Below are 72089 nucleotides of genomic sequence, written 5' to 3'. Positions count from 1 at the left end.
TACTAAGGACCCCTGTTCAACGTTGATTCTCCCTTGAGCTGGCCCGCTGTTCTAACAGTGTCTCCCATTCTCATAAACTTTATTTTCCTCTCCTTCTGTCTCATGTCTGGAAATTCTTTTCCAACCCGCCCCTGGACCATGACATTGAGCTCCCTTGGGGCTCACTGAAGGGAGTGGCTGCAGTCTGATATCTGCTAGATTGCTGAGTGTCCTTAGGGCTCACCAGTTCACAGTGGAGGGCTGCAGGGGCTGATGACTGTGACATCCTTGTTTATTGATATGGCAGGAAATGTTTCATTTCTCACAACTTATGCTGGAAAATCTTGTGTGTTCCCATTCAAAACTCTTAATAATATTAATAGGTAGAAGGAGATTTGAAAGTTGTGGCCTGTGAACTAGGAAATACAGTTTAGCTTGGTATGAAAATGTAAATGAAGCTAAGCTAAGTTGTTTGCCCCGAAGGGAACCTAAAAAGCCTCTCCAGAAATTCCACTGTCTTTAGAAATGTACACATTACCAGAAGAAATAGCTTGTTAGGTTCTTCCTTGGCACAGACTTATCGAGTTGTTCTCTATGAGTGGAGATTAAATGAGGATATTGGGAGGCTCAGAAAAAGGGAATTTAAGGAAACAGAAGAACAGGCTGGGGAGAAAGCAGAACAAATTAAAGGATGAGGAGTAATGAGATTTATTTTCCATTTTGAATTGAGAATAGGTCAGACTAAAACTATGGAAATTTTGAAGTGGTTCATTGTAGGACTAATGCTCTGACTTTTTCAAAGTGACTTTTCCCAAGTGATAGTTCATTGGTTTGTGTGTACCTTAGAGAACAAATAATTTTATGGCCTTATAGTAAGGTGTCTTGCATTCCAGAGGCTTTCTGGATGTAGACACCTCTCCCCCAGGCAATGTGACTTATTAATAATTTAAGCAGTCTCTGCATTTGGATCAACATAAGTTAGGAAATGATGGACATTTGAAATCATTATTTAGATTCAGTTTACATTTAAAATTAACACACATGGACTCTCTGACAGATGGACGTTAAGCACTTTTGTCTATGAGGGGTTGGGAGACTATTTGGTTTTGAACCTATTTTGCTGTTTAATTGGTAAACTTCTATTCCTCTGGTACTACACAAATTTTAGGCATCAGTGCTTTTCTGTCTAAAGACATAAACATATTCAATTAACGGAGAGCCAGATCATTTGTTTCAATAGCTGCTTTTATTTTCTGTTGTTGATATGTTAAAATAGTTAAACACTTGCATTCATCTCATCCTATTAAAGGAACTCCATCAGGGAACAATGAGGTAACATGTTTGGTGACAGCAGGCTTAGTCACCCTGCTGTGAGAAAGAGATGAATAATGTTTTTTAATCTTACGTCTATTGACTTTCTCCTTTTCAAACGTATACACCATTATACATCTGAAGCTATCACAGACTATATTTTGTTAACAGTTTATCTTTTTCATACCTTCATTATTAAATCAAATGGTACATTTACTTACATAGTTCTACATAAAATGAAATTGCTGCAAGACATGTCTTATTGTTTATAATTCCCATTTAGAAAGATTGAGTCATGCATCCTTGAAATTCTATAAAAGCTTTCAATCTTCATACTAGTAGTTTTCATTTTTCTTTCCTGGATATTTGGCTGCCAAATCTTTTCCCATTTTTAAGCATTATCTTGCTTGTGTTTTCTGATTTACCTGCTATTTGTCAAAACAATTTTTAGAATGGTATTTTCTAGTTTCCCATTAGAGCACAGCATGAGGAAGAATTGGATATAAAATATCGTATTGGTGAATATTTTCATTAACCAAAGTCATTTTTTGTGAAAATTCAGAATTTCAACAAAAACAATTTGAGAAAATCAGTTACTTCATGAATTTAAGAAGAACAAATTTTAATGTAAGATATTACTATTTGGAAGCATATTATTTATTTCAGAAAGACTATATCTAAAGTGTAATTTCTTCTTTATCCAGGCTAATTTCTTTTAGATCTTTTGGGTAATGATTAATATATGACTCATGCAAGTCAGAATTATTTCATTCCAGGATATTCAACAATTTTTCTTGACACTGGTGTAGTCTTTGATAATCCATAGTGTTACAAGAACATTCTTGCTAAATAGTGGTTTACTAGAGTATGCATTTACTCTTATTATTTCCTTGGTAGAAAAAGAGAAGATTTGACCAACTTTGTTATAACTCTCCTGAAAGTGAAAGTCACTCAATTGTGTCTCTTTGTGACCCATGGACTATAGCGTCCATGGCATTCTCTATAGAATCCATGGGATTCTCCAGGCCAGAATACTGGAGTGGGTGGCCATTCCCTTCTCCAGGGGATCTTCCCAACCCGGGGATCAAACCCAGGCCTCCTGCATTGCAGGCAGATTCTTTACCAGCTGAGCCAGCAGGGAAGTCCAAGAATACTGGAGTGAGTAGCCTATCCCTTCTCCAGGGGATCTTCCTGATCCAGGAATCGAACTGGGGTCTCCCACATTGCAGGTGGATTCTTTACCAGCTGAGCTACCAGGGAAGCCCTAAATACTAGTAAATGTTCATTGATTCAGATTGATAATTCCTCCACTTTAAAATCTCTGAAATTGGGATATATATTAATAATACTTCTTACAGTTATAATTAGAAACATTTTATTCTTTCTTAGTGACACAGGATAACACTGCATTATACAACTGATGGCATCATAGATTTAAATTACATAGAGTTAAATTAAATTTAGAATTGACGTGATTTAGCAGTTTAACGTTTCCAAGGGGATTTTAAAGCTTTTGCTTTTAAGTTTTATTGTGCAGCCAAGATTCTTATGTCATTTTTTACACACCAAAAGCCCCCAAAATTCCAAGCTTGAGGAAATAGAGAGAACTGTATAGTAGAATTTCGTAACAGTTTGAACCAATCTAGGTGAACTGCTGCAGATATTGACTGTTTCTGGCTCTCACCTAATTTGTTTTGAACAAGATTCTCAAGTTACTTTCTATTATTTGAAACTTAATTTTCTATAACCATGAGGTTATAATTTGGGGTTCTATTCCTGGAGATCTATTTTTTAAACCATAAAAGATTAAAAATGATTATGAAATACATGAAGAAATCTTTCACATATATATGTAGGCTCTTACAGATTTGTATTGAGTATTAAATCTATTTTATACATGACTTTGGGCTAGTTACTTAATATAGGGCTAGAATGGTAAGTGAAACATGATATTCCTTCAGCACGCACACATATGTACATACATATGCCATTGAAGGGGAATTTTTCTGTAAAGGCAGATTGCCTGAAGCTTTGGCAAAGTGAAGTCCAGTCTAAATCTTCTTTTCCTTGTAGTATACATAGGCATTCATCATTGTTCCAAATACCTCTAAATGAGGATCATTTCCTTTTCATTTTTTCTAATAGTTTTTATTAGATACCCGTGAAAATCTTTCATTATAAATGATGGGAAAGGAGCATTTGTAGCTTGATTTCTACAGTACTTCCTTACTCTTTCGTCCCAATAAGAAATTAAAATCTAATTTTGTTTCTGATCTCTATGAGCTTCTTATGAGCAGCTCCTATGTGCAAAGGTCATGATGGTTATAATTGTTTGATTGATCCATTTGTTCAATAATACTAAATGCATCCTAGGTGTCAGGTGCTTCTTTGGGACTGAGGATACAGCAGAGAACAAAACAGACAAAATCGTTGTCCTTAAGAAACTTACCTGCTAGTAGAATGAGGTCAACCCTAAGTTGAATATGAGTGTGTGTGTTATAAGTGCTGTGCAGAAAGCAAAGCAGCATAAGAGGGACAGGAAGTGCTGGGTGATAAAGGCTCTAAATGTAAATGGGGTAGGTGGGTAGACCTTACTGAAACTGGAGGCTTCCAGCAAGAAGACTTGAACCCGGGGTGAGGGTTTCATGACAAAGGAGCAGGGAGTGTGGTATGAAAGCCAAGGCAAGAGAGGGCTGCAAGTTCTCAAAGAGGGGCATAGGGGGCCAGGGAGGTAAAAGATACCAGACTTTACATGGGCATTGGCTTTTACCCTGAAGAAAATTGAGGAGGCACTGTAGGATTTTAGCCGAGGAATTACATGATCAACTGACCTTTGAAAAGCATCACTCTAGCTGTAGCTGAGAACATGGGATTTTTTTTTGGTCATATTAGCAGTTTTATTTATGACAAATAAAGATTGCATTAGTGGAGGGGTCATAAGTTAGGTCAGCATTGTTTAATGAAACACACGCAAAGCATTGTGGGATGAAATGTTCTGGTCTTTGGTACACAAAATATTTTTACCCACTGACAGCCATCCTGCTTCAAGAAATCTATTAATCTCCTTAGGAGAGTGACTGTGAGTTCGTTTTTTATTGTAGGCTCACACATCGTGCCTGCGTGTGCTCAGTGATGGGCCCTGTGTGCCTCTTTGCAGATTGACTCTGGCTAAGATAAGCCAAGGTCCTGTGTGTACAATGGCATATGTGTCAAGGCCAAATCTCTCACTCTCAAATTTGGTTGCTAAATAACTCAACAAAATTTTCAACCCCTGTATTGGATCCTATGCTCACTGATGGGAATATAAAAATGAATGACTTCCTCATAAATGAGCTCTTGACCTGAGGATGATGTCAGAGGGTTGTATGTTGGAATTTTTGCTGTTCTTGCTAGATAGGAAACAGAAATAAAACTTTACTCCATTCAATTTTCTTCAGAATCTTTTTTTCTCTTGTCTTCTCTTTTTATCTTTTTAAGTGGGTGTTTCATTTATGACAAAATACTAATAGAATTTTCCTGAAGAAAATCAGGAAGTATCTTCTGATGAAAGTTTTCTCATAAATATACTCCATCTATCTAAATGGCTAAATGTGTAAATAGTAAGGTTAAGTTATTCAATATTTACATGGCCCCATTTCACTGCTTTATGGCAAATAGAAGGGGAAAAAATGGAAACAGTGACACATTTTATTTTCCTGGTCTTCAAAATCACTGTGAATGGTGACTGCAGCCATGAAATTAAAAGACACTTGCTCCTTGGAAGAAAAGTTATGACAAATCTCGACAGCTTTGCTGACAAAAGTTCATATAGTCAAAGCTCTGGTCTTTCCAGTAGTCATGTTCAGATGTGAGAATTGGACCATAAGGAAGGCTGAGTGCTGAAGAACTGAAGCTTTCAAAATGTAGTGCTGCAGAAGACTCTCAAGAGTCCCTTCAATAGCAAGGAGAACAAGCCAGTCAGTGATAAATGAAATCAACCCTGAATATTCATTGGAAGAAATGAGGTTGAAACTGAAGCTCCAGTACTTTGGGCTACCTGATGCAAAGAACCAACTCATTGGAAAAGACTGGTGCTGGGAAAGATTGAGGGCAGGAGTAGAAGGGGGTACAGAGGATGAGATGGTTGGATGACATCGTGGACTCAATGGACCTGAGATTGAGCAAACTCCAGGAGATAGTGAAGGACAGGGAAGCCTGGTGTGCTGCAGTCCATGGGGTTGCAAAACGTCAGACAGGACTTAGTGACTGAACAAGAACAACATTCCCTAGGAAGGCTAAACATTTGCTGTGCAGTCTGAGACTGATATCCCTCACTGTACCCCAGTGAAGTACAGTGTTTTATCTTCAAGTAATTTCTTTGATTTTTTGGTAGAGTTGACTGAGAAATCAGTTTGTTTCCTAAAACTAAAAATGGGAACCATTAGAGTTTCTGCATGAGGATTATTTGGAAAACAATGGGAAAACTTGTTTTCAGGCAATTAACCCTGCTCTGAATTGATTTCTTAGCTCCTGTTACTGTCTTCAGTTCTGCCTAGGGTAACACAATATTTTTGCCACCTGGTAACCATTTAGTGGCTTGCTGTCTGTCAAATTGAAATCATTAATCTAAGATCCACAAAACACACTGACCTCATCAAGGACTATCAGCCACATTAATCACATGGTGAGCAGTAATTAATACCCTTGCTGTACATCTCAGCAGATGCCAAGTGGTAACCATGCCCAGATACAGAGCCATTTGGTGGGTGGTCTGAAGGTGGTATTCTTTTAAGATGAATTGAGACATGTTGGTAGGAAACTTGCTGTGCAAGTGAAAGAGAAAATCAAGGACTCCCTTTCCTTATTTGTCTAGCAGTATTGACTCAAGCATGCACAACGGTTGTACAGATTTCCTTGATGGCTCTAGGTAAAGCTAGTTATCTTTACTCTGTGCTATCAGAGTGCTTTTGTCATATTTCCCTCAACACGGTTATTATAGAGATTTCCCATTATGCATTTTCTATCTCTTCTACTAGTCTGTGAGCACCAAGGAGGCTGGAAATATTTTATATTTATATTTCTAACTCTGGAATATATGTTCATATTTCTAGCACAGTTCCTGGCACCTTATATCATTATTGAGGTTTAGTTGGTAAGTCATGTCTGATTCTTTGTGACCCCATGGACTGTAGCCCACCAGGTTTCTTTGTCCATAGGATTTCCCAGGCAAGACTACTGGAGTGGGTTGCCATTTCCTTCTCCAGGGGGTCTTCCTGACCCAGGGATCAAACCCACATCTCTGAGCCACCAGGGAAACCCATACTATATCATTGCTGCTGCTAAGTCTGACTCTGTGTGATCCCATAGATGGCAGCCCACCAGGTTCCCCCGTCCCTGGGATTCTCCAGGCATGAATATTGGAGTGGGTTGCCATTTCCTTCTCCAATGTGTGAAAGTGAAAAGTGAAAGTGAAGTTGCTCAGTTGTGTCTGACTCTTAGCGACCCCATGGACCGCAGCCTACCAGGCTCCTCCATCCATGGGATTTTCCAGGCAAGAGTACTGGAGTGGGGTACCATTGCCTTCTCCGTACTATATCATTAGGTACCTCTTAAATGAATAATTGAATATGTGTATGGATATGCAATATATAAAAATTATGATAAAAGCATGTTCTTCACAGGAACAGGCTAATTGGTGTCATATTTATATACCTGTTGTCTAGCCATTTCTGGGTACAGAGAAGGTGCCCAGTAAATGCTTATTGAATGTGTGTACTTTTTGGCAAGACTTCAGTAGGACACCTCTGCCCTTGGAATACTACTGCTAAGGTGCATGGGATCAGCTGCCAAACAAATTTTTAAAATATTTTTTTATTTAAAAATATTTATATTTATTTATTTTTTAAATATATTTTTTAGTATAGCTGATTTATAGTGTTTCAGTTATACAGCAAAGTGATTCAGTGACACATTAATACATACAAATGTATTCTTTTTTAGATTCTTTTCCTTTATACATTATTATAAGATGTTGAATATAGTCTCCTGTGCTATACAGTAGGTTCTTGTTGTTTATCTATTTTATCTACAGTACTGTGTGTCTCTTAATCCTCAAATTCACCATCCCCCCCTTTCCCCTTTAGTAACCATAAATTTGTCTCCTATGCTAAATGAATTTTTAAAAGGCATATTTATCTTAAAGTAAAAGAATTTTGTAGGAGGCTGGAAATTACACTTACGTAAATTCAACTAAAGGGAAGAATCAGTACAGATTCCATATATGTTTTCAGAGTTCTCTGAAGACTCCTGAAAAAAGGAAGTACAGAGGATCCAAAATAGACTTCCTTCTCCAAAACAATTAAAAACCATACATGCACCCTTGACTCAGAAAGGTCTATTAGATGTTATAATCTCATTTTTACTGTAACCAATGATGATACCAAAGCAAACATTATGATTTAGCTAAACAAGAAATAAATATAATTTTTATGTTAAAGGACTAACAATTACATATTAAATACTTACTGATGAGTAAATGAATGTATTAAATAACAAAATGGAATTTCCCTTTTAGTTCTCAGAATGTACCGCCTACGAGGAAACTTTGAAATTCCCTTGTGATTTTACTGAGCTTTATTCTCAGTAGGACAAATGTTCAGCATCAATCAGCATATATCTGGGGCTATGAGAGTGATAATCAAAGAAGAAAATATCTCTAATTTAACCTACTGATTTAAAGCTTTCTAAAAATTCTAAATGAAAATGACAGGTAACTGTGGTGAGAAACCAATGAGGCGGATTTATCATTCAGAACTTGTCTTTCTCACTCCGTGTCATGTGTCTTCTGAACCACTGCTTAACTCACTCGATATTCTTATCAATTATTCAAGTGGTTGGTCTCAGTCTGGCCCTCAATCTGATCATCCCATCATACAGTCAGCCTGTTGGGTGTCTCTCTAGAGCTCCTGGTCTCTACTCCCTTTTCACATCTGCGAGAGGCCTGCTGCTTAAAAAAGTACACAATTTAGGAAGAAAAGCATTACCCTTCCCCCATCGTTTCCACTTCATTTGTTTCAATTTTGAGATGGAAATATATCTGAAATAATTAAACTACATAATTTAATTTTGGCATTAAAATAGATATGTTCAAAGCAGGTTAAAATCAACTATTTCATCATTTTTCAAATATTCTTTCACAACTTCCATTCCACCATTTTTAACCTGTTTCTCTACACTCAAATTTGCCCCCTCTGGCTTGTAACTCAAAGTACCCATGATATGGGCTGATTTTTTTCCTTCACTGACATTAAAGAGCTTTCAGAAAGACTGAAAGTAACAGCACTTTGACTCACCTAATCAGAATACAGAGAGCAGTTATTTATACATGTGCCTTTGTCCTGTGCCTAAGCGTTTTAATGTCAGAGAGCTTGCATCATTTATATTTGCCTTTAAAAAACATGCTGGAGACACTTAGCATACACATTTATTAAACAGAAATAATTTAATGATTCCAACCCTGAGAAGATGCTGTATCATAGCACATGTATCTGAGAGATTTACCTTGAGTTCATCGTAAAGAAAATTTAAAATGATGAAACCTGTGGTTTATTTTTCAAGGATTCTGATAAATGGTTTTGGCAAATACAGTTTTTCAAGTCATGTTTCAACCTCCTGCCATTTATTTTCCTAGACTGAAACCTATCAATTTGAAATGTATGGGCACTATCACATGAAATGAGGTTTAGAGGATATTTGAGAAATGAGACCTAAAATTCAGTAGGGAAAATTGAGAGGATTATATCGAGTAAAGTCTAGTAAACGATAGTATTTGAACTAAGGTAATAGACAATGGAACAAGAAGCTGTAAGCTTGAACAAATTACTATATAAAAGGTAATAAAAATGCTGAGTTAGCAGAATTTGGTGCTGATAATATGTGAAGTAGCTAAAGAAAAAGAATGAGTACATTTTTGTGTATGGTTTTCATAGTGTTTCTCTAGGTTGGGTACAAGGTATTTTAATAACTGATCCAGTGCATTATAGGCACATAATTAAACTCTACTGGCACTAATGCAAAAATTCAAAGCAATTCATCAGATGGTAAAATAAGCACTGCCTAGCTGCAGAGACGGAGAAGACAATGGCAGCCCACGCCAGCACTCTTGCCTGGAAAATCCCATCAACGGAGGAGCCTGGTGGGCTGCAATCCATGGGGTCGCTAAGACACGACTGAGTGACTTCACTTTCACTTTTCACTCTCATGCATTGGAGAAGGAAATGGCAACCCACTCCAGTGTTCTTGCCTGGAGAATCCCAGGGACTGGGGAGCCTGGTGGGCTGCCGTCTGTGAGGTCGCATAGACACGACTGAAGTGACTTAGCAGCAGCAGCAGCTGCAGAGAGTTGTGAATTTGTACATAAAAGAAGTCAAATCTGAAATGGATTATCTTTTTAAGATAGAAAGCAAAATAACTTATTCTGATTCCCTTTTACTCAACATTGCCAGGGCTTTGACTTCAAGCTCCCAAGACAGTTGAGTGAAAAAAGTTAAAATGCATAGCGCAATATTATGTCATGTTGTAGACAGAGAAATAGCATACCATTAAAAAAAGAAACTACATGGACATAGGACTTTTTTATTTTGTTGCTCTTAGAATAAAACCTCTGAAGGACAAGATCATGTTTTATGTCTTGTTTAGTCATTAGAGTAAACCACATAAAACGGATTGTGAAAGATTTAAAAGAAAAACAAATATTGAAAATAATTTTTCTGCAAGTACAGCAGCAGTTTGAATACCAGCTGCATCTTTAGCAAAATAAGCAGGAGCATTTGACTTTGTCCCATAGTAGTTGTGGAAGAAACAGTTTTGAAAGGAGGACAGGAAAAGGTGATGAATAGAGGATGTGTGTGTGTGTTTGTGTGTATGTGTGAATACTTGAGTGTGTATCTTGGGAAGGGTGGAAACTAGGAAGATAGGGAGTCGAAGAAATACTTTCAGAGGTACTTCCCTTGACTGCTATGCTTTATACCTAGATTCTTCAGGCAGGCTAAATAACATCCAACTTGCTGAAAAGAGCAGAAACAGAGAGATCTGTGGAAACAGAAGGCCAAGAAACCCCCTCCAAAGGGAAAAAACCAACTCAAATGCAAGGACAGACCAGCACACTGTGAGACTGGAGTGGGTGATATGGCTACTGGCGGTCCCAAAGTTCAGGAAAATATGGCCAGTCATGCCATGGAGACAAATGCCCTCTTGAGACGGGAGAGCTACTTCTTGGATCAATTTAAAGTTCAATCGGTAGAAGTGTCTGCAGAGAGCAACTGAAGAGACCTAGAGGGAGTAAAGAATGGGTCAAACAGTCCTCTCAGCCCGGTTGGATACTCTGTACCAAGTGCAAATTATAACATATAAATGCAGAGTTTGTTTTTTGTGACTGGTCAGAAAGTTTCTCTCGTACAACAGTGAAGAATAATGCATGAATATGGAGACAGATGAATGATAACAAGGTAGTATTAGCAACAGTTGAGGCCTTGTTCACTAGAAACTGTATGTAAGTACAGATAGAATCCAGGAAAATTGACAGCTTGTTTTATTTAGAGTTTTCACCTCTCTCAGTAGAAGACCGCCTTGATAAAGTTGTTCAGTTGCTAACTTGTGTCTAACTCTTGGCAGCCCTATGGACTGCAGTATGCCAGGCTGCCCTGTCCCCCGCTATCTCCCAGAGTTTGCCCAAGTTCATGCCCATTGAGTCGGTGATGGTATCCAACCATCTCCTCCTCTGCTGCTCTGTTCTTTGACCTTCAGTCTTTCCCGGGATCAGGGTCTTTTCCAATGAGTGGGCTGTTCCCATCAGGTGGCCAAAGTATTTGAGCCTCAGCGTTAGCCTCAGTCCTTCCAATGAATATTCAGGGTAGATTTCCTTTAGGATTGACTGATTTGATTTTCTTGGAGTTCAAGGGACTCTAAGGGTCTTCTCTAACACCACAATTCAAAATCATCAATTCTTTGGTTCTCAGCCTTCTTTATGGTTCAGCTCTCATATTCATACATGACTATGGCAAGACCATAGCTTTGACAATATGAACCTTTGTCAGCAAAGTGATCTCTTTGTTTTTTGATAAAAGTAAGAAAGATAAAAACAGAACTAGTACTAGTACTAGGACTTTGTATGAAGAGAGATTGTTGATTAAAAGAGAATATCATGTGAGAAATGTTTTCATTAATTATGTACATGCATACATGGATCATTTTAGAAAATTCCCACGTATTTTACCCTTTATATATATTTTTTTCTCTCAAAGTATATTATTTCTTTTCTGTTACAATTTCAATTTATGTCCCAAATCCCAAGTTGGAAAAGTCCACTAAATTATCAGGCAAAAATAACTGAATCTGAGTGAATTCAAGCTGATCACATTATTAGTTGTCTATTTCATGCATTTATTCATCCATCCGTCCATCCATTTACCCAGCCAGCAAATAGTTATTGTAAACATACAGTGTATCTGACACTGAGACACAGGTATTAGCAAGATATCCTGCCTGCACAGGGGTTACAATCTGTGGGTAAGAAAATCACAATTATTTAAAGCAGAGAAGTAAGTGTGTCAAGAGAAGCCCCTATAGGGTACTATGGGAAATCACAAAGGGCTCCTGGGTTTGTATACTGACACCCAAAATGAATGAAATAATTTTTCTCATACCTGACATTCTGGGAACAGAATTGCAGGGCTGATATAGTGGTTCCATAATATCAAAGCTCTAGATTCCTTCTGTCTGGTTGCTTTGCCAGCTCCAATGTGTTGCTTCATCCACATGGTCCACTATGGTCCCCACTCACATCCTTACTCTGGCTATCAGGAAAGGGAAAGAGGAGGAGGTGAAGTCACTGAGAATTCTCTTAAGTGCACAGCTCCGATGATGAACATATCCTTTCAGCTCACCTATCACTAGCCAGAAATTAATTTTATGCTCATATGTAACTTAAAAGGAAGTCAAAAGTGGAAATGTATTCTTTCTTGGGGGTGGCCATGCCTTCAACTAAAAATGGAGAGTTTTATTGCTTTAGAAACAAGCAAATCATGGCCTTAGGAGAGGATAACCAGCAATCTCTGCTGGAGATCCCACTTCAGAGTGTGAGTTAACAGAAAGCTCCAAGAGTGAGCGGGAGTTGACCAGGCCAACTGTATGGGGAATGGTGCTCCTAATGATTGATTAAATCACCACACACCTAGATCTGAGCATAATGTCTTCCTGGTACCAGTTACTTGTACACTTGGGGCCCTTCAGATGGCTGAATACAAACCAGCCCTGATTGGGACAAAATGGTGCTGAAACAGAGACTCTTCCTCTTTTTGGTAAATGTGATATTACTCTTCACTAAAGGAGAAAAATTATTGCAGGATACATGCTCATAGTCTTTGAGCCCCTCTCTATTCTTTAAGCAGAATTTTTCTTGTCATGGCCAAGTTCTTGGGCTTCTGATATACCAAATTAGGACGGTAGGTAGAAATGCAGCATAAAGAATTCTGCTCATGTCAGAAAATGCTTCACTTGGAGGTCAATAATGGGACAGAAGGCTGGGGATGCTTTTGGAAACACAAAGATGGAAAATTTAGTGGATTGATTGCTTCAATTCATGAGAGTTAAAAGAAAAATCTATCCAAAAAAGATTATTGAAAACACTACTTGGTATTATGTGTCATACTCCTGGTCCCTCTTTTTGCAGCCTCTTCAAGACATTTCAGTAAACTCATATATTATTCTTTGGTACTTTGGGTCATCTGACTTTTATTTCTTTTGGATGAAACAACTCTACTGAGATAAGATTTGAGACCAGCATAAGAAGATTCCACTTTATTTAAAAGACTTAGGATTTTACTCATGTGCAAGTATTTTTTTACCTTTTAAAAATCAGTAAGCTGAGTAGATGGCTGCCGTTATAATGAAACCTTGGGTTCTAGAAAAAAAAAAATTTCACCAAACTCTTTCCTCTGCCCAGTTGCCTAAAATCTATGTTTTTATATTCTACCTTTTGTATTAAGTGGTGATTCATAATTCTCCAAAGATGTACCTGTTCCTCAGTGGAGTGAGTTATTTCACCTCTAACATTTTAGTGTATATTTATTTAAATTTCAGTTGTCTGATGACTGGAGAAGTTAGGACCTCAGAACAGAGAGGAGAAAATGCCTAGCTGAGGGAAGATATTTGAAGTGGGAGTGGAATAAGACTTTTGAAGTAGGGAAAGACAAATTTCATCTACTAATTTTTTGCCTAAGGCTGACTCAGCCACATAAATTTAAAAATGCAAATAAAAATGTGTATTTCTTAAGGAATTCCTGCCTTATAGAAGTAAAAAGCAGCATTTCTGACCAGAAATACCTCCCCCCGCCCCATGTAGTATTATTTCTTAAGGCAGAGTTTTCTCTGGAATAAAAAAAGATATTTGAATGTGCTTTCTCTAGGTATACTTCTAAGCCTTTCAACAAACACAGGAAAAGCTAGAAAGGAAAGTTCTTTCCATGAAAACCTATTTTTGTAGGATGGGATTTAAAAATTCATCATGTTTGTCAAAATATGACAATTATTATTTATCAAACTTGGTAGACTTCAGGGCTGTTTGATGAACTTATTTCTTTATTTTCTGTAAGCAATCCCTCTTCTTCTTTTGACAAATGAATACAAACAACATTTGCAGTCCAACATATTTTTCCCAGAGCAATCATCATTGGATTTCATGATTACCAGTGATGACTTTTTTTCTCATCTTTAGCTCTAATTCCAGACAATAATGGAACACAAAAGCAAGTTTATGTGGCAAGCCCTATTTGAAGGATAGGTATAGTTTCAAAGCCCCAGGGAAATGTCTTGTTTATAAAGCTCTTTCTTCCATTAACACTACCTGACCTTCAGGGTGGTCTCACATAGCCCTCCGCAGATAACAGGCCTTAGGATGACTAAGACTATATATGTCACAAATGCTTGATAGTAGAAAGCCCAAATTATCTTGTCACCATGTCACACAAGTAAGATAGAAACCCAAGGTACGGACAATGACTGTTTTCCACAAGGTGGCAGTGGTCTTTGCGCAAAGAACAGAAGCATAGCACTCACTGGGTCTGATACCCACTGTCACAAAATTTTGCCCTTGTGAATTTAATACTTGTGAAAGCCTTGTTATGGTTGTTTTCTTTACCACAGGCTGAGTTCTCAAGAACAATTAACCCTATTTTCATAGAGAGAAAAAAAATTCTGCATATATAATATAATGTCTTATATAATGTCTTTTTCTATGGAGCCAAAAGTATTTTGCAGCTGTTATTTAATTAACCTCACACTATGCCTCTGAGTCAGAGAAAAGGAATTACTGTATATCCTATTTATCACAGTGAATTTAAATAATTTACTGATAGCGTTCAGAGGGGGAAATGGTGGCAGAGGGAATAAAACATGTGTTGAGTTCTAATGCATAGCCCTAATCATTAAGCCAAGCTGATTTCCTATAGAAGAAATGTTATATAGGGAAGAGGTCCTATTTAATGCATATTGAAAAAATAAATTTTTCACAAATGCAGATTCCAAAACAGTGGTTTTCCCATTTTAATTTTAGTGTTTAAGTACGTTAGCTTGTGAGTTTATTGGTTAAGAATATTGCTGAGCTTTTAAAATGCTAAATCTGAGTTCTGTCCCCAGACATTTTGCTTTCATAGAACTGGGATGGGCTTAGGAATTTGCATATTTTAAATATAACTCAGGTGATTCTGAGACCTGTGTTCTTGCCCACACTTTGAGACACTGCTCTATGAGCCTCGAGGGGTATACTGGTAAGATAAAGAAATTGACCCAGTTTTCTGAAATTAAAAGAATCTAATTTTTTTGGAGAAAAATGTTCTGTTTTACATAAAAACTCAAAATATAACATTTCTCTCAATTTGAAGGGTAAATCCATAAGTGAAATTAGTATGCGTTATTCATGTTTTATTTAAAAATCAGTTAACAAAATTTTAAGTATAATTATTTTTAAACCATACTGTCAGAAGAGTAACTATAATGATAAAAAAAATTAACACATTCCTTATCTTTCTCTTGAGCTCGATGGTCACATTTGAGCAGGTTTTAGGTAATTGGGTCTAGTCTACTTAGAATCTTATACTTTTAGAACTAGAAAGGACTCTAAAAATATTAGGATGCCAGGTGTGATACAAAAATTAACCCACTCTGGTAGCATGAATCTTTTCTTCTTCTGAGTTAGAAGTCAGCACGAATCTTTTTACTTAGTTATATCTGCTCATTCAATTGGACTTATATAAGCATTTGCCCTATTTAATAACATGGTAAATTTGATTGAATCACTGATTCCACAGGTGCCGCATTCCTGGAGACATGAGTCCCTGATGCATGATTTTCAAAGGAGATGGTAGGAGACTGCATGAGAATGATTGTGTGACTCATAGTAACCTTTCCCTGGCATGGAAGCTACAAATGGGTCAAGTGTTGGTTTTGAAGATGGGCTTCTCAGAGGGATATTGGCGTCCCGTGACTCTCACTCTCTCGCACCGTTTCTGTCTTCCTTCAAGTCAAACGGTAAGTGGTTTAAAGAGAAAGCAATGACTTAATTTGGGTTCCAGGTGGTTTGGTGAATGTAATGATGGATGTGTATTTCCTACCTGGAAAGTCTTCTGGGAAGAAAAGGGCTGTCAGGCCTTGACAGCTTGGTTGCTCTCAGAATAGCTGCATTCCTAAGTTATCATATTCCTGCCAGTTCTTGGCAGTGCCTGGCTTCCTAATGTTTGCCAGTTTATTGAAGGTAAGGGGATATCTTATTTTTGTTTTAATTTGCATTTTTCTGATAACCAGTGAACCTATACATCTCATTAAATGCTGTTACATTTTGATATTTTTTCTTTACATTGCTTATTCATGTTCTTTGTCCATTTTTTGATTGGCATTGCTATCTTTTTCTCTGTTGATTTGTAAAGGTTCTGGGTAAATTTTAGTATGTTTATTTGTATTGGGTTGAATAGCATATAATTTTTAGATGCTTCAGAAATAATACATATGCTCTCCTATTCTGTCAATTGTCTATTAATTTTGAGTCTGGTATCTTTCATCAAATAGACTTCTTTAATTTGGATGCAATTAAATTCATTCCTTTTTTTTTCTTTTGTCTTTATGATTTTGTTTAAGCAGACCTATCTTGCTTAGGATACAAAGATGCTTGCCCATACTTTCCCTGTTGGTTACAAGTTAATTACCATCTGAGCTTCACTGGTGGCTCAAACGGTAAAGAGTCTGCCTGCAGTGCGGACACCTGGCTTGATCCCTGGGTGGGGAAGATCCCCTGGAGAAGGAAATGGAGACCCGCTCCAGTATTCTTGCCTGGAAAATCCCATGGATGGAGGAGACTGGCAGGCCATGCGATCACAGAGTCAGACATGACTGAGCGACTTCACTCTCACTAATTACCATCTATATATGCTTGTATTTACGCAGAGATGGACAAATTATTACTTTTATCCTGCTTAGTCAAGAAAATAATTAAGATAATCTATAATAAAATAATTACATAATAAATCTACAGCTATAAAATAGATACATTTGAAGTATCAAAAAGATACTATTTAATTTAAAACTATCTGAGCTAATATTTCTCAATGTGAGTTCTGTGAGCCATTTGCATCATAATTATTTTGGATACTCATTAAATAGGCAGACTTGAGGCCCTTATCCCAGACCTACTTACTCAGAAGCTGTTGGTATAGATCCAGAAATTTTTATTCTTTGTTTAACTTTTAAGATAAGATCTGTTTAATACCACTAGTCTAAAAGTACTAAATTTGAGGTTTAAATTATGATCTAAGCTTTTAGGCTGCACTGACTATGAGGAAAATATTATAAAATACAAATCATAACTATGTAACAAAAACTGAATTCATAAATTCTTTAGGAGAAATAAACTTCCTGATTCTGAATTCTGAAAGGATATATCCCCATCCATGCTGAATCAGCATGAATCCTTTTTCAGAGGACCCTTAATATAAGACCATCTCTGTATAAAGGTTTTTAAAGAATATTTAGTAATGTTTTTCACCTGGTCATTGGTTTATTTAATCTTCAAGAGAAACTGAGAGCAAAACAGTAGAGTAACTGCATGAATATATTTTCATAACTGAATCTGAATTTAATTTTAATCTGTAATGAGGTTAAGAATGACTAGTTCAAATTATATTTCATTGTGAGGAATATTTTGGGGGAGAGAGGGCAAGGTTAATGACATTCAGTTATCACAGGACTCCTGCTTAGGGAGATTCTGGTTCAAAATGTTTACTCAAGATGTAGTGTTCATATGAACATTGGAAAGGTATTAATGTTGAGTTGAGGGTCATTGAAATTCAGATTCTTTAATGTCTGAGCCACCAAGGAAGCCCTTTGAGGGTCAGAGAAGTTGTTACATAATGGGAGGTGTATGGGAAAAGCAGTTGACTACTGGAAACTGAATTGTTCAGAGTCCTAAAGTACTCTTTCTTTCTACTCCAAAGCTTTCCAATGCTGATGAAGAGATGGAAGCTGGAGGAGTCCATGGTATTGACCTTGCTGTTAAATACACTACTTAAGGACTCACTTTTGATAATGTGTCAGTTACTATAATTTGATTAAAAATACTTAGCACTGGTTTATTATACCAAAGGTTATATTTTAGAGTTAGAAAGAAACTTAAAGTTGTCTAACTCAATTCCTCATTTCTATGAGAAAATTGAGGCCCAAAGAAGGAAGGCTTAGATTATTATTTTTTGGTAAAGTTGAGAGTAGAATTCAAGACTTCTGGGCCAAAATGCAACAGAAAATTGAGGACAGAGATTTATTCTGGAGAAACCTGGACTTGGAACAGTTTCTCAGTTAGATATTCTCCATGTTTGCCAACTTCTAGAGAAGTACAAGGGTAGATTAGGAGAGCATTTTAGATACATTTAAAAAATTTGAGATAATTTTGATTGACCACCATCGTAAGAAACAATATAGAGCGTTACCTTCAATTAATGGAATAAAAGTACTATAAAAATAAGGCCATTTTGAGATGATAACCATATTAAATTCTGAAACTTTGGTTAGAATTTGGATATTAAATAGGTATTTAGGAAAAATACACATAAAATGTATAATCTTAAGAATGTGATAGGAAAATATGGGGATATGAATTTGAGCAACACAATTTTAGTTAGAATTCTTGCAGGTACTTGACGTCAATTGTTATTGAATAGGGAGTTCCTAAGCAATAGACATAAAGATTCAACCAAGCAAGATGAATAAGCTCTAGAGCCCTCTATACAACTAATTGCACTGATAGTCAACACTAATATATTGTTCACTTAATTAGATCTCAAATGGAGTCTTCTCAATACAATAAAAGACACTGTGCTTTAGACAAAGCCAGCAAACTATGTACAAAAGATAAGCAAAATTTTGAAAAACAATGTGGGACACCAAGCAGTTCTTGTTGATAAAAATGAAAGGAATATTTCATTTATTAGAAATTTCAGTTAAACTTTCAATTTTTAATAGAAAAATATGGAAAATAACATTTCCAGATGATGAAAAATGAATTGCATCTAGATTTATCAGGATGTTTTCAGTGAAGATATAGAGAAATTAAAATGTATGATATCCATAATTGACAGTTAACAGTTATGGGACAGTTATCTCTAGAATTCCCATTGAGTCAAAACAACAAATATCAGCAGGGCCAATTCCATGTCTTGAATAGTTTTTATTAGTAGTGATAACTCAAGATAGCTCTTCTTAACTAGGTTAAGGAAAGTATCAGCAGACTAAAAGTATGTAATTTTTGAGTCAAATTTGGAGTGAAAGAGACCCATTCTTATTTTTATACAAGCAAACAAACAAATCAATAAGTGAAATACTCTTTTAATGGATTCTGGTGGGGAGGACCGGGTCTGACCTTGTCCAGGATAAGGCTATCTTCTCACATGACATTATTTTATTGCTTGCTCCACTGCCTGACATCAAGGTTACTGGCAGCTTAATCCTAATTTCTAAAGCACTGTCAACAGCTATTTCTTTTCCTTCAAAATGGGACTGAAGTTCTGTGAAATGATTTAAAGTTATAAAAAAATGTTGTTATAAAACCAAACAAAAACTAAGAAATAAGATCTTTCCATCTTTCTTTGGCAATCTTAGAATGGCATAAATTTATTATTAGCCACATTAAACATTCAGGAAATACCCAGGGATGTCATAGAATTGGAATCTCACACAGCTCAGTGAGTTTTTGCTAACTGAAGATTTTGGAAAAATGTATTTTTTATATGATTTAGTCTTTTCCAGTTTTCTGACGATCAAGAACAGTAATTTTCCATTTTCTGATTGCCTATACTGGATATTTTAAATCCTACCCTCCAAACACTCACACAAAACCTTCAATATTTCACACGTTCATTACTCTCGCTTTGTCATTGGCTAGGAATAAAGGCTGAACCATCAAAACTTCATTAATTGCTTGAAAAATTTAGCTCTAGTCATTGAATTATTAATCAGGAAATCAAAGTGACAGATAAGTTGTTCAAGTTAGAACTACTCCCTGGGGGGCCAGGATGGAGAACTATTTAGATGGGTTAAGCAAATCCTGCATATGTGAGATACCAGGACATTGACCCAGACATTCATTGCCTTAGACAATAAAGAGCAGCAGGCACAGGTAAGATGAGGAAGCTGATGAAGCAGAGGTTTAACTGTTATGACACATGACACATGACAACCTGGACCTTGAGAAGGTGAGGTTGCCAGAAAACATTACTATTTTTAAAATGAAGCCCGTGACCTGTGTATAATCAGATAATCAGCCAGAAATCATAAAATACAATATTTTTCAAGTAAAGTGGTTTGAAAGCATACCCTTATTAGGGTAACTGCATGTTTCATAATCCCCTTAATTGATAAGCCAAACAAAATTTTCTTTTTTTAAAAAAAATATTTTTGATTTACAATGTTGCATTACTTTCAGGTGTACAATATAGTGATTTAATATTTTTATAGATTATACTACATTTGAAATTATTTTAAACTATTGGCTACATTCCCAGTGCTGTAAAATATGTCCTTGAAATTTATTTATTTGATACATTGTAGCTTGTATGTCTTAATCCCCCATTCCTCTCTTGTTCCTCTGCTTTCCCTGCTACTGGTAACCACAAGTTTCTTCTCTGTGTCTGTGATTCTGTTTCTGTTTTATTATATTCATCTGTTTGTTTTATTTTTTAGATTCCTGATACAAGTGATAACAGAGTTTTTGTCTTTCTCTGCCTGACTTCGCTTAGTATAATAATCTCTAGGTTGACCCATATTGTTGCAAATGACAGAGTTTCATTCTTTTTTATGGCTGAGTAATATTTCACTGTATAAATATATACCACATCTTCTTTATCCATTCATCTCTTGATGGGTGCTTCCATATCTTGACTATTGTAAATACTGCAACTATGAACACTGGGGTGCATGTATCTTTTTGAAGTAGTGTTTTTCAGTTTTGTTTTTCCACTTCTGGATGTATACTCAGGAGTGAAATTGTTGGATCATATGGTACTCCTATTTTAGCCTTTTGAGAAACCTCCATGCTGTTTTCCAATTTGCATGCCGACCAACGGTATACTAATGTTCTTTTTGCTCCATATCCTTGCCAGCGTTTGTTATTTGTAGACTTTTTAACTACAGCCATTCTCTCTGACAATTTGCCATGTTATCTTTTCATATGCCTATTGGCTATCTGTATATCTTCTTTGGAAAAATGTCTATTCAGTTCTTTTGCCCATTTTTTAAATCGAGTTGTTTGCTTTTTTAATAGAAACTAAATTTTATTATGAAAGCCAAGAGTTTCTCATCCACTCTTTTTTCCCCAGAGGTAATCATCTAAAGTAAGACAATACAATCTGTTCACTGATGTGAATCACCTGTTCTGCCATTATGTGTGCCCAGGGGCTTGTCTTTGAGAAGTAGACTGCTTCTCCAGATCAAGGTTACCAACACTGGATTATTCTTCTATTTTAGCTTTTTTCTCTGGAGGAATAATAGTAATAATTGAATATTTATGTTTTACCTTGTGAGGAAAGATAACATGCTTAAATTTACTTTCCTTTCATTAATTGTTCATGATTGTACTTTCTGAATTTATACACACATAAACACATACCCTCATGTAATCCTAGGTTGTATTTCTCTTACAGTCTGTGACTAGAAACTTTTAAAATTCTGTATCCACAATTTAGGGACTTAAATTTGTTATTCAAAACTCTTCACCACCTCTTTTGACTATTTTAGCTTATTACCATGGTAGCAATATGCTCTAAATGTTAACCTGAAAATAATACAAATTAAGAAGATATACTTTACCTCCTTTTCTACTGTATCCCTGTCTGGTTGATCAATGGTGGAATTACAAGGCCGGATTACAGACTGTTATTTAATATTAAACACATGGATTTGAGAAATTAAGTAAATTTTCCACCTTTTTCCATCTGGTGCCTTGGTTACCAAGAAACTATGTGAAGGTAGTTTGAAGAACAAAGTGAATTTTGAGGTGAGAAATCACTCTTTAGTTCTCAATAACTTATCTCTGAGTGAAATGTAATTTTACACAGAAGTTATATGAGGATCATCAGTTGCCCAGTGTAAACGGTTCTTGTTGCATTCTCTTGTTATTCCAACTGGGATCATGAAAGATAATTTTAAGTTGCATCTGATATGCACCTATAACTAATTCAGAGAGAAGCATCCGGGCAATAGATCTATTGTTTCAATAGAATGACAATGTAATTCTGGTCCCTTTTCAATCTATATCATTTATAAAATTTGCCTGATGTTGTGAATGACCCATTTAGAATATGATGGTTCAAATCTAGTCATGACTTATTGTGACTTCTTGATGATTCAGAAAAAAATAATAGCTTTACTCTTTGTTGAGAGCACAAGTTTGAAGCTATCTCATGGTCCAGTGGTTCCCCAACTTTTTTGCAGAGTTCTTCTTAGGTTGGACAAGTAAGCCTGGGATCTACCTACTCTATATGTCCATACTTTTGGTAGGGAAAACACTGTAGTTTCAAAGCATACATGTGTTTCCTTTGAGGTACTAGGTTTTTATCTGCTTTAGAGCCAGACGTATGGATAATTTTGTATTTGAGCTGTAACACTTATTAATCTTAAACTCTAAAATCTATTGATTGGAAAGGTATAGCTCATAAGTACCATTAACATTATGGGGTTAACCAATAACTCTGGACAAACTTAATTGATAAAGATAGACTAACACTAATTTCAAATTGAGAAGTAGGAACGACAGTGACTAAAAATCTTAAGTGAATTAAAATGAATGATGCATGGAAAAGATAGTCTATCTGAAAATAGTGGGCAGTCCAGCCATATACTTGTATGCAAGCATATCAGAAAATTGAGTTTGGCCATTGCCTGGCAGCTAGGAACTTCCAGATGTAGGATAGGCAGGGAGGTCTTTCTTATCTCCCAGCACCCCTTTGTGTGATTTCATGTTGAATTTCTTTTTTCTTGCTTGTTACATCACTCTAGAAGCTTGCAGTTTGACTTCTGCCTGACTTTGCCAATGAGTTACTGTGTTTCTCTTATATTCCCCAAATACTTCACTTAAATAAAGTACACTTTAATTGAAGATTTGAAATCATGGTGGCAGTCTATAGCATAGCAGACAACAGAGAATAATCTAAAACCACTGTTCTTATAACTCCTTGCCATCTCTACCTTGGGGATTCCTTATGTTTATGTCTTTCCTTGACCTGGGAGTGTTAATAGAATCTCCCTTACTCTCAAAACCAATCCTTCCAATCACATTCAAAATATTGCAAAGGTCTTAAAAGAAGATTGAAAATTATATTTCATTACCATATTTTAGTTCAAATTCTTAGGCAGTCCTTGATCTCTCACTAACCAAAGAAAAGTCTAACCATTTCCCCCCTTTTCCCTCTCTATTATACATAAGTAAAAATGAAAGTTATGGAATTACTTGACAGTCACCCATGACATCAGAAGAGACTTTGTTGGTGTGTTCTTGGCAGTTCATCAAAAGAATTTTGTGTGTACTCTTGACTATTCTTTGTTAATAATTATTCTTGTATCTGTTATTCATATATTATTCAAGAGTAGTCAATACTATCTGTGCAAATTCAAACTATTTTCATCTGTATATAAATATCACTTTGGTGTCACGAGATTGTCATATTAAAATATAGTTTAGATTATATTTGAATGTAGAATTTCATAGTCAATGAGTAGCATTCTTTAATTTTTACTCCTAGAAATTCCAAATTTTCAGTGTTTTAATGGAGCAGTAAATATAGGATAATTTTTTTGTCTTGATGGTAGTGAAGACTTGTTTATTTTTCTTGTGTATTCAGATTTCCTGCTAGTCTGATAAGTTTTTCTAAGGAAGGAAAACTTTATAACAGTATATAATTTAAAGAAGTACATAAATTCTTTAAAATTCTATAGGACTTAATGAAATAAGAGAGAATTGTAGTTTAAGCTTAAGAGTTTTAAAATGATGATCAAATTAATGCTCTTTGAACCTCTTCCATTTTATTAAAGAGGTACTAAGAAATTTTAATACTGCTTTTCCTTTGAAGGCAAAGTCTCTTTCTCCCATGCTTTATTCCTTTCTGATCCTCTCTGATTTTTACTCCTGTCCTGCCTTCTTGGCTTTCTTCTCCAAAGAAAATGTGCCTATAAGTGTGTTCAGGCTCAGTTAACCTGGATATTTATTTAAGCCAATGTTAAGACACTTTGATATCATTCCTATGTACAAGTTACGTCTAATCTTTTTTCTCAAATTGGGAATGTCAAGGTTCCAAAGATTGGTTTACTTATTTGTTTATATATGTATTCTTTGGTTAATAAATGTCTTTGTATCACAGAAATTTAAAGTTTGTATGCTATTATTTGGGGCTTCCCAGTTAGTGCTAGTGGTAAAGAAGTTGCCTGCCAATGCTGGAGACATAAGAGATGTGGGTTTGATCCCTGGGTCAGGAAGATCCCCCTGGAGGAGGGCATGGCAACCCACTCCAGTATTCTTGCCTGGAGAATCCTCATGGACAGAGGAGGCTGGTGGTCTGTAGTCCATGGGATCTGACCATAGACATGATTGAAGTGACAGCATAGACACACACACACACACACAGGCTATAATCTACCAAATCTTAGCTGTTACGTTTTATAGGTTTCAGTGCTATCTCCTTGGTTACGTGCTGTTGTGTCTATCAGACAGCTTCTAGTAAAGCATTATGGATGATGTGAAGACTATGACTAAACCTAAAATTGCATTGAACAGCCACTGTAAATCTCTTTCTTGTTTAATGCTGTGCCAATAGCAATAGCAATAGTAACAGCTAAAGCTGCTGCTCTTGAAGATATCTGTCAAACACATGATGATTAATCCCACTTTTCTCCCTCTGAGTTTGGATTCAGTAAAAAACAGTATACATGATTTGTATACAGAAGCATGATACTAGTTTGATTTTTCTTCTGCTAAAGCTGGACTATAGACCTGTTACTATAATCAGATTTCTTGAGACTAGCCCTTCTAACATATTTGGGATGGCCATTTAAGAAGAGATTTAAAGCAGACATTTGGCTAGATGCATGGGGAATCAACATACCTTATTTTCCAAAGGAAGAGGTAGGCATCTGGTTTAATTTCTAGAAAGCAAACCATGAGCTATGATCTCACTGTGCTTTTTATAGAGCAAGGGAAAGAATGTATTTCTCCTTCCTGATGACAGGGTATTGCAAAAGGGAAATCTTGAGAGAGCGAGTCCTTGACTACTGATTTTCCAAACCTTACGAATGAGATAAATCACTCTTCTCATCTAATGGAAGGAAGTGAGGAGAAGAGGGGAGGGAAGAGAAAGGGAAAGAAAGGTTGAGAGAGAAAAATGCCCTCTCATTATTTCTGAACTTAAAAGGTAGTCATTCTTGGAAATTCCATGGTGGTTTGGTGATTCAGACTCCATGCTTCCACTGCAAGGGGCAGGGGTTCATCCCTGGCTGTGGAACTAAGATCCAACATGCTGCATGGCATGGCCAAAAAGAAGTATTCTTACTTCACAGGCAAAAGTGGGAACATTTGCAGTGGGAGAGAGAGTCCCCATCTTAATAACTAACATTAAAAATGACCACTTCTTATGTATCAGGTACTGTGCTAAATCCTTTGCATTTGTAGTCTTATTTAAAGCCTCATAAGAATCCAATAAGATACATACTTTTAAAAAAAAACTGTCTAGCATTCCTATCTTCTAATAACCCTGTTTCCTTAGGAGAACTGATCTTACATGATCAATAGATTTCTAGTAGAGATTCTGAATATGTATCCACTGGAATAAGACATGTCCTGTTAGATAGAAACACAGAGACATTCATGAAGGGTTGATAGGTTACTTGATAGATGGTTTAGCTATTCCCTGGAGAAGGCAATGGCATCCCACTCCAGTACTCTTGCCTGGAAAATCCCATGGACGGAGGAGCCTGGTCGGCTGCAGTCCAAGGGGTCACTAAGAGTCAGACATGACTGAGCTACTTCACTTTCATTTTTCACTTTCATGCATTGGAGACGGAAATGGCAACCCACTCCAGTTTTCTCTCCTAGAGAATCCCAGGGATGGGGGAGCCTGGTGGGCTGCCGTCTATGGGTTTGCACAGAGTCGGATACGACTGAAGTGACTTAGCAGCAGTAGCAGTTAGCTATTCCCTGGTGGCTCAGCTGGTAAAGAATCTGCCTGCAATATGGGAGACCTGGGTTCCATCCCTGGGTTGGGAGGATCCCCTGGAGAAGGGAATGGCTACTCACTGCAGTATTCTGGCCTGGAGAATTCCATGGACAAAGGAGACCGGCAGGCTACAGTCCTTAGTGTTGCAAAGTCAGAAACGACTGAGTGACTTTCACTTTCACTTAGCTATTGTATGTGGAAATCAGTCATGACTGTAAAAGTGTTCTATAAACCTATTAATAAGAATAGAAAGTCTCTTGAAAATCTTGGTCAAAGATTTTTCATTTGCAAAGATGTTATGTTTTTACCTGAAGATGTATCATTTCTTTATATTTTATTTAAGTACTTTACTTCATTTTAATCATCATTGTCACTGTTACCACAGTTTAACATATGTTTCTGGAAACCCTTAGTTCCTCTTTCTGATGATCCACCCATGTTCTGTTCTTTTATATAATTCCCATCACATTACTCTTTACATTCAAACCATTAAAATTATATAAACGTGGCAGGCCTGGAATTTTATTTGCCTTTAGCATTTACTTTAGCATTCTTTTTTTTTCTCCTTTTAATTTCTCAGATTTATTGAAATATAATTGACAAATGACATTGGGTAAACTAAGGTGTACAATGTGATCTGCATTCTTACCACCACTTCTCCACTGTAGTCTTCAGTAAGTTTACAGATACTTCATTTTGGCCAATTTATTAGAGATTTATTATCTCCATAGAGTAACTATAAATACATATAAAATTGACACTGGAAAATAAAGTTATCTTAATAAAATTTACATGGAGTATTTCATCTCAGAATTTAGAGTGTAGATGGAAAAGATAATCTTTTCATATCTTGGCATCCCCATAAAACTTAGCAGCCATCATCATTTTTATTTTATGGAGGTGGGAAAGGGGGTTGAGAACTAGACACCAATTAATTTACCTGAAGTTACATAGACTTTATCTATACTTGAGTGAGAGAGACACAGATAGCTGGCTCTTCTGCGCCCTGTATCATCTTTCTTCTTGATTTATCTCGACTCGAGATATAATATCACATCCAGGACCTTCAGAGGTTAGTCATAGGTAAATGCCCATTACACAGTCATGTGTTTGGTCTGTGTAGATTATTTTTGTAAAATCTTATGCTATTTTATTAACCACAATCTACTGGCATGTGATCATGGATATCAAAATATAATGCCTTATAGACTGAGTATACATTGTACAAAATAATTGTGCAGAATTCCTTTGGCTAATTTGGCTTCTGCTTTAACACTGCAACCACTGTGCCTAAATGGCCTTGAGTTTAAGAGAATTAGGAGCTGTACACTCCAATGTTCATTGCAGTACTGTTTACAATAGCCAAGACATGGAAGCAACCTAAATGCCAGTAGACGGAGGAATGGATAAAGAAGATATGGTACTTATGTATACAATAGAATATTGCTCAGCCATTAAAAAGAGTGAAACACTGCCATTTGCTGCAACATGGTTGGACCTAGAGAGTGCCATATTGAGTGAAGTGAGTCAGATCGAGAAGAAGAAATATCATATGACATCTCTTATATGTGGAATCTAAAAAGAAATGATACAAATGAGCTTACAAAACAGAGAGACTCACAGACTTAGAAAACGAATTTATGGCTGCTAGGAGAAAGGGATAGTTAGGGACTTTGAGAAGGTCATGTACACATAGTATATTCAAAATGGATAACCAGCAGTATAGCACATGGAAATCTACTCAATGTTACGTGGCAGCCTGGATGGGAGCAGGGTTTGGGGGAGAGTGGATATGTGTATATGGATGGCTGAGTTCCTTCACTGTTTACCTGAAACTACCACAACATTGTTAATTGGCTATACCCCAATAAAAATAAAATTTAAAGTTTGAAAAAAATTTTTTTAATAATGAAAAAAGAAAATTAGGAGCTGTGGTTATTAGCTTGTGAGCCTCACATCACATTAAGAGGTTTTATTAAAACTGTGAAAAACAAATACAATGTCAGTCTCTGTACTTAGATATCCTGGTCTCTCTTCACTTAATTATATTGCTAGGCTGTCATAACATTTTCAGAAAAGGGAAAAAAAAAAAAACTGTGTGAGCAAATCTGTCTTCAGGTTGTTGGTCAATATTTTTATTTCAAAGGGATAAATGCTCTCTGTAATCATTGTGTGATCTCTGCCCATATTAAACAAGTTTCTTCTTTCTTTTAAGTAAGAACACTCTTGTTTTATTGAGTTTTCTATATACTAAATGATACAATGTCTTGGAAAGCACCTCATTGATTTTTGTTGAATGAGGTTGCTGGTTTAAACTTTGGAATGTAAGATGATTGCTGATGTTTACATGCTGAAATAGTCACTGTGAGGCAAGTTGAGGACAATTAAATAAAATTGCAATTGAAATTCAGGATGAATTGATATTTGCACAAGATATCAGTATTTCAGAGACAAATGTAACAAAACATTTGTATCCTGATTTTTTTCTTCAGTCATATTGAAAACAAGCATTTGCAATAGGAAGGCATTGATTTTTGTCCCCAAAGAGCTCTTCCCCAAATCATAGCAACTCAAAGATAAAAAAGAGAAAAAAAAAAAACCTTGAAGTATTTTTCATCAAGGGAACAAGTTTTCTTTTTTAGGTATCCAACTCCAACAGAATTAGATTATATGTAAAGATGTCAAAGAATTTTCCAGGTGTAAGATATTTTATATAGCTATAAAGCAGTAAAGTGGAAAATGAAAAATGAGACAAAATGAATTTATATATAAAATAGTTTATCATCAGTTATGCTAGCTGATATCTTGAAAATAGTGTTTGAAGTAATATTATATGATTTAGCTGCAGGTATGTGTGGCAATAAATTCAAGTCTAGAGTTATCCTTCAGTCATATAAAATATTGAACACAGCATATCATTTTAAAATGATGTGTAGTGCACCATGTAGAGAGCAAAATGACAATCTACGATAATACTTTCTGACCCCGGCTCTCTGACAAAGCCACAGTTTAACTGGTTTATTGACAGGGTAGATTATTATAGATTAGAGTGGTTCACAAAAGATGGCAGCTCCTATTCTTCTGTAATAGTCCAACTGAGCTGTTCTTGAAAACCCTTCATCCAAGGTGCTCAAAACATTACTAGCAGGTACTCTTATGTCTAAACATGTCTTTTAACTTTTTATTTGCAAGGAATTTGGAATCTTAATTAGTATTCATCAGTTATTCCTATGGGACATTCTAGCATATTCAAATCATTTAAAAATGAGTCTCTTAGGCCTAGGAACTCTGATTAACCCCTCTAGAGAAACACTGTTAGACCACTTGGCCTTCAAACCTCAACTCTGTCATTGCACAATTGATGCATATTTATGTCTAAAATAAGGGGAACACATCAATTAGCCTTTTCAGGGCCATTTACTTTGTGAAGATTGCTTTACCTTCATTAATTTCTCTCCTTACATGATTATAAGTAAGAATATCACTGATTTTCATCATTCCACTCGCTTTACAGAAGGCTTGATCTAATTCATGTATTACTTTTTTTTTTTTTTAGAAAAGATCTATGTATATCAAACATAATTAAGCACTTCTTTGTTATAAACACTTTGAAGAAAGGGTTTCATTGTGCTTACAGGATATTATATTTTCTTAGAAACCCAAACCTTTTGAATTCTCTTCATATGTTTCTGTGGAATATTTAGCAACTGAAATCTCCTTTTATTTTAAGTGTCATGAACAACAGATGGTGACCCTAAAAAGACTAGTTTCATATTCAAGTCATTTTGCAATAGCAACTGCCTTGAATGGTACTCAAAGTAAACTTACTGCTTGTGAGTATAGATCAGAAATCCAAATGCATCAGAAGATAAGAATGGAAGATAATGAATAATTCTTTTACATTTAAATGATTTCATTTTGTCTGAAATATCAAAACCTGGTCAGAATTATAGTGGTGGAATTTTAATGTCTGTAAATTCATCTCCTGTCCATAAACTTTGAGACTTGAATGAAAGCTTCCTTTGTGACTTAAGGTAGATCTATCTTTATGATCCTTGTGTGAATTTCTCTTAACCGTGCCCACACTGCATATTTTGGACTTGCCAGCATCCACAAAGGTCTAAGCCAATTCCTAATAATAAATTTCTTTCTAAATATGAATACATCCTATTGATTCTGTTTCTTGGCAAAACCCCAATTAAGACAAATTGATTCCCAGTTTGACTACAGAATATGATGGATTATGAAATGTACAAAGTGGGGAGTAGCAAAAATGTAGTGAGGAGATTGTGGCTTTACTTTAGATCTGCAGCTAACCCACCTGTGTGTTTCTGGGTGAGTCTCAATGAACTGAAAGCTTTTCCTGTATCAAAATGAGAAAGTTCAAATAGATAAGCTCTTACATCCTTTCCAGCTTTAATATTGGTGACTACATCCCATATGATCTTGGCCTTGGAGAAGCCTGTAGTTTCTCTGATGCTTCTTTCACCACTACCATGGTATTAAGAATTATGGGAAAAAATGTACAAAATGGCATTTACTGAATATAAAGGAATGATTATCTATTATTAATGAATTAATGTAAAATGGCAATGCCCATTCATCATGCCCTGTACTCAATCAAAATCAAAATAATCGAGTAATCCATTCACAAAACAATCAAATTCTTATTACAAGCAATTTCTTGCCCATGATAGACATTTGTTTTAATACCATTGATAGAGTTTAATAATTCTGAAAGAAAAAAGGACAAGACAAGAAGCAAACCAACCTTCAAGAATAATGTCTCCCAGGAATGTGAGCTGAGACTCCCTGAGGCATCAAATAGAATGTTAATGGAAAATGTGGATTTAATTGCTGTTGTATCAGTGCCGTAGGCATTTCCTGGTTCTTATTACATGTTTTACTGAATAGTTTTGCTAAGTGATTTCTTTCTTTGCTTCCTTTTCCATCTTCCCTTTGGATTTTGCTTTTAAAAATCTGATAATTTTTTTTCCTGCTAACTATTCTTCTTTTGTTCTCCTTGTTCCTAGATACTCTTTAATAATGAAATGGAAATTTTTTCAATTAGCTATGTATACTTTTTATCTACATATCATTCATTGTCATCAACACTATCATTTCCATTACCTTTACAGATTTTTGTGCATTTGCTGTGTGCTACTCTTGTAGACAGCAAATAGTTTATGAAGAAGATGCAATTTATGAGCTTTTTAGGTTTGTATAGAGAACAAATAAATGAAGAATTATATTAAAATGAAGCAGGTCTTTCAGTTAATAAAATAGTATGCTGTTCCTTTATCATAGTTGTGCATGAGTTCAACTCAAGTTTCAAACACTGAAAATGAAAATTTAAAAACCACTGCTACATTTTATGAATTATCATTAAAATATTCTCAGACTATTGGCTGTACACTGAGCTCCTTCATCTAAAGGAATGTCATTTGGTGATCCAAACTGGTATAGTAAGCTCTGTCCCAGTCCTTTTAAAGTGTTTTGAGCATTTGCATCTGCCACCAGCTATGCAAATCTCTGTCTAGAGTAACTGTCCATTCCTGTAGTGAAGAAGGAATTCATAGGACCTGAACTCGATCTCAGGCCTGTCCGTGCTGGCTGTGCTCGACTGCCTCTCCAGTGGACTCTGAACTCTCTGCTTAGTGCCTGTGAGGACGACAATGGAAGGATAAGACCCCCTCCAGACAGAGGAATCCTGAAGATCACATCCAGGCTACTCATTGCCTAAGAGGAAGCATACCGTAATCACACCTGTCTCCGGACAGGTCATAAACTTTTTTCGTATCTGTCAAGATGTAATCACAGGCTTATCGATTATTAACTGGTTGGAATGTAACTGCGGGCTTATTGACTATTGACTGTTTAAGACACGTACACATGGGGCAGCTGGTGGGTTAAGACACGTACACATGGGGCAAGTGGTGGGTTAAGACACGTACACATGGGGCAAGTGGTGGGTTTAGACATGTACACATGGGATAGGAGGTGGGTTTAGACACGTACGCATGGGGTATAAAAGATTTTCACAAATGCTGGACGGGGTCCTTGGCTAAGAGGAGACTCTGCCTTGGGCCCGCCGGCGTAATAAACTGCACTCCACTATCTGCATTGTCCTTCTGAGTGAGTCTGTTTCCCGGAAAGCGTGGCTATAACAGTAGGACCCAATTCATAGCCTCTCAGCATCACCAGTAGTGGTCTCACATGGTCTCCTTGTCAGCTCTATTCAGGGTCTTTACTCCTAGAGAAATTCTACAGTTGTCTGTGATTGTTTAGTAGAGAGATGGGTCTTGCATCAATTCAAACACACTCCTCCATTCTGCAACTTACAAAACCAAAAAACTGCCCCTAAATTTCTCACTCTCATTATCAATTTAGTAAATGTTTTCCAGGAAGCTGATGACATTGATCCATAAAATTAGACAACTTCTTCATATTACATTTTCTGATTTCAGTAGTCTTTTGTCCATCTCCCCCAACTATCTTTTTGGTAACCAGAGGTTATGTGTGTGTGTATGTTTGTGCTCAGTCATCTTTGATTCTTGTGACCCCATGAACTGTAGCCCATCCGGCTCCTCTGTCCATGGAATTTTCCAGGCAAGAATACTGGAGTGAAAAAAAAAAAAAAAAGAATACTGGGGTGGGTTGCCATTTCCTTCTCCAGGGGATCTTCCAGGTATCAAACCAGTGTCTCTTGCATCTCCTGCTTGGGTAGGCAGATTCTTTACCACTAGTGCCACCTGGAAAGTCCAACCAGATGTTGTAGAAGTGCTATTTGCTTTTCCAGCACAAATTTTTTCTTTTGATCATGGCCCTAAGGCTAGAGACTAAAATCTGAGCATAATCTAGCACCAGAATTTACCTCAATACTTTGCTTTTCTTTGACTTTAGCTATTGCAGACAAAGATAGCCAGAAGGATTATATATTTAGCTTGTTTGTCTTGACTTTGCATTTTTTTATGTATTTAGGGAGGCAAGTCTTTGGGTGTTGGGTCTGTCATTTCTGAATGAAATTCTTTACCTCCAGTAACTGGTGGTGTAACTGCTATCTCATGTTACAGGTAACTTGCTAGCTAACTCAGTGTTAAAGGTTCATCAGTCCTTGTCCCTTCACCCTTTTCAGGATTATTCTAGAGAATCCCACTTCTGATGCCAATTAAATTATCTAAATTGATGCAAAAAAATGTGAAAAAATTTGACCTCTGTTTATAATAAAATGAACCCCCAACAAACCCAAAAGGATATTTCTTCAATGTTAAGACATCTAATAAAAGAAAAAAAAAAACTTGTCCTTCCTGTCCTCCAACCTTGCAATTAGCTTCATGTTGTTGTTGTTTAGTCCCTAAGTCATGTCTGACTCTTTGTGACCCCATGGACTGTAGTCCACTAGGATCCTCTGTTCATGGGATTTCCCAGGCAAAAATACTGGAGTATTCCTTCTCCAGGGGATCTTCTGACTAGGGATTGAACCCATGTCTCTTGCACTGGCAAGCAGACTCTACTGCTGAGCCACCAGAGAAGCCCCAATTAACTTCATTAATGTGTGCGCATGCTTAGTCACTCAACTGTGTCTGACTCTTTGTGACCCCATGGACTGTAGCCCACCAGACTCCTTTGTCCATGGGGATTCTCCAGGCAAGAATACTGGAGTGGATTGCCATGCCTAATGGTTACTTAATTAACTTCATGAATGATCTTCCTCTAAGATCAAGAGTAAAGTGAGGATGTTTACTGTGATATATATCCAGTCAAAATTTCTGTGACTGTATTTTACATTTCTAGCACCCATTTTTTCTGCTTGCAACTCAAGGCTGAAATTCTCTGTCTTCGTGCATGTTGTCCACATTTCCCTCAGATCTGTTAATATTTTTATTAGATATGAAAGTCTAATAATTCCAACTTTTGAGCAGTCTCTGGCTCTCCTGCAGATCTTTTCTATCTTGATTGCAGGCCGCTATTTCATGCTTCTTTGGTGTGTCTCTGAATGTTTAATTTCATAGAAGGCATTGTGCATAAAAGGATACTAGACACTGAAGTTAACATTACCTCCTAAAAGAGCATGCTACTTCTTTGGCCATATTGGTAGAGTGGCACCAAAGTAAGTGTGGTCATTTGTTGTTGTTGAGCTGATCTGTTACTAATTAATTTTTTAGTTTTTGTTTGATTGATTCAGTTCACCAGTGGCTTCAACCTCTTAGAGTAGGATCAAGACTTTCCTTTCAAAAATGTTTGGAGATGAAGCCCTGGCAAGAAATTCTTTAGTGCTTTTTGGGTGAGCCACCAGTTTTCCAAACTCTTGATGATTTTTCTCTCCTTTATATTCTGACTACCAGCTTTCTGAGTTGCTGGGGAATTGTTTTTTATCAAGTAAAGAACTGTGGGAAAAGGTTGGCATATGGGTGTAGAGAGACCCTGTGGCAGAGGTTCCTTTGAATTCTAGTGTATTCCATGTGGAATTCCTCCTTAAACACATCAGTGGCACGTTTGTCCTCATTCTTGTCATTATGCTTGAGATAAAAGCAGCTGTGGTCTCCTTTCTCCTATGCAGGGCTTTTTCATTTCTTGAATTAACTTATTTAATATCTTGATATCCTTAGATTTCTGATTGGCTTAACAATTTTGATTTTTTAACTTATGTGGTTTGTTTTGGTTGTTAGGGTGAGAGGATGGACTCATTCAACTCTCTATAGTCTAACCAGACCTAATTTACTTATGTTCTCTTTCATCTTTTCTATCTGGAATTGAATACTTTGGTTATTAAGTTTTAATATTTCCTATTTAATAATGATATCATTTAAAACCATAGATTGACATGAGTTAAATTTTTCTGTACTCGGTATGTTTTTTATATGCAATGCTTTCATTACCACTAATTTATAAATATTACTAATTGTAGTTTTTATTTCAGTTCTCCTCAGGAGTATTTAAAAAATGGTGTGTGTGTATGTGTATTTAATTCTAGTTTTGTTACATTGTGATCGGAGAGTGTAGTAAAAACAACTGTTGCTTTGAGGAGTTCTTTTTATGACCAACACAATGGCATTATCTTTGGCTCAGGGTACCAGGGTTATCTTGCACGTAGATTATAATTAGTACTTGTTGAATGAATAAAAAGTCTTTTTCTACTGGTAAATGTTAACTATATAGCTAAAAAAGCTACTTGTGGATCCAAAGTTTGGTCTATATTATTATTCTATTCAGATTTATTTTTTTAATTGATCAATCGAAGACTAAGTTTGATTGATGGTCGAACAATCTAACGGTATGTTGATTGAACAAATAATGTTATGTTGCATGTATGTGTGCTCAGTTGTGTCTGACTCTTTGTGACCCTATGGACTGTAGCCCGCCAGACTCCTCTGTCCATGGAATTCTCCAGGCAAGATTACTGGAGTGGATTGCCATTTCCTCCTCCAGGGGATCTTCACAGCTCAGGGATAGAACATGGTCTCTTGCATCTCCTGCATTGACAGGCAGATTCTTTACCACTAAGCCACCTGAGAAGCCAAGAATCTTATACCACCTCCCATTTGATTGTGATTGTCAATTTCTCCTTGTATTTTCTAAAAAAAAAAAAAAATTACTCTTGTATTACTGAACCAAAATTGGGTGCCCTCACCCATTCAGGGTAAAGCCAATCTATTGACATGTGTTATGAAGGAAAATGCAGCATTTATTTTAGGTGTCAAATAAGGAATGCAGGCACAAATGCTCAAAAACCACATACTCTGCAGTGGGTTTTGGGGAAGTTTTTAAGGGCAAGATGAGGGAGGAGAACATGGGGTATCTGATCAGCCTTGTGCACAATTCTCTGCTTGGCTGATGGTAAGGTAACTGGGCAGTGTCATCTGTTAACTTTATCAGTCCTCAGGCTTCAGCTGATCTGGTGTCTATGTGCTCATGGTCACCATATGGTTAACTTCTTCCACTTGTAAAATCACTCAGGAATGTATGTCAGACACTGTTATTTGTGTATTTCAAGGAGGAATTAAAGATTCTATGACTGCTATATGGCTGATTTACTACTTAAATTGTTATCAGTTCTCCCCACTGTTAGTTTTGTTCACGTCTTTTCAGTAGTTAATTCTTGAGTCAAATTTTGTGACTCAGGGGAGGCCTGGGAGACTAGATTTTCTACCAAAAAAAAGGCAGGAAGAAAATGTGGGGTAGGGGTCTGTCCTGGGAAGGTCACATAGGGTCTTGCTCAGTTACACTTGTACTTTTTGTTGCTTTTAATGGATGCATAATGGTTCATGCTAGTTATAACCTTTTCTTGTTTTTTAATATATCATTTTATTTGTTGATGATCTTTGTATTTGTATCACTTTCATATTAATTTTGTATCCTTTTGTGTTTGATAAACATTTCCATATATTTATATATCTAATATTTTTATGTCACATTTTCTTAAGTGTGATTCTTATAAACAATGTGTAGTTGTATTTATTTTTTTTAAAGTTCATTACTGGAGACTTTGTTTTTAACCCATTTTTACTTATTGCCATAATTGAGTGTTTTACTTGCCTGTTATTCCCATATTGCTTTATATTTTCTGTTTTTGGTTCACTTTTTCTCTCCACCCCACCCCTCCTTCTTCTTCTTTTTCTCCTTTTCCAACTACCTTTTGCTGTGTGGACAACATTTTTGTTGTTGCTATTTTTGTTCTCTTTGAATTATTTTCATATTTTGCATTGTCTTACACTTTATTGGTTTTTAACCTTTAATTTTAAAATATGCCTGACCCTACATTTTTATAATCAATTGTTTAAGGTTGAAAAAATGAAGCACCGTTGCTTGACTGCTATGAATAATGAACATATGCATATGACTTGGCCACAAATTAAAATAGCCATTTGATCTAAATAGTTCTTGTAATTAGTGCCAATTTTTTCCAGTCCCTACAGTAGTTTGTCCTATAGTCTTAATTTTCAGCATTGTTAAGACTGTTCATCTTTTTTTGAATTTTCATATGTTTCCTTTGGAAGCCGTACAAGGCTGATTCATGCATTACTAGCCAGGTGTCATCTCTCTGATTTTGCTTCTATTAAAATGTCTAATGGTGGCTGACAAAATATAGAAAAGCTATTGATTTTTATTTATCTTTTATTTAGCTAATTTCTTGAACCACTTTATTAATTAAAATGAGTTTTCAATTGATTATAACTGTCTGATTACACAATTATATCATCTGGAAATAATGAAAAATTTATATTCAATTTTCCAGTTTTATTATTTCTAAATTGTCTCTTCTGTCTATTTCACTGTTAGGTATGATTTGGCTGTTGGTTCAAAATATTACAATTGCTTTAGCAATTATTGCATCATTTATAGTGTTCACAAACTAAACTCTATAATAATCAGTTATTGAGTATTTAGATTCTGCTAAATATCCATATCTGTAGCTTCTGTATTCTTTCCTTTTTCTCTGATTGAACATTACCATTTCTGGCCACCTGGATTCTTTCTCTTTCAAGATTTCCCTAAATCACTAACCTGGCTCTGAGACAATTTTAACGTTTCTTAGTACCTTAAGAATTATTATGAATCTAGTATTTTATACTCATGTAGGGTAGCTACAAGCTCCCTGCTACTAGAGTCTCACCTGACATGTTTCTGTATTCTTTCTAAATTACTTGTCCTACCCTTCTGTTCTAGAGGCTGAAGCATATGAAGTTCTCACATGAAAAAGGGCGTCTATGGAGAATCTCCCTTAACCTACACATAGGGTTGATCTAATATAAACAGTCCTAATACATGGGCTTTTAAAAATGATTTCTGTGTATTGTGAGTACAATTGACAAATAAATAACTAGTAGAATCAATACTCGGAGAAGGCAATGGCACCCCACTCCAGTACTCTTGCCTGGAAAATCCCATGGATGGAGGAACCTGGTAGGCTGCAGCCCATGGGGTCGCTAAGAATTGGACACGACTGAGTGACTTCACTTTCACTTTTCACTTTCATGCGCTGGAGAAGGAAATGGCAACCCACTCCAGTGTTCTTGCCTGGAGAATCCCAGGGACGGGGGAGCCTGGTGGGCTGCCGTCTATGGGGTGGCACAGAGTTGGGCATGACTGAAGCGACTTAGCAGCAGCAGAGTCAATACTGGTCCCAGGCCATGATATTCTTTTGTGTTGGGCATTCTCCCTCGCATGGAGTTAGCAGGCATTAAATGTGATAGTGGTGACTCTATTTGGATAATGGTTTGCTTGAGACCCAGTCTCAGAAGAAGCCACAAATATCCACTGGGGTCTACAACACTGTAACGGTCACACCTATGATGAGGGTTTAATTCTCTTTTAGTTTTGCCCACGCTGTCCCTCTGCTACGCAAGTTCTCTTCATTGGTTTATTTGCACCAATGTTGCTCTGCTAAAAACTTGGATTTTTAAAAATCGTTCCTAAACCTAATTCCTTAGGAGATATGGTTGCTTATGTCTAGCTTTCCTCTCCCTCACTAATAGGAGCTAATAGTTGCTTTCTTATGAGAGTCTCTTCTCTCACCAGCTTGTTCTTTTGTGTTGGTAAGAAAGCGCTGTGATAGAGTCAGCTCTCACAGGAAGTCAACTTTTGTTTTCTAATTCCAACTCTACTTCTTATATTTTGTAAACCTTTGATGAAAGCCAGCAGAAGATAAGATGGAGTAACGAAGTATGTTATAGAGGAATACCTGGGGAAATCAAGGACATAATAATTGAGCATTTAAGTGAGTATAAAAGGATAAATTTAAGTGGCCAAGTGGAGGAAAGGAAGTCTTAATCTTTCCACAGATCACAAATTCAATATTAATTTTAGGGAATTCAAGTATTCAGATTTCCCTTTAATCACTCCAGTTAAATAGCACCCAGTGCTAAATTCTTTACTTCTTTTTTTGATTATATAATTTTTCAGAAGTCAGAGTTAGAAACTTGGAAGCTACTACTCTTAGACTAATTCTAGGCCATGAAGACTAATTCTAGGCTGTTGGATTGGATTGTTCTAGAACTTGGGGCAGAAGGTCTGCTGCCATCCAAGTCCTTGTGCAGTCCTGAAAAGGGCACTGTGGACAGAAGCATGTGTCTTGTTGGTTTTAGGGGGACAGATTCCAAACAACAGATATGATGAACATACTTTTATAGCCTGAAAATATAGAAAGCGAAAAATCTTCCAAGCTTGAGTGCTATCAAAAACAACTTTCAAAATATGAAAGAAAAAGACTCATGCAAGTTAAAAGAGATGGAAACATATGAAAGTGATGCTGCTGTTTTCAGAACCTTCTGATGAGATTGAAATAGGTATAAAAGGAGAGAGATACACAACTAAAGACTAATGTAAAAATCAGTATGGTCCCTTTAGAAAATGATTAGGAAGGCTAGTAGCTGAAATTTGCAAACAGGGGAAAGAGGGTCAGAGGGCAAAGGGTCAAGGGCTCAGTTTTCTTTGTAAACATGCCCAGTATGTTGTCAGCCCCTATGTCATGGATGAGAGCTGTCCAAAGAGTGTAAAGACCACTGAGTTATGTGCAAGTATCTTGGGGCATCACTCTAGGTCTTGTACTTTCTTTTCTGAATCTATTTTCTCTGCCTATTTTTTTTTTTGTGGCTTAGTTGGATTCTGTCCTTCTAGTGTAAACCTTTATATCAGTGCTCTGGTAAAGCTGCTATATGGCTTTCCCCTCCTTTGCCCAGAAAGACTTTTTTGTTTGTTCTTTTCAAAAAGCATTTTCTGGTAAATTTTTCAATAGTACAGAAAAGTTGAATTAATACACATATAACTACTACTTGCATATAAATATAATATTGTTTCCTCTCTTATATAAAGCAAGGGCTAAACTAAAGTAAATTATAGATCTGGAAGAATTTACCTAAACATTGTAGTATATGTTTCTAAATTTAAATAAAACACATTCTCATACATAACCACATATTCAAATTTCCCTCATTTTCTCCCAGAATATCTAGTTGTATCTTAAAAATCAAGATATAATTAAGGACTAAACATTGCATGTGAATCTCTTAAATGATATTTCTTCAACTCCTTTTATTCTAAAATAGTTCTCTTCCTTCCCTCTACCCTGCCCCAGTATTGTCTTTTCCATGAGAGTCCAATTTCTTATAGAAAACTTTATATTCTGATTTTGTCAGGCTTTTTTTTCTTCATTATCTTCTATTCCCTGTATTTCTTCATAGCTGAAAGTTAGATGTCAAAAGTTTGCTTAGGGTTAGTTTAAACATTTTTGGCTGTGATAAGTGCATCGTATCAGGAGGCACTTGACATGTAGTTATCCCACCTGGGCATTGTTTTCTTGAAATCTCTTGACTCCTAGAGATTTTCTGTAGTTTGCGTTCTGTAGCTTGAGGTCATTTCTGCTTATCCCTGTCCAGACCCTAGCTACTGGAGCTCAGACCCAGGTGTGATCCCATGAGACATGCACGTTCTATCCGCAGCCTGTCACTCTTCTTGGGTAATCACATCCACTCTTAGGCACTCAATAGCCAACTCTGAAAAGCTGTTGAATGATTGATTTCCTATAGAAGATAAAATCAGAATGTCATTCAGGGTAGATTAAATTCAGTCTAGTTTAGAGATGAAAGACTGCATTTTTTGTGTCTAAGCTCCTGTGCTTGTATCATTTACCTTATGATTAGATATGCCTTTTAGATGGGGGATGCAGGCTAAAGTTTCTTGCTGGCATCTATTTCTATCGTTAGAGAAATGTATATAGTCCCATGTTCCAGCTTCACTAGTCCCTGGTTAAAACTATAGTTTGTGGTTGAGCTACCGGTCAGCACACTGATCCTCTGCTAGGGATGGCCTAAAGAACAATAGAAACTATGTTGCAAGAAGCACATGGCTTTTGAATAATTTACAGTGTGGTATTAAATAAATAAAAGAGTAAAATGGAAAAAACAGCTTCAGCTTTATTTTCTCTGAACTTTCACATCTGTGGCACACACACATTCATAAAAAAATCTTTTTATAGCCTCTGATTTGTAACCATGGAAAATTGAATTATAGTTACTGAAGATGTATGTTGGCATTTGCAGCTTTATATTAGCAGAGAGTCATAGATGTGCCGGGCAAATATTCCAGCATCATATCTATAACATCAGGAAAGAAAACTTTTATACTCTGTCAACCAAAAAAAAAAAAAAAAAGTGCAGAAGACTGCAAATAAGAAAAAGAGTTTCATTTAGTCTTAAGAACTGCAATTCAAGAGACACAGATTCAAGTAAAACTGAAAATGTCCTGAGAAAGAAAGAGTCAGCGACTTATAAAGGCAAAAACCATGAGCTTGTACTCTGAAACAAGAAGAGAAATGTTTGTGCTTAAGTGATGGTTATCATGAGTTGTTTTAGGCTGAGGGTCTGATAATTATCTCAAGTTTCTGTCAGTCGTTCCGGATGCTTCATTTTAACAACAGTTGTCAAAAGGTCAAATTCCATCTAGGCTATGTCACACTTCCTAAATGGTCTCCTGACTCCTTTCTAGGACGTTCTCTTAGCAATATCAATTCCACTTTGATTTTCCTTTCATAACTTTCATTAGTTTACTAAAACGTCGACAAACATCTTTATCAGCATTATAATGGACTCTGAGTGACCCTTTGTGTTTTATACTAAGAATAAAAACTGCACCTATCATCCTCATCCTCTTACTCTGATTCTCATTTAGTCTCAATCAGGGCTGGTAAACTTCTGTAAAAAGTCAGAGAGTAAATATTCTAAGTGGTATGGGTCACATGGTTTCTGACACAACTGCTTGACTTTGTTGTTGTAGCACTAAAGCAGCTATAGGCAATTCATAAATGAATGAACTTGGCTGTGTTTCAATAAAGCTTTATTTACAGACATTAAAATTTTAATTTCTTTAACAGGTCATTAAACATTATCTTTATATTTAAAAAAATATATTTTAAAATGCAAAAATCATTCATAGCTCACAGGCCATACAAAAATATAAAAACAGGCAGACTAATTCGGTCTGTATAGTTTGCCAACTCTTGGACCAAATCATTTTAATCTTTACATATTTCTCTCCTCACTTTTCTTTCCCTCCCTTCTTTTTCTTACACAAATATACAATGTTGAGCAATTAATATCGTGATTTATAGTAGCAAATGTGTGTTTAGTCTTCCTTTGTTCCCTGGCACATAGCTCCTATGGAATTTCTTACATGTTGAGAGTTGTCTTTTTTTAAGTTGATGAGGTGACTTTTGGAAGCCCCTAGGTAACCTAAGGATGTGGGCTGATTGCCAGGGAAACCAACCATATAACTACAGGCTTACGACTTTCAGTGCCACCCTCTCACTCCTGGGACCCAAGAGGGACTGGGGATTGAATTAATCGCCAGTGGCATGTAATGAAGCTTCCATAAGAACCCCAAAAGGTCAGGGTTCAGAGAGTTTCCAGAGAGCACATGGAGATTTGGGGAGAGTGGCACCCAAGGAGAGGACATGGAAGCTCTGAGCCTTCCCCATACCTTGCCCTACATATATCTCTTCTACCCAGCTGTTCTGGCATCACAGTCTTTTATAATGAAAGGTAATCTAGGAAGTAAAATGTTTCTCTGCATTTTGTGAGCGTGTCTAGCAAATTAATCAAATCTGAGGAGGAGATCATTGGAACCTCTAGTCTATAGCCAGTAGGTCAGAAGCTCAGGTGAAAACTTGGACTTGTGACTGGCATCTGAAGTGGGGTGGGGGTGAGGGTGTGGACGGGAGAAGCACAGGCTTGTAGAAGTGAACCCTTAATCAGTGGGAAATGATGCTATGTCTAGGTAGATAGTGTCAGAAATTAGTTGAATTGTAGAACACCCAGCTTCTGTCCTACCATTTCACTTGCTTAGTGGTATCTGGAAAAAAAAATACTGGAATTGGGTGCAAAATTGTAAATGACAACTCATGAAGTTATTCATTTCCCCTCAGAAACACAAATACAACCTGCTAGCATAAAAAGAAATGATGAGTAAATGTAGTAATTGTCACTAATCTCTATACTAATGCAAATTTTACTTACTGATTTTATATTTCAATGTTGATTATAAAGATTTAACTCAAGTTAAGTTGTGTCCTGCATGATAAAAGTTTTTCTACATGCATGCATATAAGTTAGAGTGCCTTAATCAATTAATAAAATCAACAAGTATTGCTAATTTAATCTTTCTTCTATCAAATGTTATTCACAACAGTTAGCTAATCATAAAATCTCATCTGTACTTATAAGCAATGGTCTAGGCTATTTTAAGTTTCATTAGATTTCATGAGAGGCAAATTTCAAATGGATACATTGAATCAAAAAAATGATCTTACTAATTTCTGTGGTGGGTTTAAACATATTCACAATTTTTTGATGCTTTTCCCACTAATGTGGGATTTATGTACTCTTTCGGTGAATAAGGACCAACTTGGCCACTCTCTTATAACCAAGAGAATGCAACAGACGTGATGCTGTGTAATTTCCAAGCTTAAGCCTGAAAAGACCTCTAAGTTTTACTTTACTCATTTAAAATGGGGATAATTATAGAACTTATCTCAAAATTGTGGAGGATTATACTAGAACATGCTTGTGGAGTGCCTGGTACAAGGTAAAGAAATAGTTATGTCTATTACACACACACACATATACAACTTTGAGATTAACTTCCAACAGTTCTATGTTTCCAGAAATTGAAGTAGATCAAGGAGACCAGCTAGAAAGTTCTCTCAGTCTTTATCAGTTCAGTTCACTTCAGTTGCTCAGTCTTGTCCAACTCTTTGTGACCCCATGGAATGCAGGATGCCAGACTTCCCTGTCCATCACCAACTCCTGGGGCTGACTCAAACTCATGTCCATCGAGTTGGTGATGCCATCCAACCATCTCATCCTCTGTCGTCCCCTTCTGCTCCCGCCTTCAATCTTTCCCACCATCAGGGTCTTTTCAAATTAGTCAGTTCTTCACATCAGTTGGCCAAAGTATTGGAGTTTCAGCTTCAGCATCAGTCCTTCCAATGAATATTCAGGACTGATTTCCTTTAGGATGGACTGGTTGGATCTCCTTGCAGTCCAAGGGACTCTCAAGAGTTTTCTCCAACACCACAGTTCAAAAGCATCAATTCTTTGGTGTTCCGCTTTCTTTATAGTCCAACTCTCACATCCATACATGACCACTGGAAAAACCATAGCTTTGACTAGATGGACCTTTGTTGGCAAAGTAATGTCTCTGTTTTTTAATATGCTGTCTAGGTTGATCGTAACTTTCCTTTCAAGGAGAAAGCGTCTTTTAATTTTATGGCCACAGTCACCATCTACAGTGATTTTGGAGCCCAAGAAAATAAAATGTCTCACTGTTTCCATTGTTTCCCCATCTATTTGCCATGAAGTGATGGGACCAGATGCCATGATCTTAGTTTTCTGAATGTTGAGTTTTAAGCCAACTTTGTCACTCTCCTCTTTCTCCTCCATCAAGAGGCTCTTTAGTTCTTCTTCACTTTCTGCCACAAGGGTGGTGCATCTGCATATCTGAGTTTATTGATATTTCTCCTGGCAATCTTGATTCCAGCTTGTGCTTCATCCAGCCCAACATCTCACATGATGTGCTCTGCATATAAATTAAATAAGGAGGGTGACAATATACAGCCTTTATGTACTTCTTTCCCGATTCGGAACCAGTCTGTTGTTCCATGTCCAGTTCTATCTGTTGTTTTTTGACCTGGATACAGATTTCTCAGGAGGCAGGTCAGGTGGTCTGGTATGCTTTTTGAGAATTTTCCACAGTTTGTAGTGATCCACACAGTCAAAAGCTTTAGTGTAGTCAATAAAGCAGAAGTAGATGTTTTTCTGGAACTCTCTTGCTTTTTCAATGATCCAATGGATGTTGGCAATTTGGTCTCTGGTTTCTCTACCTTTTCTAAATTCAGCCTGAACCTCTGAAAGGTTGTGTTTCACACACTGTTGAAGACTGGCTTGGAGAATTTTTTTTATTAAAAATTATAAATTTATAAAATTTAATATAAAAATTTATTAAAAATTTATAAAAAATTTTACAAATCAAAAATTATGAAATGGCTTACCTGGGGTGGATTGGCCTGGTGTCTCTAATGGGGTTGCAGTCCAAATGTCGGCAGGGTTGTCAATGATTTGAATTCTGCCTGGGCTGAAGTATTTACTTGTGAGGTCACTCATGTGGTTGTTAGCAGGAAACCTCAGCTCTTTACGATGTGGACATCTCATGACCTGGCAGCTTCCCCAGAGCAAGTGATCCCAGACAGACAGGCAGATCTGCAATATTCCTATGACCTCTTGGAGGTACATGCCCATTGAATTCTGTTGGTCACACAGACCAATCTTCATGCAGTAAGTGCAGAGACTGCATGGAGGCAAGAGTGCCAGGCAGGGAGGCTCACTGGGGGCCATCTCAGAGACTGGCCACTGCAGAGGTCACACTGTAACAGAGCACTCTCAGTGCCTGTGGAGATCTCTAAAACACTGTGCTACCCACAGTGTTAAACTTCATCTTTAACAGTCGGGGCACGTACGACATTCCCTGGTGCTCCAGTGGTTAGGACTCCCATGCTCTCACTGCTGGAGTTTGGTCCCTGGTCTCAGAAATGAGCTAAGGTCTTGCAAGCCATGCAGTGCAGCCAATAACTAACTAAACAAAAATGTAAGGGAAAGTTGGGATGTAAAAATCAGCTGAAAATAAATAATTTGGGGTTTTGAAGGTGAATTGCTCAAAGGGACTTTTAAAAAATTAGTTGGGTCACTTTTCCCCCTCTTCTCGATTCATTAGGAAGTAAACTATTACAGAACAAATTAATTTATTCACTCTTTAATTATATAACTAGTGAGTAAGGGCTTTTGTTAAATTGCTAAGGATTGGCCCATTTCCCTAGAGTTAGTGTCATTTAGAACTTCTTGTGAACATTCTATCAAACATACTATGCAGTGTGTCTAACTAAGATTCACCCACATTTTAGCGGAGGGCATAGAAGACTTGAAAGTGGATTAGACTTTTAGTAGCCAAATTTTTGTTAGTACTCCATACCAGTTATGTTTTCTTGTGTAATTTACCTAAACTCTTTGACAGTCCTGTGCCACAACTGTAAAATGGGGGGAAAAAAAATCTAAACTGTAGCCTTGTTGTGAAGATTAAATGTGAAACCTAATAATCCTTCTACAAATATTGGTTCCATTTTCCCATTAAGAAGATGCAGAAATGTGTTTCCAGGGATTGGAATGAAAAGAGAGAACTGTGCAAGTGCAGGCCTTTATTAACAATAGATACTAGCCCTGAAACTCTCTTCTTGCTATTACAGAATATTTGATTATAAAATAGTTTGCCAAGAGGAATATTGTCCTTTTGACCTGAAAGATTTTGCTGTTAAGTAGCTGATTTGGGACAATTTCTTTGATACAGTAATATACTCTGGCCAATCACATCTATAAATTGACTCAAATTTAACCAGAAAGATAATTGAATTTTCATCTTAGCTCCACTGTTGGTTATTCCTTTGCCTCCGGTCTTCCCATTTGCAAATCCATCCTATCCTCTGCACCATATTAACCTTCTCAGGGCACCACTTATAGGCACTCTATTCCTAAATGTAAAACTTTTAGAAGTCTTGCATTGTGTGCAGGATTAAATTATTTAGCACATAATTAAATGTCTTCCATAGTCTGACCCCATTTTACCTTTCAGCTTATTTTCAACTTCTTCTTTATACAAATTTTCCCTTTCGTTGTCTTACCTCCTTATTCTTCTCCTATTTTTTCTCTTACTATTAATATTCTCATTATCTACTTTGCCTACCCAAACTCAACCCACTCTTAACATACTTTCTAAATCTACTTTAATACAGTCTTTTCTATAAAATATTTTACTAGCACACCAACCCAAACTGTGACCATATGTGTACACATAACTATCTGTAAAAAAGAATGTGATTCCACATTTTATGCCACCAGCATAGTTCAAACTGCTAGGGTGAGAAGAGGGAGAAACCACTTTCAGCCTTGGTTGGAGAAAGGATTCCTTGAAGTAGTTAACATTGAAAGAGTCCTTGAAAAATGGCTTAGAATTTCCCAGGAGATAAGGAGAGGTCACGCTTGGTAGAGGAAATAGTATAAAAAATGAATCAAAGTTTGGAAAATATAGAATATCCTCAAAGAATAATGAAAAATTCAACTTAGACAAAGCATAAAATAAGTATAGAAATATTTTGGGGTACTTGGTGGATTGGAATCTGACTTACAGGGCATTACCAAATTAAGAAATCTGCACTTGAACTCTATTTCAAAAACATTAAACCAGCAGAAGAACTTCAGATAAAATGAGGAGGATGCTGTGCAGATTGGAGTTGAGTAGACTGATTAGGAGACAATGGCAGTCAATTAAAGGAATTTAATTAGGGCTGACTTCTGGGCACTCAATAAATGTATATTAAGGAAAATAGAGATGCGAAATGAAAGAACAAATATGAAAGAGGCAGAATCAACATCAAATGAAGGGAAGAACAGATGTATGGATGCTATACTTTGATGGGTATTAAATGCTTATTATGAGTATGAACCTTGAATCAGCTTGGGTTTACATATTGACCATTTTCAGGCTGGAAGACATAGGGAAGTTTCTTAAATTCTGTTTCATTTTCTTCATTTGTTTAATGGAAATAAAAGTATGAGAATTTAATGCTAATATCTGTAAAATACTCAGAACAATACCTGGCATATGTTAAGCTCTGTAAATGTGTTTGTTATTATTGCAATGTGGACTAAAATAGGAGGCCTCTCAGTAGTTGGGGTAGTGAGAGCCTGAACCAGGGTAGCTGCAGTGTAGTCAAGAGATGGGGCTGGAAAGTCTTTGTGGAAGTGCCAAGGCCAGAGTTTTCATGATGTCTTACTCATAAAAACAGCGTAATAAATATGTGATGATTTAATTATTACTGAATATTTTGGGACCAAATACTTTTAAATAAAAATAATATTCTCCCTTAATGGATACCTAAAACTATTAAAAGCATCTAAAATTTTCCAAGAGAGAGAAATGTGTAATATTTATTAAATGCATGCTGTCGCCTAGGCCTGTTAACTGTATCATAATTTTAATCTCAGAACAACCATATGAAGGAAGTGTTTTAAAATTAATTTTAAGCTTATCGAATCTGAGAATCAAATGTTAGAGTTTATCCATTCTCCTTTTCCTTCACGGAGTTCAGGTTTTATTTAGTGTTTTATAGAAGCACAAAGTAATGCAATTAAATAGGAAAATAGAGTAAATACTGAAAAGGAGACAAACATTATTATTTGTGGATAATGTGATTGTGGCTTGAATCACTTAAGAGAATCACCATAGAAACTATTATAAAATACAAAATTCAGCCAAGTGGTCACTCACAAAATCAATATTTTCAAATCAGTGAATTTTCAATCAACTAACTTTAATAAGAACAAATTGGCAAAAAATATTTCAACTTAGAATGCCAGTTAAAAATAGTCACAAAGTATCTAGAAATAAATCTAAGAAGAAATAAGTACTATCTTAAGAAAAATAATTTGGAGGGAAATTAAAAGGCTTTTATATAGAATGGAATAATTTTTCTTATATAAGAAGATTTGGTTTGATAAGCATATTACAGTTTTCCAACAGTGTATATGTAGACATATGTATTGTGCTCATGCTCAGTCGTGTCTGACTCTTTAGCAACCCCATGGACTATAGCCCACCAGCATCCTCTGTCCATGATCTTCCTGGCAAGAATACTGGAGTGGGTTGCCATTTCTTCCTTCAGGCGATCTTCCTGACCCAGGGATTGAACCTGGGTCTCTTGTGTCTCCTGCATTGCAGGTGGATTCTTTACTGCTGAGCCACTGGGGAATAATTTACACAAATTTAGTGTGAACTCAATCATAGTTGAAATGCTATTTTTTTTTAAATTGAAGAAGAGATGAGATGGGAAAGTGAAAATTGATCAATAGATTTTTAAGTTTATTTGCAATAATATGCTTATATAACATATCTGAATATTCTTTATCATATTGATAATTATAAAGACAAAATGAATTAGAAATAAGAATAAACAGATTTGAATTAAAAATAAAAAACAGAAATTGACCCAAATATTCATCACATTTGATTTTGTTTAAAAATCATTAGAGAAACAATAGTTTAAACATCAAATAGTATTGAGATCTGGATAACCATTAAGCAGAAGTAAACAGATCCAATACTTCACTTATATTATGAAACACTTTTTGATAAAACAGTTTCACTGAATATATAAATCAAAATTTAAATGTAAAAACTAGAACTGTAAAAGAGGTTTGTGTTTACTTCTAATTTAAAAGTACAAAGATGTCTCCAAATAAGACACAGACTCCAAAAGCCTTATAGGAAAAGTTTGACTAATTTGGCTATGTAATAACATAAAATATTATAATAATATAAAAGAATTAGTATCAATAGCTTTCATGAATTTAAAGACAAATTAGAATCTGGGAATATATTTGCAACATATATAACAAACTGACAATTTCTTTTGTTTACAACAGTGTGTACAAATCAATAATAAAAATACATAACTCAGTACAAAAATAGGCATAGAATATGAAGAAATACCTTAGGCAAAAAAAGAAAAATTACAAAGGGCCAATAATAATATAATCTGATGCTTAAGTTCACTCATAAAGAAATGCCAATCAAAACAATAACCTACTATATCACCTATAAATTTTTGTCCTTTTACTAGTCTACCTTTTATAGCATATGATTATTCACTAAGCAAATTATTATCAACACTTGTTGCATGCAAAATACTACACTAGAGTGTTGGGAGAGACATAAAAATGGAAAAGCTTAAGGTAAGTGAAGAGAAAGGGTAAATTAGGGGCAAATAAAAAATTAGACCAGACCACCTTACTTGTCTCCTGAGAAACTTCTATGAAGGACAAGAAGCAACAGTTAGAATCAGACATGGAACAATAGACTGGTTCAAAACTGGGAAAGGAGTACATCAAGGCTGTATATTGTCACCCTGTTTATTTAACTTCTGTGCAGAGTATATCATGAAAATGCCAGGCCAGATGAATCAAGATTGATGGGAGAAATATGAACAACCTAAGATATGCAGATGATACCACTCCTCTGAAGAGGAACTAGAGAGCCTCTTGACGAGGGTGAAAGAGGAGAGTGAAAATGCTGGCTTAAAACTCAACATTCAATAGTAAAGTTGCAGGATATAAAATCAACACACAGGAATCCCTTGCATTCCTATACACTAACAATGAGAAAACAGAAAGAGAAATTAAACAATTCCATTCACCATTGTGACAAAAAGAATAAAATACTTAGGAATATATCTACCTAAAGAAACAAAAGACCTATATATGGAAAGCTATAAAACACTGATGAAAGGTATCAAAGAGGACACAAATAGATGGAGAAATATACTATGTTCATGGACTGGAAGAATCAATATAGTGAAAATGAGTATACTATCCAAAGCAGTCTATAGATTCAATGCAATCCCTATCAAGCTACCAACGGTATTTTTCAGAGAACTAGAACAAATAATTTCACAATTCGTATGGAAATACAAAAAACCTTGAATAGCCAATGCAATCCTGAAAAAGAAGAATGGAACTGGAGGAGTCAACCTGCCTGAATTCAGGCTATACTACAAAGCTACAGTCATCAAGACAGTATGGTACTGGCACAAAGACAGAAATATAGATCAATGGAACAAAATAGAAAGCTCTGAGATAAATCCATGCACCTATGGACACCTTATCTTTGACAAAGGAGGCAAGAATATACAATGGAGAAAAGACAATCTCTTTAACAAGTAGTGCTGGGAAAACTGGTCAACCACTTGTAAAAGAATGGAACTGGAACACTTTCTAACACCGTACACAAAAATAAACTCAAAATGGATTAAAGATGTAAACGTGAGACCAGAAACTATAAAACTCCTAGAGGAAAACATAGGCAAAACACTCTCCAATCACAGCAGGATCCTCTATGACCCACCTCCCAGAGTAATGAAAATAAAAGCAAAAATAAACAAATGGGACCTCATTAAACTTAAAAGCTTTTACACAATGAGGGAAACTATAAGCAAGGTGAAAAGACAGCCTTTAGAATGGGAGAAAATAATAGCAAATGAAGCAACTGACAAAGGATTAATCTCAAAAATATACAAGCAACTTCTACAGCTCCAATTCCAGAAAAATAAATGACCCAATCAAAAAATGGGCCAAAGAACTAAACAGACATTTCTTCAAGGAAGACATACAAATGGTTAACAAACACATGAAAAGATGTTCAACATCACTCATTATCAGAGAAATGCAAATTACAACCACAATGAGGTACCATCTCATGCAGATCAGAAATCTACAAACAATAAATGCTGGAGAGGGTGTGGAAAAAAGGGAACCCTCTTACACTTTTGGTGGGAATGCAAACTAGTACAGACACTATGGAGAACAGTGTGGAGATTCCTTAAAAAACTGGAAATAGAACTGCCATATGACCCAGCAATCCCATTGCTGGGCATACTCACTGAGGAAACCAGAATTGAAAGAGACACGTGTACCCCAGTGTTCATCACAGTACTGTTTACAATAGCCAGGACATGGAAGCAACCTAGATGCCCATCAGCAGATGAATGGATAAGAAAGCTGTGGTACATATCCATGATGGAATATTACTCAGCCATTAAAAAGAGTACATTTGAATCAGTTCTAATGAGGTGGATGAAACTGGAGACTATTATACAGAGTGAAGTAAGTCAAAAAGAAAAACACCAATACAGTATACTAACACATATATATGGAATTTAGAAAGATGGTAACAATAACCCTATATGCGGGACAGTGAAGGAGACAACAGATGTATAAAACAGTCTATTGGACTCTGTGGGAGAGGGCGAGGATGAGATGATCTGAGAGCATAGCACTGAAACATGCATATTATCATATGTGAAACAGATCACCAGTCCAGGTTCAATGCATGAGACAGGGCTCAGGGCTGGTGCACTGGGAAGACCCAGAGGGATGGAATGGGGAGGGAGGTGGGAGGAGGTTCAGGATAGGGAACACATGTACACCCATGGCTAATTCTCGTCAATGTATGGCAAAAACCACTACAATATTGTAAAGTAATTAGCCTCCAATTAAAATAAATAAATAAATAATAATAATAAAAAAGGCCACTATTATTCAAAAAAAAAAAAAAACACCTCAACATTCAAAAAACGAAGATCATGGAATCCGGTCCCATCACTTCATGGCAAATAGGTGGGGAAAAAGTGGAAAGGGTGACAGATTTTATTTTCTTGGGCTCCAAAATTACTGTGGATGGTGACAGCACTGAAGAAATCAAAAGACCCTTGCTCCTTGGAAGGAAAGCTATGACAAACCTAGACAGTGTATTAAAAAGCAGAGACATCACTTTGCCAACAAAGGCCCTTTTTCCAGTAGTCATGTTCAGATGTGAGAGTTGAACTATAAAAAAGCTGAGTGTCAAAGAATTGATGCTTTCGAATTGTGGTGCTGGAGAAGACTGCTGCAAATTCCTTGAAAAGCAAGGAGATCAAACCAGTCAATAGGTAGTCAACGCTGAATATTCATTGGAAGGACTGATGCTGAAGTTCCAAAACTTTGGCCACCTGATGCAAAGACCCAACTCTGGAAAAGACCCTGATGCTGGGAAAAATTGAGAGCAGGAGGAGAAGGGGACGACAGAGAGTGAGATGGTTTGATGGCATCATTGACACAATGGACATGAGTTTGAACAAACTCTGGAAGAAAGTGAAGGGTAGGGAAGCCTGTTGTGCTGCAGTTCATGGGGTCGCATCAGAGATGACTTAGTGACTGAACAACAACAACCAAGATATATTAAGTAAAAATGCAAAGTGCATGAAAATTGTTTTGTATAATTCTTCAGTTGAAACATTTTTAAAGATTGGTGTTACTGATATGTCAATTATTTTCAAGGATTGGCAGGAAACAACACTGATCACCTCTGCAAAAAGAGTTTAGAGATGGGAATGAGGAGACTTTTAGTTTTATACCTTTCAGTGATATTTGAAATTTCTTCCTATTTGCATATATTATTCATCTTCTTTTTTCTGTTTTAAATATCACCAGAGTTTATGTGTGTTATGGGATTGTAAACTATTTTTCTTTTCATATTTTCTGTATTAAAAAGGAATTAATGAAAGTTATTTTAAAAATTTTATTTACTTATTCATTTTTAAATTAATTAATTTTTAATTGGAGGATAATTGCTTTACGGCATTGTGCTGGCTTCTGCCATACATCAACATGAGTCAGCCATGGGTATACATGTGTCCTCTCCCTCTTGACCCTCCTTCCCACCTCACACCACATCCCACCCCTCTAGGTTGTCACAAAGCACTGGTTTGAGCTCCCTGCCATCATACAGCAAATTCCTACTGGCTATCTATTTTACATTTCATAATGTATATGTTTCCATGCTATTCTCTCAATTCATTTCATCCTCTCCTTCCTACAATAATTCCATAACTCTGTTCTCTGTATCGGCATCTCCATTGCTACCCTGCAAATAGGTTCATCAGTACCATCTTTCTAGATTCCATATATATGCATTAATATATGATACTCATTTTTCTCTTTCTGACTTACTTCACTCTGTATATTAGGCTCTAGGTTCATCCACTTCATTAGAACAGACTCAAAATTCCAATAAGGAACTAATGAATGCTAAATCAAAATATAAAGGACTCTCCTCAACATACCACATGAGATAAATTTTTTTTTCTTGGGGAGAATTTTTCTATGGAGCCACATTCCCAAAGAAAGTTTAACACTTCCTGGAGAGTTATATCCCATTGTTTATGGATGTGTGGCTCCATGACTATATTACTTCATTTTTAAGTAGGGAAGAGGTAGGATTCTAGACACCTTCAGAACTCTATCCAGAAAACTACAGTTAGAAAGAGCAATGCATATTACTTTTAGGGAATCTGAAAAACAAGAAAACAATCGTATTTGTTTTAGGATGAAGTCCAAAGACTAAACAACTACAGTAATTTTTTTTTAAAGATGCTTTCTTTTCCCAGAGGTTATATAGTCTGTTGCAGGATCTGCTTTTATTTGCTGTGACCTGGCAGAGTCAAGCCATTTAGTCAACTTCCTGTGGGAAAAACTGTTCATACGATCAGTCAGTTCATTTATGTCCTGGATATGTTACTAAGGCTAGTTCAGACACAAGTGTTTTCTCTATTAACACACTGGAGGACGTGTTTTAAAGTAGCTTTACATTTTGAATAATTTTAAGATAATTGTGCCAAGCTCCTCTAAAGAAAATTAAAGAATGCAAAATATATGAAGTGTTTGGATGTAGGCCAAGAGCCTATCTGCAAGGAAAAGAAAAATCCTTTTACCCAGTAATTTGCTTTTACCAGCATTCCTGGAGGTTACCAAGTTGAAAATCACGGCGCTTTGTGAAATCACCTGGGGGGTTTTCTGTTTGTTGTAGGTCTCTTCATGTATTAGAGGATTTCATCATCCAAATAGCTTCCAACCTAAGCTTACATCATGTTATATTTGAAGACTCATGTTTTCTTTTAGCTTGGAGAATTTGGAAGTTTTAGGTTCATTTTTGGTTAGGTGGGTACAATAAGATTCGTTCCTTAAGCAGCCAGGTTTTTCAAATCTGTCAAAGTCATTTTCTTGCACAGTCAGGTAATTCTGAACCAGCTGCATGGTCCGAGGGGGCCTATGCAGGTGAAGTTTTGTAAAACTGCATTTCATATAGTATTACTTTTGTTGAGCTTGTAATTTAATTTGCTTAAAATAGACCCATGGGAAAAGGACTTTTATGTTCTTCCTATTTCTAAACATCAAAAAAATACTTGGTTAAATGCAAGATGGGTAAAGAATAGTGATGTCCTTTTCTGTAAACAGCAGTTCCCATCATTGGTTAATCTCCATGGCACCACCATCACCATTTAATATACTTGTCTTCAAAACTTTCAACCTTGCCTCCTTTCCCCTTACCTCTAATGAGTTTTAATCTCCCACAAGTTTTATACATTTTATTTCTATAATGTTTCTTAAAACTATTTCTCCTTCCTCTGCAATTCGATGGTACTTTATTAGTTCTCTTCTTATAATGATCATAGTCACTATTTCAGAGCAGATTCTTGGACCTTGACACTGAGTCACATCATGTACTCGTTACTTCATTTAGCACCATAACAATTATAAATGGTGCACACTATTACACTCATTCTATAGCAAAAAGGAAACTAAACCAAATTGTTTAAGTAACTTGTCAAGAGTCACATTGGCAGAGCTGAAATAGATCCAGTGTTGGTTGACTTTAATGGCAATACTTTTTTTGTATTTCATCCTGCTTCATCTTTTTACATTCATCATCTTTAACTTTACAGTATGCATGAGTGTGTGTGCATATCTTATTTCTGTTTGTAGGCTATAGATTCTTTTAGGATAGGTCCATGCATGACTGTTTACATTTCTCCTCTGATTTCCCCTCATCTCTTATCTCTTAGGGCCATATATTTATAAACTACCTGGAAACATTTAGTAATATTTTACAATTAAATGAAAAACTGCTGGGTAACTTGTGAAACAAAATAAAGGCCTTTATCTTTACAAGGAATCTCTTTTGTAAGAATTAAGGAATGTGGATAGATTTGTGATCCGTTTTATTCTCTAAAAACATAAAAAGAATCTGTGAACACATAGTATTCATCTCTTCAAACATGAAATTCAAATGCAAGTGACTTGGCATTAAGTGTTTGAATTTATATGCAAGATGTCATAGTTATTTAATTTTTCTGTCAGAGATGGTTGGATATGCTCACTGACTTTTCAAATCCCCTCATGTATAAGTAGATGTATTTGTAGGGGCAAATATACTTCTAATATATGGAAAATTTTATTAGTTCATTTTGAACAGAAAAATTACCTTCCTGTATCTGGGACATATATAGAAGAATGAATGTTGTATTACCCAAATAGAGATGTAGAACAACTTGCAATAAGTTGGCCAGTGATCATAATAGTTTTTCTTCAAGATTCCAAGCTTATATTCCAGGATTTACAGTGTATCAGAATAATGATGGAAATTACAAATCCAATGCTGGCAACATCTGTTTGAATCTTCCTTTTAATCTGAATAAAATTGTAATTGCTGCAATTGATAAGGATTTCAAACCCTGCTCTTATCTGGGCTGATTTTTTCTGTCTAATGTTGTTTCATAAAATTCCAAAATTATTAGTTATCTTCAGACTATTTTGGTCCCTCCCTTGGTATGCATACTATGTTCATAGAGGATACCTCTCTATTAAATCCTATCCATCTTTTAGTGCCTATTTTAAGCCATTTATTCCACAAGGCACTGTCTCTTATTCCTATAACTTATGTCTCATATGTACCTTATATATTTCTCTTTGATCCATTGCTTGAAATAGTTTGTTATTCTACAATTTCTAGGCTGTTTCTTCTTATTTACGAGTGGCTCGCATGAGTGGATGGAGCTTGGGTCTCTCCATCTGAAAGCATCTGAACTCACTTCCTGTGTGTGTCCCTTGTGCTCCTTCTACTACTTGCAGCAGATTTTATTGGGCAAGCCAAGTTGTTGAACATAAAATACAATTGTATGGCAAATGGTCCCAAAGATTTTGCAAATGAATTAAGTTAATTTAGTTCAGAAAATCAGAAAGGAAGGAAGGAAAAAGGGAAACAAGGAAGGAGGAAGGGAAATCTTAGAGGTATTCTTTTTTCTCAGTTTCTAAGAATGACATAAAAATATAATTTTAAGCATTAGGACACATTAATTGAACTCAAGGGCTTGGGTTTATTAGAATCCATCACTATAAGTTGCCTGTCTCACCACCTGTGGCTTATAATATTCCCAACATGATTTGGGTGGTAGTCTGCTTCAAGAAAGAGAAATAGTGCAAATAAGCCCACAGATCCCTTTAACATCTCCAGTTACCATGCAGTTATTAAGTCATGGCTCTCTTTTCTCCCCTAGATTTTAAGGGTCTGGAACAAGGTTTCCTATTGTAGGAGAATCCATTCAATCTCTTTTGAATTTGACCAGTCTTCTTCCTGTCTTCAGGGAGAAGTGTAAGTCACGCTGTTGATTTGATAGCAGCTACGCAGAAAGTAAATAACTGGAACACCTTTTCTTGTCCAATCAGGGAATATCAGTTTGGGAACTTCAAATACCAAAGATATTTTTCTTAATTGGAACTACACTACTTGAACAGAAGTACAAAAACCTGCTTAACTTTTTCTTCTTCTTCTTTTTAAATTGATACTTGTGTTCCTTACAGAAATAGCTTAAAGATAAATATGACAAAGTCTTCAGTAGATGTAAGGCAGGAGAAAGGCAAGTTATAAATATTAATATTCGTGTTTCTTTTGCCACAGCTCGCCTACCAACCCAAATGGCTGTTACCAGCACAATGTGAATGAGTGACTGCTGGCCTTTCTCCCTACAGCTCTGTGCCTGAAGTCAAGTGAGCATATGTGGAAATAGCCAGATTTAATACTAGCACAAATGTTTGCTCTAGCTGTGCCTAAGACTTGTTATAACAATCTTTGAAAAGTGAATTGTTTTGCCAAGTATAGACTTAAACTGTAAACTGATAATTAATAATTCAGGCATGTTAGGTTTTCTTTCTTTCTTTTTAAAATTTTAGCTGTGACACTTCATATTTGATAACCAAGTGAGTTTCCTTAAAGTAAACAAATTAAGCTATGAATTTTGATGTTCTGAATATGCCAGGAGCTTTTGAAGGTCTATGTGTATGAGCTAAGACTAGATCGTTCCCTTTCTGTGTTGACAGTCATGCCTGGAATTATGGAAAATGACATAAACGCAGCTCTGAGAAATGGAAGTAGGAGGACAAAACACTTTTTATTTTTATTGCTTTTCGAGGACGTGCATCACTCTTGCCATCTTTATTGCGGTTGTCATCAGGTGCATTTATTGTGTGTGCATCTTCTGTGGTCTCAGGCATACACACAAGGTTAAAGATGAGTCTCTTGTCTACTCTGAGTTTAAATTCAGAACCATGCGATGGTCTTGTGGATTTGAGTTTGATAAGTAGAATTTACAAATAAATAATGGGGCAAAAATTGGGGTGACTAATGAACAGAAAACTGTTAGAAAAATGTTAACTTCTATTTATGTCTTACTGAAGTTTAGAGGTACTTTGTGTAAGAGATGAATTCTGGCAGTGTTCAGGATATTCACAGAGTGTACAAAATAGTTTGTGCTGTGTTGGATTCAAATCACATATATATGAAATTATGTGTGAAAAATATATAAAATACATATAAAACATATTTACTGAATTTAAGGATTATGTTCTGTGAGTAGGAACATGGTTAAAATGTATGCTTTTCTGTGTTTCTTAATATCGCTTTTGTTCTTTTAAAGAATCCAGTTCTAAAGTCAGTTACTCAATTCAACTGTCTCCAAATACAAAATATTTCTTATTAAAAAATATAAAGAATACTTTCATAGGAAATGTCCCTTAGAAATAGAAGATTTATAAAAGATCAGAAACATAATTTGTAGTTATAGTCACATGTTATGTTACATTTAAACAATGATGTTTTTCTGTTACATATACTATTTGTGTATGGTATTGTGACTCAGCTGGTAAAGAATCCACCTGCAGTGAAGGACACCTGGGTTTGATCCCTGGGTTGGGAAGGTCCCCTGGAGAAGGGAAAGGCTACCCACTCCAGTGTTCTGACCTGGATAATTCTGGGGTTGCAAAGAGTCGGACACAACTGAGTGACTTTCACTTTCACTTTTCTTTCATTGTGTAAAGTTTTGGAAATACAAAAAAAATTAAAAGTAGCAAATTTAGAAAAAAAATCATCTGTAATCCCACCACCCACATGGATAAATTGTTGATATATCTTCTTCCTGTTTCTTGTGTGTATGTTATGCTCAAATACAGATACATAAGCTGTGCAAAGCTAAAAACATACACAGTGTATTCTATAAATGGAAATCTTTAGAATAGGGATGTTAATGGACCTGCATAACTAAAATCCCCCTTTCCCACTCATCAAGATTCAACAGCAGAGCTGCTGAAATTGTGCTCTCATGTCTTCTCAGGTGGTGCTAGTGGTAAAGAACCCACTGGCCAGTGCAGGAGACATAAGAACCATGGGTTTGATCCCTGGGTTGGGAAGATCCCTTGGAGGAGGGTATAGCAACCCACTCCAGTACTCTTGCCTGGAGAATCTCAAGGACAGAGGAGCCTGAAGGGCTACAGTCCATGGGGTGGCAAAGAGTTGGACACGAGTGAAGAGACTTAGCACGCACACACTGCACTCTCATTCAACAATTTCCTATCACAATAGTGCTTCTGCTGGATGTAATCTTATATGTTTCCAGAAGACAACATCCTTTCTTAACTCTGGGCCTATGCACATTCTATTCCCTCTGCCTGAAACACTGTTCTCCCTGCCTTCAAACTTTTACTTAACACACTTATGCTCATCTTTTTTGATCCCCCAGCCCTGGAGTAGAGAACCTTATTGTATGCTCCCATGGGACTTCATATTACTTCTAAAACACATCACACTAAACTGTAACTACTTGCATGTCTGTATTTACCATTATCCAGGAGGCTCTGTGAAAGCAGAGATTGCATCTTTTTTATTTTGCATTGTGAAGTCACTCAGTCATGTCTGACTCTTTGCAACCCTATGGACTGTAGCCTACCAGGCTTCTCTGTCCATGGGATTTTCCAGGCAAGAATACTGGAGTGGGTTACCATTTCCTTCTCCAGGAGATCTTCCCGACCCAGGGATTGAACCTAGGTCTTCCACATTATAGGCAGACGCTTTTCCATCTGAGTCACCAGGGAAGTCATTTTACATTGTATACCCAGCCAAAGCTGGCACAGAAGTGCTCAGTAAATATGTATTGAATTAATCAGTAAACCAAACCCTCCAGGTATCATTCATATCTTGTGGAAGCTGACCGCCTCACTTTGTAGTAACCTACAGAGGACTTTTCTGTGTGAAATTTTTGTCTTTCAAATCTCTGATCTGCAGATGAGAAAACTGTGCCTGAAATCATTCTGTCTTTAATATAGAAACCTGTTGTTGTTAAATATCCTTATGTCCATCCAGCAGTTTTATTTGGTTTAATCTCACTTGAGGATACTGAAAGCATTATAAATGGAAACTTTGATGAGAGGTCATATTGGCTCACATTACTAAAGATTCAAGAAAACAAAACCAGAGACCTCAGGCAGTATTTTATGCTTTCCTGGCTTTCTGAAACCTTGAAGAGGAGATCATATACTTCTATATTCCCAATGGGAGCATATTTTTAGGACCTTGATCAGTGTTTTTACACAAAAGAACTAGGTTGACTCTCTGATTTATTTGTAAAAAATATTTTGTGATTGACACTTATTAAATGCTTATTGAATGTAAAGTTACCTCTAGTTACTCTTTTCAATTGGGAACATGACTGATGTGGATAATTGAAAACTGGAGCTACTTTGAGTGAGAAGGAGAGGGAGAAACACTGCCTGGCAACTTCTCAGGCTATGCACAGCTGAGAGCCTTGACCTTCTGGATGGTTGATGGTTTTGATTAGACTGAGTAGATCATACGTGTAAGCAAATTATAAATTTGCCTTCAATTTTCATTTTCTGCTTGGTTTCAAATTGTATTCCAGGGGAAAATGTTAACTGAAGAAGAAAAGGCTAGTGAAAATTGGAAGCAAAGTGAGGGGAAGACAATAAGTTTAAAATAAGAGGCTTAATTTCAGTGTTAAAATTAGTAAGTGTCCATTAGAGATCACAGGCAGATTAATATATGAATTTTTAACATATAGTGTTACATGGGCTTTAGACAGATCAATGTTTTGGAAAAACCAATTATTGTCTAGTAGTGACTCAGGTGGTAAGAATCTGCCTGCAGTGAGGGAGACCTGGATTCAAATCCTGAGTTGGGAATATTTCCTGGAGAAGGGAATGTCTACCCACTCGAGTATTCTTGCCTGAGGAATTTCAAGGACAGAGGAGCCTGGCAGGTTACAGCCTATGGAGTCGCAAAGAGTTGGACACAACTGAGCAACTAACACCACTGCCACCGTGATAATAAAGAAGTCTGAGAGTACGTCTGGTCTGATTTTTAAAATAGACTCTTGAAATCTGAATTTCAGTAGGTGCGCTAGATAGTCTCCTTGCTTTTCTTCTATATTCATGTTGTTCTACCAGTCAAGAGGTAGAGTCTATTCCCCTTGAATTTGAGCTGGACTTGTGACTTCCTTTGCCCAATAGAATGGAGCTCAAGTGATGCTATGCCAACTATAAGACTAGTACTTAAGGAGACTGGAAGCTTCCACTTTATACCTCTTGAAGCCAGCTGCTATGCAAAAGTCTGACTATCCTGAGACCACCGTATTGTGAGGAAGTCCAGGCTAGACATGTGGAACAGCCACGTAGAGAGCATCAAAGTGCCAGACTTATGAGTAAAAGCTTTCTTGGATCTTTCAGTCAAGCTCAGTCCTCAGCTGAATGAGTGAGCCCAGCCAATACTACTTGAAGTGGAAGAATGTCCCAGCTGAATCTGGTCAGTTGAGAGACTTTAAAAATAATAAAACTGTTGTTTTAAACTGCTAAGTTTTGAATGGATTATTTTGCTGTAATGGATAATGAAACAATAGATGACTCATTGCTCATTGACTTTAAAACTCTATTTTTTATAGTTGAAATTTGCTAAGAGAGTAGAACTTATTCTCTCACACACACATGAAGATTAACATGTGAGGTGACGGATATGCTAATTTACTAGGTGGAAGGGATCTTTTCTTAACGTATATGTAAATCACCATAATGTACATTTTAAATACCTTATAATTTTATTTGCCAATCATACCTCAGTAAAACTGAATAAAAGGAAACCTGAAAAAATTCTATTACCATAGTGTGTATATATATGAGTATTGTATCTAAGTAGTTACAGTAGTGAAAGTCACTCAGCCGTGTTCAACTATTTGCGACCCCATGGACTATATAGTCCATGGAATTATCCAGGCCAGAATACTGGAGTGGGTAGCCTTTCCCCTCTCCAGGGGATCTTCCCAACCCAGGGATTGAACTCAGGTCTCCCACATTGCTGGCGGATTCTTTACCAGCTGAGCCACAAGGGAAGCCCCAAGTAGTTACATGTGTAAATCTTTATGTGTTAATATGCACAGGTAAACCAGTTTAAAGTATACAGTTTGTCTTTTAGCATCAGTTATGACTAATTATAAAAATGATCAATATTCACACATTTTCTAGGCTATATATTTCTTTTGACTTGTGTCACGGCCAGGTGGCACTAGTGATAAAGAACCCGCCCACCAACGCAGACGTAAGAGACCTGGGTTCCATCCCTGGGTAGGGAAGATCCCCTGGAGGAGGGCATGGCACCCACTTCAGCCTTCTTGCCTGGAGGATCCCATGGACAGAGGAGCCTGGCAGGCTGCAGTCCATAGAGTCACACAGAATCGGACACAACTGAAGCGACTTAGCATGCATGCACATGTTGACCAAAATATGCTTCTGATTTAAATTTGCCTACAATTTTTTCTCAGTAGTTTGAAATATATGGATAAAAATTTCAGCAAATTCCATCAAGAAATAAAAAAATTCAAACCGATGCCAATTTCAGACATGAAATTCTAAATCATCATTTGTTTTTAGAAGTGTGTTCTAAGATTAAACTAAGATGTGAGCTTAGTTGAAAATCAATGGAGGAAAAGAGAAAGAATAAAATTTGAGATATGCAATTAATGCTTCCACTCTTCTAAACCTTTCATCAAGTGATGACTAGCTTCAAAGAATGGTAAAACATTATCAGCACTCCACTAAGCTCATGGACCTCAAATCAAATTCAGGAAAGAAAATCAAATAACAGCACTTTGTCCACTAATTTTGTTAGCTTCAAGCCCAGACATAGCAGGGACCCTCGAGGGTTTCCAAGAGGTTATTGCTTGCTGGCATCTGAATCTCTGGTGAAGATTCAGTGAGAAAACAGATGTTATACCAGAGCTTTGCTTCGTGAAGAATAACAGATGAATAGATAGAGGCTTTCAATCTGAGAGCAGAACACAGGGTGATCAGAATTCCAATCACTCTGGAGAAGATGATAAAATAGAGCAGTGCAAGGATGAATTAAGATGACATGCTGTGTTTTATCAATAAAAGTAAAGGCAAGAAATATATTTCTTACAATTATTTAAACAGGAGAAAGCTCCCGAGAATGATGCATTTTGCTTATAAAGCAGTGTGAAGTGGGATAGATCACACTGTCAATTTAACGGCTCAGTTTTCTGCATTTGTATTAGCAGCAAGATTATTTTTTGTATTCATTCAAAATGAATGAAAACATAAGGAACTGATTCTGACTATAAATCCGTTTCTGTTGGAAACCTTTTGTCATCTTATGCTGTCCTTATTTACCAGGCTGGAACAGGTCAGACAATTGAACAAATGACTCTTTGTATTGGGGAGGCTGTGGTCTTATGCCCTATAGATCAGCTTAAGCACGTAGAGTGGTTTTCCTCTAGAAATGAAAAGCACAGCTTCCATTTTGAATGAAGGATGTGACACCTACTAGGTAATAACATTACAACTCAGTTTAGGGTAATGTGAGTGACAGTTCAGTGTGATAATATTCTGTGAAGGAAAGTTTTTTAAATTATTTATTCCCTTATAAGTGATGTCATGTGCTCAGTGCATTTACTGTTCACTACATTGCCAACAAATGTTCGTCTAGTCAAGGCTATGGTTTTTCCAGTGGTCATGTATGGATGTGAGAGTTGGACTGTGAAGAAAGCTGAGCACTGAAGAATTGATGCTTTTGAACTATGGTGTTGGAGAAGACTCTTGAGAGTCCCTTGGACTGCAAGGAGGTTCAACCAGTCCATCCTGAAGGAGATCAGTCCTGGGTGTTCATTGGAAGGACTGATGCTGAAGCTGAAACTCCAGTACTTTGGCGAGGAGTTGACTCATTTGAAAAGACCCTGATGCTGGGAGGGATTGGGGGCAGGAGGAGAAGGGAATGACAGAGTATGAGATGGCTGGATGGCATCACTGACTCTATGGACATGGGTTTGAGTGAACTCCGGGAGTTGGTGATGGACAGGGAGGCCTGGCGTGCTGTGATTCATGGGGTTGCAAAGAGTCGGACACGACTGAGTGACTGAACTGAACTGAACTGAACTGAGTACCAAAGTAAGAACACAAAGTTCATTCATCAACAATCAGTGGGCAAATACATTGCTATAAGTGTCAAATCTGCAAATGTATGTTTGCTTTGCACAAAATCAAATTAGAATTTTCTTCTTTTTCAAAATGTGAACTCCCTCATAAATAGACCTAAAAGAATGTTCAAGGGTAAATGAGGACAGTTGTTTCTTTTAGATGATAATTGTTACTATGTAATATGTCACGATTGGGAACACTGCGACCTGCAATTATGGTCAAGAGCCCGACTGCCTAGGTTCAAATCCCAGCTCTGCAACTCACTGATTGTATGACAAAGACACATTTGCTGACTGTGCCTAATTGCATTGACTTTGAAATTGAGATAATTATAGTATTTACTACACAGATTTTTAAAATGAGGATTAAATAAGCTAATAGATAAAACATGTAAGGATGATAGATTTTATTTCCTTAATCAATATTAATTATTATTTTAATACAACATATTCTAGGTATTGAGTAGGATGAGGATGCAGACATGCATGGTCATATTTCTTTAGAATGTAAGCTATCTCCTCTTCTTTAAAATGAAGGATAATTTTAATTTTTAAGACATTCATAAAGAGATCTTTTCATATACCTTTCAAAACTACTCCATTCCTATCAGGAAATTCTTCAGAGTATTTGCCCTAATCTTACTCTATTCTTAGAGAGTGTATTTATTTATTTATCCTCTCGTCCACCATTCAAGAGCATTGGTGATATTCAACATCTTTTTAAAATAAAAATAATTTGATTCCCCAGCCCTCCGCCCACAACTCTCTTACAGTGTTTGTAGGCCTGGTCTATGTCCTCCTTTGCTTCCTTCCCCACCTTCCTTTCCATCCTGTCCCCGAAAAACACACATTTAATATACTTCAACTGTTACAAGCTTTCTTCAGTTTCTCTAATAGGTCATGATTTTTCTTTCCTCCTAGTCTACTCCTCCCTACTTCCCTGGAGGTCTGACCTTAGACATTCTTTTCTGCTAAGTGCCAGTTTTGATCCCTAAACTGTAGGGCTATACCCCTCTCATGTGTTCTCATAAGAGCTCTTATTATGTCAGCCATAACACTTCTTATAATTTCTTATTTACCTATTTTTTGAAGCAAAATGTTCTACAGGCAGGGACCATGTTTTAATCATTCACAGTTTCAGCCCTGTCACCTAGCAAAGTACATGTCACATAGTAAGCATTCAAAATTATGCTGAGTGACAGATCAAATATATTAATGAATGATTCTATTTCCACTGCCAGATAAATAAAAGATTATCAGAAGGGTCATCTCTATTTAAATCACATTTCCTGTGCCTTTAAAAACACGAAAAGGAAAAAGCTTAATTTAAAGGATGTAAGGGGCTTGTTCTCAGCTAGTTACAGAGCTAGAGGGGAACTTCATAATCACTGAACTAAATTTCACTTCTATGTCATTAATGTAGCCTAGAGAAGCATTTCTTTTTGTTGTTGTTGTTCTACTGGAAGAAATGAAACACACTTAGCTAGGAAATAAGTACTGAATTCTAAACTAACTATAAATATTTCAAATGAAAAATTTCCTTGAAACTGATGATATATTAAAGGCTTAATATAAATGATGACTATATGTGTAGTTCATAGCTAAAGAACACGCTTGTGCTCAGTACTCCATATTATTGTGTCAATTTAGTAGCTTTATGATACCTTTTTATTGGATATTGATGACAGTTTTGAATACTTAATAAATTCAATGGGAAAATTACAATAAAGTCAATTTTCTTCCAAAAAAATATCCTAATGCTTCCTAGAAACTTTGCTAATTCTTTTTAAAGTGCTATATTTTAAACCTGAAGTTTTTTCTTTATCTTAGGTTAACTGGATTTTAACATGTCAGTAAAATAATAAACACCCACAGATAGCCTTGCCTAACATGTAAACAGTTCTGACCAACTACGAACTTCAACCAGCTCCATCTCAAACCTGATTTATGGCCTATGTGCTCTTTAACCTCAAGATAAATCTGACAGCCTGTCTTCAGATGAAATATTCATGAAGTTTCATAACATTCATTACCATTTTATGATTCTTTTAGTTGGTATAACAACAATCCTTTCTAGCACTCTATTAAATCAGGAAGCAACTTCGTAAATCACTAGGCCAAGTGCATGAAACCATTACTTGTTAATATCTTAGCTGTGCTGCAAAACGTGCTCAAGCATAGGGGCAATTCATGCTGCCATTTACATCATCCTCCAACATGCTAATTTGTTTGGGAAAATTCCTGTCTGATCTCTTCCAACTCTGGGTTTTCTGAACCTGACAACTAAGTGAGAACTCTCTGAAAGCCTTGGATAAAAATATGTTACTTTATGTAAAATGTGCAAAATATGTGGCAGCACAAAGTCTCTTCTGCAGGTTACTAGCAGATCGTGTTTCCTAGGCAGGCAGGAGAGGACTTTAAGGAGTAAGCTGGAAGGGGGAATATAAGCATCTTTTCTCAAATCCTACCTCACTTTACTCTTTACTTTCAGCACAACTGCTCAGACTTTGCTTCCAGCGCTTTGGAAAACTTTGATCTCTTATTATTGAACTGGAAATTGACAAAAGTCCAAGTCAATGGTACTATTTATATATCTAGGTATATGTAGATATTATAATAGATATCTTTGAATAATTTTAAAGAGATCAAAGGTGTAATCCCTCGTCTAAAGGAGCTATGTCTTTTCAGTTTCAAGGATCAAAACTTTCTTCTGTGTTTTGTTGTTTAAAACTATCCTAATAAAAGACCTAAAGTTTATCATATAAAAATTAAGCCCAGAAACTTAAAATTAAAAGCCATTGATTCATATTATGCTGTTTTAAGAGTTTTGCTCTGTTCTTTGGAATCAAGCCTTAGTCATTTTCAAAAGAGAATAATATACATAACTGGGCATGTAGTAGATTGTAATGGATTTTGTGGTTTGTCATGATTGGGGATGTTATATTTAGGACAAAAGGAAAATCCAAGTCCAGAAATCTGGAAAAACCATGGTGGTAAAAGGAGATTGAGAAATTAAGAAATAATGGAGGCGTCAGACAATTTTTATCATGATGGGAAATGTGCTGACAGAGAATTAGCAATCTTTCCATTACCTGTTATATCTTCTTCATGGGATAGTTCAGAAACTAATGGGAAAACCATTTTAAACCTCTTAATTGCTTGTTGCTTTTATATCTATCCTACTCAGAGGGTGCTACATGCAAGCCAGATGGCTGCAAATGTTATTCTGGTTAACAAGCATGGAGATTTTTGTATCACTGCCAAAGCCATTGTCAAAATGTCCTATATCAAAACAAAACAAAAAATAAAATTCTCTGTTTTCCAAACTTCTGAAAATTCTACAATAGCAGTGAAATACCAACCTCCTGCCCTGTAGGTTTTGGCAGCCAAGAGGAAAAATTATCCATCCCTAAGCAGCTTGTTGTCTGAATGAACCCAGCAATGGGGCAGCCAGAAAAGGAACTGCATCATTGAGAACCTCATGCATTTTCCAACAGGCAGCCTTCGGAATTTAGAGCCTCTCATAAGGGTCCAAGCCGAATGAGCTTGGCACAGAAATCAGCCACTCAGAAGGGTCACATGGTGACTAGAGGGGTTTTGGAAAATGTTAACTATATTCACCCTCAGGCAAAGAGGAGGCAGTGCCTGTGCGTGGTTTTGGATCTAAATAAGGTATCTCCCAGATATTAGATACATTGGCTCAGAGAAAGTTTTACCTTGAATAATATAGGGAAATATCACAATGAGGGGAGTAAATGAATGATTACTAACAGAAGTTGACAGAAGGTGGTACAAACCAGTGGCAGAAATATTACCAAGTTCATTGTATCTTAGAAGTAAAAAAGGCCCACTCTATTTTAAAGTTGTTTTAAAAGTGAAAGGCATATAGTTGAGAGTAAATTTTTGACAAATGAATGTTAATATAAGGCTATCAGGAGGGTGTTCGTATAGATTCTATGAGACGGTAAGCTTAGTTCTCCTATGTCCTGATTCAGAACCTAAACCATGTTTTGATCATCTCCAGAACTGATGGCTTTTAATTTTTTTTAGAACTTTAAAAAAAAGAGGTTTATTTATTTATTTGATTTCTGACTGCACTGGTCTTTGTCACTGTTTAAACTTGCTGTAGTTGCAGTGGAGGGTTGCTCTCTGATTGCGATTCATAGGCTTCTCCTTGTGGAGGCTTCTCTTGTTGCAAAGCACGCACTGCAGGGCACTCAGCCTTTAGTAGTTGTGACATGCAGGCTTGGTTGCTTTGCTGTGTGTGGAATCTTCCTAGACCAGGGATCCAGCTGGTGTCACCTGCACTGGCAGGCACATTCTTAACCAGAGGACCACCAGAGAAGTCCTATTGTTTTTTGTTTTTTTTTTGTAAAAGAATTATCAACCTAAAGGAAGATTTTCCAGAGTGCGAGTTAGAAGAAAGTTTTGGCTCAAAGTCTTAAGAAAGCAAAGTAGCTTTCTTATATTATTAGCTGATGTTAAGAACACATAGTACAATGAGGACTCTTAAGTGTTACTAGCATGGTTCCAATAGTAGATAAGTCTCTCATGTATAATATATTGCTCTCTGAGTAACACTCATATACATTCTACTTCACTTTCTACCTCTTCAATTTTCTTAATCTTGACATTTCTATTAGCTGAGAATGTTGGAGATTGTTATTATTGGATTCTCCAGAAGTAGATATTGAAATCATGTGTGGAGACACATGATAATTATTAGAGATCAATGCTGATGAAGGAGAAAGAGGAGGGAGAAGAATTGGACAGAGTGAGAATTTGGCTTGTGATATATGCCTGGCAATACCTTGGCCAGTCTGCAGGGAGTCTGGAGCAAGAACTGCTCCTTAGTGGGTTCATCACTGGGCCGTCATGAAGTACCTGCTGTTTCAAGGAAGCCTGTTACCCTGGACAGATGGTCCTTTGCAGATGAAGCAGTCCCTGATGGGGTTGGGAGTGGAGAATGCCTACTGCCTGCACTCGTCACAGCTGGTCAACAAGTATTCTGAGAAGGGGGATCTGTGTGATACACCTCTATATGTATCATTGCTGTTCAGTCTCCCAGTCATGTCCAGCTCTTTGCGACCCCATGGAATGCAGCACACCAGGCCTCTCTGTCCCTCACCATCTCCCGAAGTTTGCCCAAGGTCATGTCCATTGCATCGGTGATGTCATCCAGCCATCTCATCCTCTGATGCCCTTTTCTCCTGCTCTCAGTCTTTCCCAGCATCAGGGACTTTTCCAATCAGTCAGGTGTTTACATCAGATGACCAAATACTGGAGTTTCAGCTTCAGTTTCAGTCCTTCCAACAAGTATTCAGGGTTGATTTCCCTTGAGATTGACTGGTTTAATCTCCTTGCTGTCCAAGGGACTCTCGGGAGTTTCTGCAGCACCACAATTCAAAGGCACCAATTCTTTGGCCCTCCACCTTCTTTATGGTCCAGCTCTCACAACCACACTGGGAAGAACATAGCCTTGACTATATGGATATTTTCAGCAGAGTACTGTCTGCTTTTCAACACACCACAAAATTGAAACACACTGCTAGGTTTGTCTAGCTTTCCTGCCAAGAAGCAAACATCTTCTGATTTCATGCCTGCAGTCACCATCTGCAGTGATTTTAGAGCCCAAGAAGAGGAAATCTGTTAATACTTCCACCTTTTTGTCCTCTATTTGCCATGAGGTAATGGGGACAGATGCTGTGATCTTAGGTTTTTTTAATATTTAGTTTTAAGCCAGCTCTTTCACTCTCCTCCTTCACCCTCATCATGAGGCTCTTTAGTTCCTCTTCACTTTCTGCCACTAGGGTGGAATCATCCACATATCAGAGGTTGTTGATGTTTCTCCTGCCTATCTTGATTCCAGCTTGTAACTCATCCAGCCTGGCATGTCTCATAATGTGCTCAGTGTATAGATTAAACACGTAGGATGACACAGACAATCTTGTCATACTCCTTTCTCAATCTTGAACCAATCAGTTTTTCCATACAGGGTTCTAGACTATTGCTTTTTGACCCGCCAGTTATTCCATACAGGGTTCTAGACTGTTGCTTTTTGACCCGCATACAGGTTTCTCAGGAGACAGGTAAGATGGTCTGTTATTTCCATCTCTTTAAGAGCTTTCCACAGTTTATTATGATCCACACAGTCAAAGGCTTTGCGATAGTCAATGAAACAAAGGTAGATGTCTCTCTAGAATTCCTTAGCTTTCTCTATAATTCAGTGAATGTTGGCAATTTGATCTCTGGTTCTTCTTTCTTTTCTAAACCCAGCTTGGGCATCTGGAAGTTCTTGATTCACATAATGCTGAAGCCTAGCGTGCAAGATTTTAAGCATGACCTTACTAGCACAGGAGATGAGTCCGATGGTTAGCACATTCTTTACTACTACCCTTCTTGGGGATTGGGATGAGGATTGACCTTTTCCAGTCCTGTGGCCACTGCTGGGTCTTCCAGATTTGCTGACATATTGAATGTAACACCTTGATGTCATCATCCTTTAGGGTTTAGGGTTTTGAATAGTTCTATTGGAATTCCATTGCATCCACTAGCTTTATTAACAGCAGTGCTTCCTAAGACCCACTTTACTCTCTAGAATGGTTGGTTCTGGGTGGCTGACCACACCATCATAGCAATGCAGTTCATTTGGATCTTTTTTTATACAGTTCTTCCATGCATTCTTTCCACCTCTTCTTGATCTCTTCAGGGACTACTAGGTCTCTACCATTTATGTCCTTTATTGTGCCCATCTTTGGGCAAAATGTTCATTTGATATTCCCGATTTTCCTGAAGAGATCTCTAGTCTTTGCCCTTCTGTTGTTTTCTTCTAGTTTTATACACTGTTCATTGAAGAAGGCCTTCTTATCTTTCCATGTTCTTTGGAAATCTGCATTTAGTTGGATATATCTTTCCATTTTTCCCTTGCTTTTTGCTTCTCTTTTTTTTTTTTTTAACTATTTGTAAGGCCTCCTCCGATAACCACTTTGCCTTCTTGCTTTTCTTTTTCTTTGGTTTTGTGCGCTGCCTTCTGTACAATATTACGGACTTCCGTCCATAGTTCTTCAGGTACTCTGCCTACCAGATCTAATCCCTTGAGTCTATTTGCTACCTCCACTGCATATTCATAGGTAATCTGATTTGAGTTGCACCTGGCTGGCCTAGTGGTTTAGCCTTCTTTCTTTAGTTTAAGCCTGAATTTTGCTATGAGAAACTGGCGATCTGAGCCACCTTTAAGTCCAGGTCTCATTTTTTTCTGACTGTATGCAGCTTTTCCATCTTTGGCTACAAAGAATGTAATCAATTTGATTTTGGTATTGGTTGTTTGGTGATGTCCATGTGTAATGTTGTTGCTCGTGTTGTTGAAAAAGGGTGTTTGCTATAACCAATGCATTCTCTTGGCAGAATTCAGTTAGCCTTTGTCCTGCTACATTTTGCTCTCCAAGGCCAAATTTGCCTGTTATTCGAGGTATCTCTTGACTTCCTACTTTTGCATTCCAATCCCCAATGATGAATAGAACATCTTTATTTGGTGTTAGTTCTAGAGGTCTTTTAGGTCTTCTTAAAACTGATCAACTTCAGCATCTTCAGCATCAATGGTAGGGGCATAGACTTGGATTACTGTGATGTTGAATGGCTTGCCTTGGAAATGAACCAAGATCATTCTGTTGTTTTTGAGGTTGCACCCAAGTACCAAGTTTCAGATTCTTTTGTTGATTATGAGGGCTATTCCATTT

Source organism: Cervus elaphus, chromosome 33 (genome assembly GCF_910594005.1).
Source record: "Cervus elaphus chromosome 33, mCerEla1.1, whole genome shotgun sequence".
Lineage (NCBI taxonomy): Eukaryota > Metazoa > Chordata > Mammalia > Artiodactyla > Cervidae > Cervus > Cervus elaphus.
This window is presented reverse-complemented; position numbering follows the sequence as displayed.